The sequence below is a fragment of the Nansenia antarctica genome (genome assembly GCF_963989245.1).
Source record: "Nansenia antarctica genome assembly, chromosome: 6".
NCBI lineage: Eukaryota > Metazoa > Chordata > Actinopteri > Argentiniformes > Microstomatidae > Nansenia > Nansenia antarctica.
In genome coordinates this window covers 65903811-65975560 of record NC_137676.1, presented here as the reverse complement: position 1 = coordinate 65975560, position 71750 = coordinate 65903811, and the positions used below count along the sequence as shown (strand labels likewise).

Below are 71750 nucleotides of genomic sequence, written 5' to 3'. Positions count from 1 at the left end.
TGCGTCAGGGGCCGTCAGAAGACGGAGCTCACTTGTTTGTTTTTTTAAGTCCCACTCATATTTTTCATTTTATTGGACAGATATAGTGAAGATAGACAGGAAAGTACGGAGAAGAAGGGAGAGAGGGCATGTCAGCAGGGCATGGGCCGGACTCAAACCCATGCCGACATGGGCATAATGTGTGCACTGTAGACCGCGGTGCTAGACCACGGGAACACCCCAGGCCACGGCTCACTTGTTTTTAAAACCAGTTTTCTTTTCCTCTTCTTCTTCTTCTTCCCTCCAGCCAACCTGAATGACAAGGAGCTGAAGAAGCTGAGGAACAAGCAGCGACGAGCACAGAAGAAGGCCCAGCTGGAGGAGGAGAAGAAGAACGCGGAGAAGGAGAAGCAGCTGAAGAACCAGAAGAAGAAGAAGGAGGACGACGACGAGGAGATTGGAGGACCCAAGGAGGAGCTCATACCAGATAAACTGGCCAAGGTGCGTGTGCGTGTGTGTGCGCGCTTGATCTCATCACTTCTTCTCTCTGTTACCATCTGGTAGGCCATACAGGGCCTTCAAAGCCCGCACCTCCAGGCTGCAGAACAGCTTCTTATCACTGAACTAAATAAACCCCCCCCCATCCTATTGCCACCACATCCGCTTCATCATAATACCCAGGAGCTTAAGTGCAATATGACTTTGGCTACCAATGTGCAATATTTTCCACTGATGTGCAATATTCTGCTGTGATGTTCTTAAATGCTGCTTTTTATGCGTCCTTTTAACTTATTCTTATAGTGAAATATATGGGTGTATGTGGTACATGAATGTTGTGGTGTGGTAGTGTGTGTATGCAGGTATCGTTTTTAGGTGATGCATAACAAATTTCGTCGTACTGTTTGTGCAATGACAATAAAGCTTTCTGATTCTGAATTGCCAATCTAACTTACACAAACAAACAGTTTTGCCATACCACCTCAACCCTCTTCTCTCCTCTTGTGTCCTAACAGGTAGAAAACCCACTGGAGGAGGCAGTCAAGTTCCTCACCCCACTGAAAAACCTAGTGAAGGATAATATAGAGACGCACCTACTGGCCTTCGAGATCTACTTTAGGAAAGGTAGGCTTATATCTCCTCATCACCTACAAAACACACTAAACACTTCGAGATGCAGTCCCTCCTGAAAACCTCCCCCTCCCCCTGTCAGTTTCTCTACTGTACATTAACAACAACAACAACAAACAGATAAAATAATTCTTCCTTCTTCTAGCATTATGACTGCCAATGGCCCTAGCAAAGATTACTTTTCTTGTGATGACTGACGGACAGATGATTCACTTGCTTAGACAAATGTATTTGTTGTAAGTCGCTTTGGATAAAGGCGTCTGCTATGTAAATGGACGTTGTAACAAGTTGATGCATCGGGTACAAGTCTTCAACCGAGTTCAGTGTCATCATTGTTTTGCAGAAAGATGCCTTTCTAATTGCTTTCTATAATCTGACACCCCTTTCACATCTCTCTACCCCCCTGTCTTTCCCTCTCTCTACCCCCCTGTCTTTCCCTCTCTCCATCCCTCTCTCTACCCCCCTGTCTTTCCCTCTCTCCATCCCTCTCTCTACCCCCCTGTCTTTCCCTCTCTCCATCCCTCTCTCTACCCCCCTGTCTTTCCCTCTCTCCATCCCTCTCTCTACCCCCCTGTCTTTCCCCCTCTCCATCCCTCTCTCTACCCCCCTGTCTTTCCCTCTCTCCATCCCTCTCTCTACCCCCTGTCTTTCCCTCTCTCCATCCCTCTCTCTACCCCCCTGTCTTTCCCTCTCTCCATCCCTCTCTCTACCCCCCTGTCTTTCCCTCTCTCCATCCCTCTCTCTACCCCCCTGTCTTTCCCCCTCTCCATCCCTCTCTCAGATAAGTATTTGCTGATGCTCCAGTCAGTGAAGCGAGCGGTGGCCATCGACCCCAACCACCCCTGGCTGCACCAGTGTTTAGTACGCTTCTTCAAAGGAGGTGAGTAGAGTGCACTTTACCCCCAGTTAACCCAGTAGAGGGCAATTACCCCCTAGTTAACCCAGTAGAGGGCAATTACCCCCTAGTTAACCCAGTAGAGGGCAATTACCCCCTAGTTAACCCAGTACATAAGGAGGTGGAAAACACCGAACGCACGCATAGGGTTCAAGAAATGTGCTTTATAAATCCAATGTGACGTTAATGTTGTTGTTAAAACTGGATGGTTGTCTTTGTCAAGTGAAAATGTTAATGTTTTCTCCCTTCTCTCCATATCCTCCCTCTCTTACGCCCCTGTCTCCTACTCTCCCTCCCTTCCCCTTTTCTCTCTCTCCCCTCCCCCCCTACACACACACGTCCTTCTCTCCTCCCTCTATCAGTCTCTGAGAGTAAGGACCTGGCTGAAGCCGTGCGTACGGTTCTGAAGCAGGAGATCACCAGGTTGTTTGGAGACAGCAACAGCAAGAGCTTCAACGAAGCTTTCCTCAGCAAGCACTCAGACTCTATCCCACACCGGGTGGCAGGTAGGACATCACACACACCCCCACACACACTCATACTGGCAAACTTCTTTTTATTCTTCTGTTCACACACCCATCCTGTGCTACAGTGCTCTGATCAGTATGTAGCCCAAACCCCAGCCAAGTCTGTAAGCCTTTTGTGTAGTGTAGTTATCTTATGGGAATGTACAATGAGAATGTGAACCTCATCCCCCTCTTCTCTCTCTTTATTACTCCTCCTCCTCCAGCGGCCAAAATGATGGTATACCTGGACTCCTCCACGGAAACGAAAGCAGTGGAGTTGGCCACCGCACTAGACGAGTCTCTCAACAACAGGAGCATTCAGGTGTGTTATGTGTCCGTGTCTCCGTGTCAGTCCGTGTGTGTGTGTGTGTCCATGTGTGTGTCTGTGTGTGTGTGTGCGCACGTTTCTGTCTAGTGTTTGAGTTGTATTTATGGCGTCTGGAAGAGGGTTAGGCACAGTGTGTGTGTGTGTGAGTGAGTCATATTACAGTATTGTATCCCATAATCATTCATGAATGGCCCCTAGCTTAGATAAACCGTCCTTAACTCCCCTCTCCCCCCCCTCCTCTCAGATCTGCACTGATGTCCTGGAGAGCCTTCGGAACGGCACATTGGGCGACGCGAACGAAAGGGCGGAGTCGTACCGGGCGGACTGTCATAAGCTCTACCCCTACACGTTGGCCTTCATGCCCCCCGGATATGAAGAGAACAGCAAGATCGCCAACGGCGACGTCTCCATGGAGACAGAGGAGCTGGCCAATGACATGTGAGCTGGGGGTGGGGGAAATGGATCGGGCCAAGCACGGAACCTTGGGGGACGCCGGGCCGCCATTTTTGAGCCGCAGCTGCAAAGCGGAGAGGGGTTCGTTCCTCTGCTTTGCTCGGCTCAGCTCGCCTCCGACAAGGCGAACCAGGACTGTGTGTGTGACATTTTGTTTTTGGGAGGAGGAGGAAGAGGAAGAAAAATGAGAAGAGAATAAAATGGCCATTTTACTTTTTTAATCTTGCTGACGACTACTCTCTAACTGAAAATAAAACTTATCAAAGCGTAAAAAAAAAAAAACGAGACAGAAGGACAGTTTCTCGAGACAATGAACAACAACACTGGGTCTGTGGCTGAAGGAGAAGGCTGGTCTGACAGGCCGACGCATTCTGATCTGCATTTCCCATGTTTTAAAAACAAACAAAACAACGTAATTTATAAGAAATTATAAAAAGAAAAATGTATAAAAGTGAGGAGCTGTGAAGGACTTGAGTACAGAAAGTAGATGGCTGGTCACCCTCGGTTCAGATCTGGGATCAGATCATTTAGCCCACTAATGGTTACAGTGTAAATGTGGGTTCTGGTGATCTTATCCCAGACCTGTGCTTCAGGGTGACTTCAAGCTTGAAGGGGGACTGTTACAAATGTGTGTTAGAGCAACCAGGGTGAAGTTGGTATTGGGCATCTAGCACTTCTGCCCAGTTCCAAATCAACAGTTAGTCCCTACCCCAACTACACACTGTTAAACCGAAAGGATTGGATGGGTTTAAGCAATATGGCAAGAATTCCACCTAGTGTCTAACAGCAGGTAAGATGGAGCTAATGCCTATCTTGCTAGTACCTATGTAAAATTGTTAGATCTACTTGAACATGATACTTTTAGGGGTTGGGGGGGGTGGGGCGATTTGGAATTGAGCATCCATCCTGCGTTCTCCTCGCTTGGGCTGCACTTCAGCCAATCAGAAGAGCTCCTTGAAAGGTCAGAGTTCAGGGGGTAGACTGTCGCCCATGGAGACAGAGGTCAAAAGGTTACCAGGAGTGCAGTATGAGTGGCAAATGTGTCGGTTTGCTTTTATTTTCCTTCTTTTCTTCCCTTCCCCCCCTTTTTTGGGGTTCCAATGTGAAAAATGAGATGGTGATGTATGATATCTCTGGATTTTTGTATTAAAAAAAACACACAAAAAACAAGAAAAAGTGTTTGGGCATCAGTGTGTTCTCTTCTGTCAGTCAGACTTGGAAAAGCTTTTGATTTGTATCGAGGTGTCAAACTCATCGATTGATATAGTAGTTTACAAATAAAGCAGCCGTTTGTCAATCATACTGAATTCTGGATACAGTGCTGAACACCATCCTTGCTCAGACACACAAACAATTCAACAATAAATATGGTTTTGCTATTCTCAATTAAACATCACTACTCTAATTTGTTTTTGTCACACAAAGAATCAGACATTCAGCTGTATGATGTTCAGAGCTGTATGTAAAGTCACTATCAAGCATTTGGCTTTGTGTACGCTTTTCTAATCCTTGGTCAAAGAGGAAACGGTATTATTATTACTGACAGCGGTGTCTGTTCTGGCCTAGAACTTTGTACATTTTGGATGGGGTGAGAGGGGCAGTTTCTGTTTTTTCCCTCTTGCGCAGGATCAGCCTACTCCCCTTTTCCAGCTGTTAAATAACTAGCCTTGTTGTCAAACACCTAAGAGGTACCAAATATACAATGCAATAAAGTATTTTTAAAAAGTAGCTGAACCTGTTGTCTGTTTATGCCTTAATGTGTATTAAGGTTGAATTGGAGAATGTCTAATGCTATAAACCCTAACGCTCTATCTATCTATGGTCAAGTAGAGACTGGAAATAAAAGAAAAAACTCCAGACTGAATTCCCCTTCAATGAAGAACTAACAGTTGAAGTTGACAAGAAGTTGACTAAAGCAAGTTTGCTTCAGTGCCAGTGTATTGTTTTTAATTTGCCAAAAGAGGGGATCTGGAGGCTGAACAGGCCCATCGTTCTAGTCATCTTCATCATCATCATCATCATCAATGAGGCAGTGTCTCCCGTCCTCTCCTCTGCTCTCGCGAGCATTCACCTTGCTGTAAAAAAAAAAAAAGACAAAAAAGACGTGGCCACACGCCAAACATAAATTGGGAGTTGTCTCGGATGTGGGAATGCCATTAGTCCTCCGACAATGAGAGGAACGTTTATAATTAGGTCAGTAAAACGCGTACGGGTCTAGAAGAGCAGTTTTACTTTTTTAAAACATCATATTGATTGGCGATTTAGTATTATCTGTCGGTTTCGATATGGAATCATCTCTTGAGTTCTCGAATTCCCTAAATAGCGTGTCTTCAATCCCGGCGTCTCGTTGGCGGATTTTTAAAATCATCGTGATTGGCGACTCCGGAGTGGGAAAGACGAGCCTCACTTACCGATTCTGCGCCGGAGAGTTTCCAGAGAGAACGGAACCGACCATCGGGGTGGATTTCCGCGACAGATGTATCGATATTGAAGGGGAGAAAATCAAGGTAAGATGTGGTGACTATTGATCCTGTACCAAGTACTCTTGATCTTGTCTCCGACTTCGAAACGATTGGTTCGCTCACTAACTGTACTTTTACGCACCGAAGAATCTCACAAAACTAGATATTTATATTTTACGCACGCTATCCTTGTAAGAACCCCGTTGTGCATCCCTATTATTTCTGTTATGGCACACTTTAATTCCCACCGATCTTGAAATCCACTTTGCGCAAGAGTAGATAATTGTGTCTTCATTTGTTTGTTTATTAAGTACGACAAAATGTATGTAAATGTAAATAATGTACGCTGTCTGAACTGTCCACACTTACTGACTCATCCAAGTATGAGTGGGCAAATTCCCATACAATACGTCTGTTGTTTGAATCAACAGTAATGGTTAAATACATATGAGACAATAACTCTCTTTGATATTGGTCTCAGAATGACGCATAATTTTGAAATTATTGGTTGCAATCCCAACTTTGACTTGTGGAAGTGCAAAGTCCCCATCCCTGAAGTCATCAAAGAAAGTCACTTCATGTAATATTCCCTAGTGTTACGGACTAAATATGTGCCATAATATCAGACAGTGATTGTATTGTGTTTATCAAAACAGTGGCATGAAAGAGGATGTTGGCGAACCCAGCCCTGTTCTCCTTTTCAAAGTAGTGGGGAAAACCACATGATGGCTAGGGGAAGTGAGGAAAAACATGGTGATAGTCAGTTACTGTTTTTGGTTGATTTGGTTTTGACTGTCCTGTCTTTATACATGTTTGTTTGACTGGTGAGTCGATGCTTTTGCGTGTGTGTGTGTACGAGTGTACGCACCCTGACAATCTCTTTCTTCTTATCTCCCCTCCATCTCTCTCTCCCTCCCTCCAGCTCCAGCTGTGGGACACTGCGGGGCAGGAGCGGTTCCGTAAATCCATGGTCCAGCAGTACTACAGGAACGTCCATGCTGTGCTCTTCGTCTATGACGTCACACATCCCTCCAGCTTCCGAAGCCTCACTGCCTGGGTCGAGGAATGCAGACAGAATTCCCTTGGTCAGGACATTCCCAGGTCAGTCACATGTATATATCGAGCGACAGGCCAAATATCAACTGGTACCCTGTTTTACTAGTGCAATACCTTTGGTGGTAGGGCACTATATTTAGGATAGGGTGCCATTTAAGACACATACAAAAGAGTCGGGGGGTGAGAGGGAGAGTTTAGAGTTGTTTATCTCTGAATATTCCATTCACCCATTCATGTTGAGCAATACGCTATGGAATGGATATGTTACAAACTGCAAAATGTAAGCTGGACTTGAGACACTCATAACCTTTTGAAAGAGGCTTGAGGGTATAGTTCATATACACCGGAGGTGCTTGGGGATAATAGTCAGTTGTCTTCATTAGGCTTGTTTGTGATGATCCCCAGATGGCCTGGGGGACGTAGCTGTTGGTTAGTCTCTGAGTTTTAGCCCTGAGGCTCAGGAAGAGGCTTCGTCTTTATCTTTACATTCTGCAGTTTATGACGTACGGACCTTTCCTCTCACCTCATTCTAACTCCCGCTCTTCAGTTGGCAAGCTTGGTTTCAACTTCTGAAACAGAAGTGACTTCTGACATATTGGTTCATTTTGCTCAGGAATCCATCAACAATTCCATAGACTTGTCATCATAATCGTAATGTATTTTGGTTGAATCAACATCAACTGTCAAACTCTACCTCAGGTTCCTGGTGGGCAACAAGAGCGACCTCCGCGACCCCCGGGCGGAGGGCCAGGTGAGCAGGGAGCAGGCGCACAAGTTTGCCGAGGCTCATGGGATGACATGCTTCGAGACGTCGGCTAAACAACCCCTCAGGAGTCGAGTTGGAGGAGGAAGACAAACGGACCAGGTGGACGCTGTCTTTCAGGCTCTGGCTGCCAGGCTGAAGAGACGGAAGAGAGTCCCGTTGCTAAGCACAAGCTCCTACACGGCAACAGGCTCCTTTAAACTGCCCGCCAAGAAGAAGTCAGAGATAGGCATGTGGGCATGCACCTGCTGAGACTGAATATGGGGCAGATGCTGGGTTCCAAACCGCCCCCCCTTGCCACTGCCCCCTAGACACTCCTAGATCCGAAGTGATTGGATGGATTGATTGTAAGTGAGATGGTGAACATTCCACACAGCCTTATCTGAAGGCAAGACTAAGCAAATACTATACAGTTAAAACCCTATCTGATTCTATCAGAAGTGCTTTGGAGATGGGGTTTAGGGATTCATTTTTAATTTTTCCGGTGGAGAGGAAACGGGGAGAGAATATTCTAGACATCATTTTGTCCCTTAACTTGTCCCTACTCTCGCCTCTACCTCTTTGGTACACACGCATATAAAAGGACTGGATTGGTGTTGGAAATGTTATTGATATCTGATCCTCTTAGAGTACTGTAAAACAAGCCTTTGAGCCTTCAGTTGCCTTTATAGAAGTGTGACATCATTGTGATGTGCACGCTTGTCCGTTAGTGCCTTATGGGCATGACAGAGCAATTATACGTGCTGTAGAGCTGAAAGACTTGACTAAAAGGCATGTGACTGGTATGTGTTGCATACAAATGTCATGTTCACTTGAAGAGAGGTGATGCACTTTTAAATGCAATAATTATTATTTTAGATTGTTGTTTGTTAAGATGAATGTTAAACAGAAACGAATGTGGACCAATTTCCAAAATGCTTTACCATGGACATTCTAAACTGTTTATGATCTGAATCGTTGAAAACTACCTACTATGTACTGTATATTTGTGTGACCTTACTATTGGCAATCAATGTTCAATAAAATATTATGTCTATGATTTAAAGATGGATATTTTTTGCTCTGTGAACAGTATGGTAGTATTTTAGCTGTAAAATGCAAGTCCTTTTAGGAGTTCACTCCAATAGGAAGGTGATGAGGATTCTAGACCTCCTGGCACCAGGCCAAGACCCATGTGTAAGATGGCCAACATGGCCAACTTGTTGATTACCGGCTATAAGATACCATTCATTCCTTTGTTCCTTGCCCTTTGCTGGTTGACCACGACATTGACCAGCCAGTTGTGTGAGCCCAGATCGATCTGAATAAGTTGTCTTAATCCAACTTTCCTTTGAGCATCAACTTTATTCCTCACCCATTTGGATTTTATACTTCAATATCAGAACTCATCATCCAACGTCCAGTATGTAGATTTGAGCTTTGAAATCATGATGGCCATGATAATCAGTAGTGAGCAAGGAATGAAATCGTATGATTTGTTAATTTGTTTGAGGGTTAAGTAAGGAGCATTGTTTTGGTCCAATCAAAGCCCTTTGTAAAAGCCTTTTGCAGAGGTCGAGCACTGGCCTTTATGTACCATTTGTATGTTCTGTTTGTTTACGTGGATATGCACATACATTGCCAAGTAATGGGACAGTGAAGTCTTTTTTCTTTTGGCTCTATACTCTATAAAAGTTTGAATATGAAAGCAAACAGTTACTGAGAGCTTTAAGTAGAGATGTTCATCTAGTATTTGAGGGTGTTTGTGTACATACTGGTTTAGAAATGACAACACTTTTGACATAGTCAAAGTAGTCAAAGTAAACATAATTTGTGCAGGCAACAATTGAATCTAGCCTTTTGGTGTCTGTCAGCATGAGGATGAAATGGGTGTCAATGAAAGTCAGGGAAGCTATGTTTAAGCTTGCCAAAATCAACATTTCGGAACATCTTTAAAAAACATATATTTTTTTTAAAAGGCAGTAAACAATAGCAAACAGACTGGTAGGCCAGGAGTTCTACAGTGGATGACCGAAGAATACGCACCATAATTAAGACAAAAACAAAAACAACAACAACCATCCACAGAATGCATTACCAGCTGACCTACAGAGGCTTCACTGCAAGACATAAACCACAACTTATTCTCTGAATATTATCATGTGCCAGAGTGATTGCAAGTGGAAAGTTTAGCCCAAGATTTACAGCATACCACCTCATCAGTAAAGCATGGTGAAGGGGTGTTAGGGTTTATGTACAGTATAGCTGCCACTAGAACTGGCTAACTTGTCGTAATTTATGATATACTGTAACTATAACAAATAACTACAAATACTATTAAATAAAAGCTGAGAAAACATGAACATGCTATGGAGAAAACATGAATGTAGTTATGCATTGGCCTTGTGCAAGAGCATGGAGGTGCATCACGTGTGTGTGTGTGTGTGTGTGTGTGTGTGTGTGTGTGTGTGTGTGTCCTTCCAACAGATGATACAGGAACCATCACATGATGAGACCCAACCTCTCTCCTCTACTCAATGTAGAGGACAACACATTTGTAACGTGCAGCTGTGTGTGTGTGTGTGGGTGTCTGCACGCGGTGGCAGGGTGGTGCAACATTCATCATGTAGCTGGTAGAGAGATCCTTCCCTATTCTTTTTCTCACAGCAGACTTCCTGAACTGGCCAAACCAGTTTTCTTACATTATCTTATTTATAATTTTTTATTACCATTTGAAATGGTAAGGTTTTGTAGTGGGTTAGTTGTCTAAAATCTGATCTTAGACCAAACCTATAGGGCTCTTTAATTCTCCAGCTGGCAAACGCTGTTATGGTTAAAACATCTCAACCCCTCCCCCCCTTTGATAAGAAGACATCTGACATTATTGCACATATTATTGCACACTGACATTATTGCACTAGTACTATTGTCATTTTATTATCACTTTTTCTGACTTATTATTAAATTGTTGATTGGTACTGACTGCTGTTGTTAAGTGTGGAGCAAGATCCCAAAACATTGTACTATGTCAACATTTACATTTACATTTTTGGCATTCAGCAGACGCCTTTATCCAAAGCAACTTACAACAAATATATTTGTCTAAGTAAGTGAATCATCTGTCCATTAGTCATAGGAAGAAAAAGTAATCATCTATCCATTAGTCATAGCAAGAAAAGGTCATCTATGAATGAATGAATGAATGGTCTTTATTGTCATTGATATAGTACAGGTACTATAATTACAATTTGGGAGGGGGGGCTCCCCTGGTGCTAGGAAAGAAAAAAACAAAAAAACAAGAAGGGAAAGGAGCTGGTTTACATAAATAAAGGCTATGTACACTATCCACTATACTATACTATACAAATAAAACACTGTGCTGTACTCTATGCTATGCTATACCTATTCTAACATTTCCTATTCTCTGCAACCTTATGTACCCTAGGGTTGTCATATTGCACATAGTGTTATTGCACATTCATTTAAAGTGTCGCAGTTTGCAGGCTTGAAATGTACACATTTGTGCCTCATTTGTGCCTCAGCACTACACTACACTACATCTATGCTAGGGCCAGGGGCCATTGAGGGGAAGAAGGAAGAAAAAAGCCAAATTACCAATTACTTTACAATTGAAGTAGTTACACTACACCAAAGCTACCCTGGAGAGAAATATAGTGTCAAAATAAAATTACAACAAAAAATAACAAAGGAAATTTGGTTTAATTTACAGGAATTCAGGAAGGCTATACGAGCATTCATTTACAACCTACACGTGTTGCAACGTAGGGGATGGGGAGTCATGTCAGGTCTACTGTATAGAGCTGACATGACTCCCTATCCTACAAGACAGACATCCATGTCTGCTCTCTACCACCCATTTCTGTCTGAGCATTTTGTTACGTTGCGTCCCGACACTGGTTGGTTGTCCGCAGGCTTGTACTGAAAGAGTTTGGTCTTTCCAGATTCATTGTTAATGTCGCAGAGCAGCTTCATAGTATGGTTTGGGCATGTATAGCTGCCTATGGGGATTTTACCTGGGGGTGCTATGGAGGCACTTTTAGGGGGTTTTCAGGAGAACTTCGTACCACCCCCACCTCCACACTTCGTGAGCTTAGAATGATAAGGTTCTATCTCCGTTTAGGGAAGTTCAGAGATATTGAGCGTCAAAGTGTTCCATTATGTTTTGTGAAATGGAACCTTTGTATTTTATGAATTACTAGCTCAAAAATGTCAACATTTTAAAAATAACACCACACAGGCATTAATAAACACCTAATGGATCAGATTATGTAAAAACCTCAACCAGATTATGTAAAAACCTTTGACCAAAAATGGAGATAGAACCTTATAATTCTAACGTCACGACTTGCCAAATTCCAGTCAGGTTATTGCTTTGGCTCTTATGTTGACGCTAAAGACACACCAGAGGGCACCAAAGAGATACTGTCTAGTAATTCAGACAACGACGACGACATAATGCACCTGTGTTCCAAACATCACCTGACTGAGGGAGAATTAACCCCCCTACTCCTGTCCCTGTCCACCTGACTGAGGTGGAACACATCTATCACTCTTGTCCCTGTCCATTAGGGGACAAGGACGTTCCACTGATTTATTTGATTCCGGTTACCCAACACTTTCCATCCATCTGTGTACAGTATGTCTAAAAGCGTAGGGAAGTTGACATGTTAATTGTTAAAACACAGGTGCGTGAGGCATCTGTTTACGGAAAGCATTTGGCTCGACAGTCGACACACAAGCATAATACAGTATTCGCTGACTCTGCACATAATTATGAGAACTGGGTATCGAGCGGCCTCTTGGTTTTTCCTGTTTATTATGCTCTACTGAGAGAACATTCCTGTCTAATGTGTTGGCTGGTGGACAGAAGCAGGATGTTGACCTATACAGAGGACCACAGAGCCTGGAGGCAGGGATGATATCAGCAGCACCAATCACTGTGTCACAATTGAGGAAGAGCAGCAACTTGAGCAGGACTTGAACCATCAACCTTGTGGTTTCAGAGTGCAAGTGCACTACCTTCTGCGCCATAAAGGTCAAGACCTCTTGGCTGAAGGCTTAGATGAAAGGGGATTATCATTGTATTAGATTAGATCAGATTAGATTAGATTAGATTAGATTCAACTTTATTGTCATTGCACAAGTGCTGGGACAATGAAACAGGAACATCACCATAGGTTTAGGAACAGCAGGACATTGAGGACAGTGGCTCATCAGCAAATTCCCAAAATTCCCAAAGTTGAGCAATTCATTGATAGTGATTGATAAATAATTATTTTCTAGCTCAGTGCAGTGAAGAGGTCCATCGGGGTAATACTTGAATACCTTTGTTTGTCTGTCCTGTATCTTATGTCCTGTCGCACGCTTTTTAATGTTTCATAAAATAACAAAAAATCCTACTTGAACTTGAACTTGAACTTGATCTTTTGACGCAGTTGCGTAAAAAGACGCAAAGTGCACACTCCGCGTTTATTTTTTCCCCCACTTGGTGTCGTGCTTTAGTGGGCCCACAACAGCGGCCATGGCAGCCTCTTATGTTATTAACATCTGACCTCTCAGGACGACCCTTCGGGAGAAAGTCTCTAATCCATTTAAACAGCGCAGGCGTCTTTATTAGGTGCTCTATAGTGGAACAAGGCCCATTATTTGCCCCCATCATGTGATAGTGTTTATTCTAATGCATATTATATAGATGTCTTTATTGTTTGTTTATTTATTAATTCATAATCAGAGAGGTGTGGCAATATGGTTTTATTCTAATTTGGCAGTTAGGGCAGAGAAACTATAGCAGAGTATGAGTGGAATAGACCATTATGTGTACGGTTATGCAACACGAGATTCAGTGCCTGCTGTAGCAACATCATAGATTCCCATTGTGCGCAAAATCAAAAGCATAAGCATCATATATGCAGGTATTTCCCCGGGAACATGATGTTCAAACCTTTAGTTAGTTAGTCCCCTAAAACCACGTGTGGTAGTGACCTTTCCCCCCGGAGTGACGTTTATAAAGTGGGGGGGGTTTGCCTGCTCACAGAATCCTCTGCCCCAGCATCGTCCCGAGCGTGTGCGCTGTTCTCATCCTGCTACAAGCCTTCTGTCTCCTACTCTCTCTCACCACTCAGCACTGTAGCTACTGGATCTGAGATACAGAAATGTTCTGCAGAAGGGCTTGGCAGAGACTCGGGCCTCTGGCACGAAAGACAGTGGTACCCTCATCCAGAAATGGTGAGTTCTCATTCATTTCGACGGCCGTTAATCACCCAAATGAATTAGTTTGATCAATTTTGATGGATGCCCCTCGACGCACCGCACCGTGCGTGGTCACGCAACATGCGAAGGTCATGCAATTAAGAAGTGTTGATTAAATTCTGTGTTTGTGTTAGTTAGTTATCCCAATGTGTGGTTTGATTATTGTACTTGATTGTCCCATTGTTATCATTTGAACGCAACATTTGTTTTTCATGTGTAGATAGCCTACATTTTTAATCTGCCTCGATTTGCGCTACACTGATTCAATCAAATCGTTATATTAATGCAATGTATCAAAATAGGCGAAACAAATAAATAGGCTACATTATTGTATGGAAAGTAACATCGAATTTAAAGGTAACGATTGCGAAGTGCGGATCAAAGCAGCCGCCCCCCTTCCAGAGGGAGGTGTGTCCTGCTTTTGGAACACGTAGTTCTGCACAATCTGTTATGAAACGACGCATCACAGTCGGAAAACACGGAGATGATCATCTTTATGTAACAGTCCTGCACCAGATGCATTTATAAAATGTCTGATATTTCCCCCCAAATAGTCGTTTTAGAAGGTCCTTCTAGAATGGTAACATGATGTCCTAGAATGTTCCCACGGCGTGGGGAGCGTGTGGTGAATGTATAGATCCCGTGGAACAAAGACGAAGCATTCTTGAACTTGAACTTGACCGTCGAGTTTGTGCACTTGTTTGTTCGTGGGCCTAGATTTTGCACTGTCCCTTATGACGTAATTTGTATTTAATTGCTCAACAGCATCATCGTTTAACGGGCTTTTAATTGAGTGCTTTTATAATCTCAGGGATTTTAGGATTTGTCTTATATTTTTAGGTTACTTTTCCACTGCACACATGCTCTGGAGATGGAGCGGCCTTGATTCAGAATCTCCATTTGCTTTGTTGCATAAGGAATTTGCCCTGGGGGCTTGGAGCGTTTTGCTGTTTTAATTTCCTGTTTTAGAAATGTTGGATAACTCCAGCTCAAATGTGGCCCTTTCCCGTAACTAAGTGTAAACTCGACGGTCAAGTCTGACATTCGTGTTGACAATCCCATCATACATTTACTTATAAACCATAGTAGTGTAGCACAGACAAAACACATGCAACAGTTTCAATGGTAGCCTATTCTATCCCCATCTGCAGACAAACCCTGCCTTTTGCTGACTCCTCGTTTTATTGATCTGCAGAAAATGTCCTGACATGTTTGTCAGGCTGTGTGTGTGTGTGTGTGTGTGTGTGTGTGTGTGTGTGTAAAAAGGCTGTGTGAATGGCTCCTATTCAGCTGAAGGAAAAGGCCCAATCTGCCCCTGCCTTTCTTTACATAACAGCCTATAGGGGACAGGCTAGCTAGCTGTATGTGTATTTCCCCCCCTCCCCCTTCCTGCCGACTCACTGTGTATACATAGCACATGCATGTTCACATGTCACGTCAGCCATGTTGGTTCCATGAGATCACAAGGGCAGGCTTGACAGGAGGGGAGCACATGTGTGTCGTTGTGACTTGTCTGACCTCTGCCACAGATTAACTGATTAGGCTACTAGTAAAAATAACAGCACTTGGACGTGCCACACTCTGTGTTGCAGGTATTAGCGGAGCAAGGTAGCTTTCGCCCAGCCAAGATGTATTGTTTTTGAACGGTTCCAGGTAGAACATCATGAACTTTATGGATCCATGCCCTACCCATTACCACATTGGCAAAACTGACCTTGGAACAGTGTGTTGGGGGCAATTTCATCCTGTACTAAAGTCTGAATTTGCAGCCATAGAAAATGTTAGTTATTGATAAGAACAGGAATCAGTTCTGCCCGTATACAATCAATGGGACTGATTAGTTGTATGCATAAGAGATATAGGTGAACAGAAACTCCTATTGTGTGTGTGTGTGTGTGTGTGTCGTGTGTGTCCCGTGTGTGTGTGCCGTGTGTGTGTCCCATGTGTGCTCAGCAGAGCTGCAAGGTGAAATGTGACACTCCATGCATGTGGGGAGGCTCAGAGGAGGAGGAAGGGTGGATGGGGAGGCTGGCCTGCCCTGTTGTACATTGTGTTCCCATACTGCTCGGGCTGGGCTAGTGTGTGTGTATGTTGGATACGTGTTTGTGTGTGGGTGTCCTTTTGCCCTATAGGCCCCTTTACTAGACTAGTCTCCTTCTGCCCTATAGGCTCCCTCTACTAGACCTTTGCATTATAGTGAACTTTAACTTTGAAGTCAATTCCCTGTGTTCTGTCTCTTACAGACATTCTTGGATGCCTTTTCTGGTCCTGTAGAGACTGTAGGCTACTGTAAAAACGTGGACGAGGCTAGACAACAGAGCTGTGTCTGTGTCTTATGGGGGAAGAGATTATGCAGTGTTTGGACAAAGGTAGCACTGGGTGGTCTTATTTATGGAAGAGTCTACCCGCGCCACTCCCAATCCTATAAACCAATCTTTTTACCGGACACAAATCAGTTCAACCACTCAGGCCACGTTGGTCGACGATGAAGAACACAACAACAACAACAGCCCATTATGAGATTGTCTAGGGACGCAAATCTCTGCAGTTTTTCTTATACATACTGTACACATCCAATGGTGACCCTAATTAAGTGTTTAGACTGGGGGACAGGGGGGGGGGATTTCAAACCCGGATGTTGGGAGATGGTGGGTCTGGTTGTCCCAAGTCACCAGCGCATCATCAGGCTTTGAATGACATGATGCTGTTTAGCTTGGCTTACGCTAACACTTTCCACTCACAGGCACACAATGAGGTAGCAGCACGATTCATTTTTAAATGGATTATCCCTCTAAGGGATAGAAGACTGTTGACGTACCAGTATAATGCTGTTGCTGAGACAGGATGACGACTTCCTTGCTAAATGGACCAATGCCAATGTTGAAGGATTTTATTTCATGTTTTGAGATTATTATGCAGTGGGACCCTTTTAGAACTTGGCTCATCTGTCAAACAAAAAAATGCAGTTACTTACTTTATGCCTTCACTAAGTTGCTTCATGTAAAACCTTAATTGATTTACAAATTATATGAATTGGGTTGTATAGCCTGTTACTGGGAAAAGTGGATCCTGTATAAAACGAATGCTACTGTTCATATTGGTCTCCATACTGCACCAGATAAAAAATAATAATAATTAAAAAATGGCACCTGAATTACCTTACCCATTTTATCTGACACATTTGAGAAGCCATGCATACATTATTCATGCACCTTTGTGACATTGTATTCAGCTCGACAGACAGCTGGGAAGTGATTACCTATAGTTTTTTGTAATGTCAGTGTTTTAAAGGGGGACTTTTTACGAACGTGTAGGCATGTGAAACAGCTTCCACATGCGTTCTATAGATCAAAAGCTAGGTATCCATAGTTGGAGGATTTCTTGTGTATTTGGGGGTTATCAAATGGTTTTTGAAAACTCCAAGGAGCATTGGGGAGGACTGAGGGTATCATTTCCGAATTGGCTACTGCCTGGTTTGTTTACATCCATAAGCACCTCACTAACACACACCTGTCACTTGTGTTTAACGTGCAGCTTAGCTTCGACCTGCCTGTGACTGGCTGCGAGGTGCAAAGCACTATGGGTATTATAGGAGTTTTATTGTTCAGACATATTCATGTGGGGTATTCCGTCAACTTTGCTAAAGGAAATTCCAGGCTTATTTTTTGATAAGTCTTGTGAGACTTAAGCTTGGATTTTCCTTTAGCGAAGTTGCTGGAATACCCCCCAGGTCTGATAAAAGGTCTTTGTTTTTGCTCAAATAGTTTTATTTCCTGGCTATTTACGGTAGATAAAAGACCGCTATTAACTTGCTGTTAACTCGTAATGACAATCTGTGAAATTCCACACTAACATACCACTGAATGAATGAATGAATGAATGAATGGCCAATGCACATGAAATGTAAACCCATGGGCAGCTTACCTGTCCCCTCTGTCCCTGCGTGTAAAAAACACAACAAAAACACTATACCATGTATAGCTTTAAACTAACAAAACAAGAAGCAGCGAAATCTGCACGTGCTCGCTCATTCAATTAAAACGACAGACACCAAACAGAACACTACAGACAACGACTTCCGAACAGAGGACTGTCGGGCTTTAAATAGACGGACAGATGGCTGATTGGTCTGGAACAGATGCGCGAATGATGATTGATGGGCCAATCGTGGACGAGAACTTGTACTGAGTGAGAGGAGGAAACATAGGCGGTAACAGAAAAACACAGCACGACTGGACGAAGGACGTAACGTGTCCTCTCCTTCATCCTCCCCACGCTTCTTCTAAAAAACATTGGAGAAGAATGTCTAAGTGCGAGGACTGTCTTCTCCAATGTGTTTTTGAGGAGGATGTGAGTGGTGGGCAGAGGAGACGACACGAGGGAGTATAGGACTATAGTACCTGTGACCTTTGAACCTGGTTCATCCCCTAACCTTGTCCCCCACTCTCCTTTAGTTGCTCCAGTACGGCAGATGTCCTTTGGGATCCCTGGTGGATCGGCCACAAACGTGGCGTATGTCGTGCTGTGTGGAGGAGGCCTCACTGCTGCTGTGGTCTATGTGAGTATTGCCAAATTCAACTCTTCATTTGCAACTCTTGACATATTGTCAATACCGGCATATATTTTCCCCCTCTCAGCTCTTGCGCCAATTTTACCCACTTTAATCCAATCCATAACCATTACGAGTTAGTACAGGACAAAAATGGCCTGAAGCCAGTGGTTGTGGAACTTCCACGCTGAATAATTACACTGTTGTCTTGTCAGCCATTTTGTATCATTCCAGGCAGGCCCTTCCCTGCGGTGATTGTTGCCATGTTATTGCCATTACCACAGCTTGACACAACAAAGGGTGTATTGTGGTTTCTTAACTCCCAGTCAGATGTACAGACAATATGTTGTGAAGAAAGATTTATTTAAGTAAATCTTTCAGCTTTAAATACACAAATTGAGCACTTCACTGTGACTTACGTACATGTTTCTCTTATTTTTGTCGCAAGGGCTAGGGGTGATATTTTGTCTAGTCTTGTACCAGACAAAATGGAGTTCACAGCAGCCATTTTTAAATCCAGCTAGCTGGAGTTCCTTTCCCTTCCTTTACTGAAATGTGTCCGTCTCACCTCTCTCACTCCCTAACCTCTCCCTCTCCCTCCCTTACCTCTCTCCCTCTCCCTCCCTTACCTCTCTCCCTCTCCCTCCCTAACCTCTCCCTCTCCCTCCCTTACCTCCCTCTCTCCCTAACCTCTCCCTCCCCAATCTCTATCCCCCACAGGCTTACAAGACAGTGAATGGTGACAGTGAGAGGTACAATGACAGACTTGCTGAGATCAACTCCAGGCCAACCAGTGAGTACTGCACTGCACACAGAACGCTCTTGTCACATTTGTGTCTACACAATGTACCCATTGACAAACAACCCCAAAAAAACTGAATCATAAGAGTTGTATTATTTGCACCTGCACAGGATTTAGATGTTTTTGGTCAAAACGCAACACTGTTGAGTCCTGTCATCGGTTGGAGAAGGAATGTTGATCTGAAACTGAAATGAGTTTGCAGGCCTAGCAAACTGTTTATTGGGAAGGCAGTAGAGAGAGGGAGATGAGTTTTGTATCAGGGAGTGGGACGGATTTTGGCGCCGCCACGGAAACCCAGCATGGTAGAATGATCAGTCTGAATGCAGTTTAATCTGATCTGTCAGCTTCAATATCTGTCTGCGATTAATTCGACTGTCGAGGGCGGTGGCCCCTTTCCCAGACTGACTGGTCTGTTGTGGTGCTAAGCCCTCTTCTCGCTTGTTCACCTGGGTACATTGTCTAGGCCTCTCATACACCCATAGCTAACCTAAGACACATACTGTAGGTCGATAAATCTACAAGACACCATTTTAAAGAACTTTGTTTTGTTCTGTGTTACAGGCGAAGAGGGTGAGTACATTTTGGAATCTGCATGCCTCTAGAATGCATGCGTTCACTTATTCAATCTGGCACTGTTGGCATGTGGTGGTTTGACATGGCATGGAACTAACATTCCTTTCCCTTTTTCATTTCTCATCTTTTCCGACTTCTCGTCTCATAACTAGCTGTGTTACCTGCTTACCCTCCATTTCATGTGTTGAGGTAGCAGCCATTTTGACTTTTTTCCCTCAATGAATTTATTCGTATAGTACTTTTTACAAATGTCACAACAAAAGTCCTTCACAACAAAAACAATAAATACAATACAATTAGTGTGTGAACACCGGACCATAGACTCCCAAAAGTAAGACACATAGGGCACAGTGGCAAGGAGAAACTCCCTTGGAGGAAGAAACCTTGAGAGGAACCAGACTTGAGGGGGACCCATCGTCCTCTTGCTGGTCAGGTGCTGAATAGTAAACTAATATTGAATGTGGTGCAAGAGTAGGGTCCATAGTGAAGGGCAGCTTTCTCTACATTATCTCTACAACACCTCCCCCACACAAGTTCCTGTACCAGTGGCTTTGCAGTAATATCATACCAGTGATGTGTTACATGCAGTATGCGTCTCAATGCAAACATACACCAACATGGCCTCTGTAAAACGACTACCATAAACACATCACACTTGAAAAGGAAAAGAAGTTTGTACTTTTGAACTTAAGCTATGGAACATTGATAAAGATGTCCTCATCTTGGTCCAAGTTCTTATCTTCTCAGGTTTTACCAGATAATTCTTGTTCTTTTGCTCTTTTCAGGCTAGAAACCCGGAGAAACCTCTTCTCTCGACCACCGCCCGTTTTAAAAATGGGGCTTCTCATTCATTTGTTTCCAACATGCAAAACCACTTGTAATTAGACTTTCAGTATTAGTACATTTAACATTTTTGGTCATGAAAAAGGACAGGTTACAGACTCACCCTCTCACTGAATGGACGCACAGGCCTACTCAAAATGATTTTATCAATAGTGTTCCAAGTGTTCAAAGTTATCCTGAAATTAGCTTGGCATTATGGAATGTGCACCTCTCCTCTTATGGATGATTCTTGTCCTTTTACTTTCCTGATTCTGCATGCCATGTTTTTGTTTGTCTTTGCTTGTTGATGTGCTTGCTGAGGCTATACACACCTCGTCTGTTACCATGTCAACAGGTATATCACCCCATGCTAATACCCTAGCCACAACATTGATTCCGAGACCTAGCCAAAGCAGTGGTATTAACTTTTTCAGGGACAATTTGTAAATTTAAGTACCGTATTTTCCGCACTATAAGGCGCACCGGATTATAAGGCGCACCTTCAATGAATGGCCTATTTTAGAACTGTTTTCATATACAGGGCGCACCGGATTATAAGGCGCATAGAATAGATACTGCAGTCAAACGTTTGACTGGGGTTGCGTTACGCCCAAGCTCCACCTACTGCGTTGCGTCACCTCTCCATCGGTGTTGTGTCAACTTCCCGTTGTCCAAGCTCCACCTGAGCGTTGTCACCGTCAACGTTCTACCTGCTCCACTGTCAAAAATATATATTTTTCCACCTCAAGTATCAGCCGTTCGTCATCCATTTTTGCAACAAGCGTCAAGGACCTGCGGTGATTCACAGCTGACTCGCGTGAATAGCAATTCGCAATAGCTGCAACCACGAGATAGAGTAGTTAGCTACAAGCATTTTCAATCTGCTATTATCTCTATTAGTGGATTAACTGCTGTGGTGATTTAACAGCTGATAAAAATACATCAAGTAGACTACAAACAGAGCAAAACAACACCAGAAAACAACCAATAGGCTATACAATTATAACCAACAACCAGCTCCTGGTGAAATGTGCAACGTACTTTTTCAGTTTTTACACATGCTTAAACTACAGATTGTAAGCTTTCAAATGATGTGTCATACATTCAAATCAGAGAAAGATTGAACACGACAGGCGTATTTGAATGTTGGTTCACCTCAAACACTGAATGGGAGAAAAGTGACTCTGACCAAACCACAACAAACGCTGCTAACAGCTAACAAAACACATCGCTACGAAGGTCTAAACTGTATTTTAATAACATGACAACATACTGGGAGAACATCGACATGCTAAAAACACATAACTACACATAACTAGATGAACACACAGTTCTTGCTTTTGAACACGCGCTAAAACAAAACTATGTTTACAAGTCAACCCTCCCTTACCGGTAGCCTCCGGCAAACGAGAATAATGAATCCAATACACAAATGATAAGTGTTTAGTGATCGTTAAACTGTTGTTTATTATATCGAGTGGGTACTTTAAAACTTCAAGTTGAAAGCACCAAGAATCTCACTTTGTTCCCTCGGAAACTCTGTTTAGTCTTCTTTACTTGGGGTCTTGTGGTGTGGGACTGTGAGTAAGCACAGTATACCGGTGTTTACTGATTACCGTAATGCTGCAAGCGGTGCGGCTTTGTAGTTTACCAGTCGTACTGAAACATTTTGACAGAGCGCCTTGAGCGCCGTGTACAACCAGTATGGATCAACAAATTAACCAATTGATCCATATATAAGGCGCTCCGGGTTATAAGGCGCACTGTCGTTTTTTTTTAAAATTAAAGGCTTTTAAGTGCGCCTTATAGTGCGGAAAATACGGTACATTTCTGTCACTCTGCTTATAAGCTGGTCAAGCTTGTCACTGGTAATTTAATTTAAGTTTCAAACCCGGCTGCTTTTGATTTTAGGCCCATCATTAAGCCCTTTAAAACATCCCTAATGGGCGTCACCGCTTGTCCCCCGTAATACGACCCTGCTCAGCCGCAGCTGATCTCCCTGTGCTGTGTGATCGCTAAACTTCCAGAGCCCACAGGCAGGTCTTGTTACTTCAGCTGCCCGGGCTTCAGCATCCCTCTCTAGGGTAGACTCTTGACTCTCCTTCCTCCTTCCTCCAGCAGCAGCAGCTCCAGTGGCAGAAGCAGAAGCGGCACCGGTAGCAGAGGCCGTAGCAGAGGCCGCACCCGCCCCAGCTGAGCCAGCACCCGCAGAAGAGGCCCCCGCGGAAGAGGCGGTCGCTGAGACGGTCGCCGTGGTAGCGGAACCAGAGCCCGCTGCCGAAGAGCCTGCGGTGGAGGCCGCAGCCGAGCCAGTCGCAGAGGCCGTCGCTGAGGCGGTAGAAGCCCCAGCCGCTGAAGAACCAGCGGCCGAGGTGGCAGCTGAAGTCGCAGCTGAAGTCGCAGCTGAGCCAGTCGCTGAGGTTACAGAAGAAGCCGCTGCGCCCGTCGTAGAGGAGCCGGTTGCCGAGGCAGCCGCGGAGGAAGTGGTGGCGGCAGAGGCAGCTCCAGAGGCTGTTGCCGAGGAGGCGGCGCCTGTTGTCGAGGAAGCAGCAGTGGAAGCAGTTGTGGAAGAAGTTGCCGTGGAGGCAGCGCCTGCCGAGGCTGAGAGCGCTGGTACGGAAGCCCCTCCCGCCGAGCCCGAAGTAGTCCCTGCCGCTGAGGTTGCAGCATAAGTAGTTAAAGGTTAACCTAGGGTTAGCCGTGGTGTGTGTCCTCCTTCCTACCCAACCCGCCCGACCCACAGGCCCAATATACAACATATTACAATAAGTTGCAGAGGTGGACTTTATTCTGAAAGGACACCGTAGGAATGCTGGGGGACTGCTCTTTCACGTTCTCACCCGGGAAACAAATCCAGAACCATTTTTACAGTTCGGATTATTTTCCACAGTTGTATTTATGAGGAGGGTTTTGTAGGGGGGATAAAGGGGATGGAGTGAGTAGTCATGATTGTACAGTTGTCCTGAGCCCGATGCCTGCTGTAAAATTATTCCAAGTGGCACTTAGAAATCGGGGCACAAAATGGCACCTTGTTTTTTCCTTCACCTTTTGTCTGAGTTCCTGAAATGGAGAGAATGGCTACTCCCTTATACACGAGTCAAATTGATGTTCAGTTCCTGTGCTAAAGCGTAACGTGCTGCTAAAGCTTTTTTTAGCTTAACGTGCACCAAATTTGGATAAAAGTAGGGATGCCTCGAGACGACGAGCACTTAAAGCAGGTTACGGTTGTTGACGATTGACCTATTGGATCCAGTCAGAGAAGGGAGGGTATTGTTTGCCATTTTGACTGCATCTTATTGTGAAATGTGACCAAAAACCTGTTAGCTGCTCTTCCTCCCCCCTGCTTCTCCTCTTCCTGTCACCTACTGCTCACACCTCTTTCTAGAACAAGATGAAGAAGGATTAGACTGTGATGTCATGAATACATTTAAATGAATCTCATGATTTCTTTGGATGTACTGTACATCTCCATTCGGAAGCCATATTGGAGCTTAGTTAACGGCACTGAATGAAACGTCGGCTCCCTTGTGTACTTCCTGGTCATGACATAATCATGTCTAATCCCTCTTTACGTCATTCTAGACCTTTCCCAGGGATAGCTCACCCCTCACAAGCACAGATCAGCGATCAGTTCCCCCCCCGCCCCCATCCCCAATGCTTAAGCTAAATCCATTAGGAATTGTTAAATTGATCTGATCTCTAATCTGTGCTTACGGGCGGGCGCAACTTCCAGCAACACCTTACCAGTTGACACCTTACCAGTTGTTTACAGAACCCTGAACCAGCCTACCTTCACTTACCAAACACTGACCGTAGTGAATACTCTACTTTTACCTGCCTTACCTCTCGTGGAGTACTCAAACGTTACCAGCGAGTAAGCCTCCATTTTCTTTTTATGAGTCCACTACCGGTTACCCGGTTACCAACACACAAGCCCCACCTGTAACCAAGGGGCTTCACACACACATACACACACACCCCAGTCAGGCCTTACACCTATGACACACACACATTCTCAGCCACGTTAGGTGACTCTTCTTCAGTCTCTTTCAGTAGAAGTCATTCTTGAAAAAGCAAAGCCATTTTCTTTCTATTTTTTTTGCGTGTGCCCATATTGTTACAGTGTGTTATTGTTATTTCTTAACTGTGAAGGTAATGTTAAGGAAGCATTCTATATACCACACACCTCACAATCTATATCTCTTAACATCGGGAATGTTGTACAAAGTTGTGGCCATGACCAACTTAATGCGCTAGTGTTTGAGGAATGTTGAACATAACGAAGCGTGAGAAAAAAGAGAATAAAGACATTGTCATTACTTTTATCGTCCTCTATTGCATTTTTTCCCCCCCTGCATGTGTAGAATGCATACTTTATTATTGTTACTGATCACGTTTTCAATGAGGTATTTCTAGTTTCTTACAGCTTTTTCATAATTTCCATAGTACAGTCAGTCGGTCAGTGTTCCTGAAAAACTCAAAAGCAGTTAAAGTTGTTTTCTTTCCAACCGATATCTAAACCGACATTATGTGACGTCAGCTTCTGTCGAACATTTAGCAGTCATGCAGCACCTCTATAGTTTCCCTGCACCCTTGCCTTCCAGCTCCATGCCTTTAGTCTACAGTAGATCCACCTGATCAGTAATCAGTTCCCTCATTGCCGTGTTCATGCTCCTATGAATGTATAGTCCAACAAATGTCTCATGATGATACTGTAGATATTATTCGTCGTTCATGAATGGATCACACGTGTGTTGTTGCAATGTTACATCAAACTTTTCATTGTGTGGTTCCTATTCTTGGTTGGGTTCAGTGTTTAAATGTAAGTGTGTCAAGTATCTGCTCCTAGCTGACAGCTCTGCACAAGCAGATGTTTTTGACGGGGCCTGTTCAACAGGATCAGCAAAAATCTGCGAATTCAGTAACGCTTAACCGCACAAGGGTGTAATCCTAACTCGAGATCCACATAAATCTTGCTTTGACGTCAATGGGAAACGTGAGCGATGATTAGAATTAGGCATGCAGATCTCTAGTTAGGATTCCACCCCAGGTTTTATGATTTATATTTTAATTAACATGACCTTTTAATCAACTGAAGTAGATCAAACACAAGCCAAAAGACAGTGATTGCAATATTTATACTTAATGTTTCCCAACATAATCTTATATCTTTATTTCTGCACTGTGAAATGGCTCCAGGCGTGGCCTATTATAAACCCATCCCACAACTATTTTAAAGGTCCCACAACTATTTTAAACTGTTAAAAACATAATGAACCCACACATTGTTTCTAACTATGCTCCCAGAAGTGCTCTTTTCGACTGGCGAATTCTCACCTGTAGCTTCATATGCAACTGTAAGGGCCTGCACTCTGTATGTATGTGTGTGTATATATGACCTGCACTCGATCTGCAATGAAATATAAAACCGACAAGGAGCATGAAATGGCTGGACTAGTCTCCTGTAGATTCCCAATGTACCACCCCATGATAGAATGATTTAAAGGTTAGTGTCATGTATAGCTCAAGACAATACTCCCACTAGGGATTGTGTTGCATCGGAGAAGACTTAAGTAAGTAAGAATGAAGGTAAGTGTATTATATTATATTAGATTAGATTCAAGTACAATACAACGAAATGCAGTTTAGCATTTACAGTGCAGTGTTATACAGTGCAGTGTTGTCTCCAATGAGTTAATTAGAAATTGAATTGTACCAGAATATGTTGTCGATGTTATTCATGAGGAAAGCCTAAAGATAAACCCAAGGAAGTTATCACAAGCTTCACCTGCTGGCTGCTACTTTACTGTACACAATGTAAGACCACAATACTGACCTTGATAAAAATGAATACTGTTGGATTCTAATACAAATGTGGCTTTTTAGGTACACTTTCACTATGTATTGTATGTACATGTGGTGAAGACTGATGTAGCTATTGTTGGCTATTTTTCCGATTAGAATTAGATTAAACTTTTTTTGTCATTGGCAGAGTACAAGTACTAAGACAATGAAACGTAGTTTGCCATCTAACCAGATATTGCAAAAGACATGATTATGGAGACAGTCCAATATTCACGTTACTTCAATAAGATACCTGTTGGACATTATCTCTCTAAATGGAGACCATAACTGACCCCTGCTTCTCTTCCAGGTTCTATGCCTGACTTCCTGAGTGCAGTGAAGGTCATGGCCAACTCCCCGGTGGAAATCGCCGCTGCGTCTGTCGGCGAGAGGAGGGTCATGACTGTCGTCCGGCATCTGGAGGAGAAGGTCTCACCTGAAGAAGACCTGCCCACCGTGGAGGAGGCTCCCGGATCCGTGGAAGTCGAGGTACTCGAGGCCAAGGAGGAAACGGTCGCGGTGGAGGCTCCGACTGACGCTGTCGTCGCTGAAACTGAGGAGCCCGAGCCTGAAGAGGAGAACGCTGCTGCTGCTGCTGCCGTTCCGTCTCCAGCAGAGGAAGTGGTCGCCGAGGTGACCTCTGAGCTACAGGAAGTAGTTTCAGCCATCGAGGAGGTCCCTGACTCTGCAGTGGAGGGGACGGCTGCTGAAGCAGAGGCACCCATTGAAGAGGTGACCCCAAAGGAGGCCCCTGCAGTGGAGGAGGCCCCTGTAATTGAGGAGGTCCCCACGGTTGAGGTGGTCCCCGAGGTTGAGGTGGTCCCTGCGATTGAGGTAGTCCCTGCAGTTGAGGATTTCACTGAGGTGGAGGAGGCCCCTGCAGTTGAGGAGGTCCCTGTGATGGAGGAGGCCCCTGTGGTTGAGGTGGTCCCTGTTGCTGAGGTTCCCATGGTTGAGGTGGTCCCCAAGGTGGAGGAAGCCCCTGCGGTTGAGGAGGACCCCATGGTTGAGGAGGTCTCCACGGTTGAGGTGGTCCCTGTGGTTGAGGAGGTCTCCACGGTTGAGGAGGTCCCCACAGTTGAGGAGGTCTCCACGGTTGAGGAGGTCTCCATGGTTGAGGAGGTCCCCACAGTTGAGGAGGTCTCCACGGTTGAGGAGGTCCCCACAGTTGAGGAGGTCCCCACGGTTGAGGAGGTCCCCACGGTTGAGGAGGCACCAGCCGCAGATCAGGCCCTAGCAGTTGAGGCTGCGGTAGAGGAGGCAGCAGAGGCTGCCCTAGTACCCGAAGAGCCAGCATTCATCGCGGCCATAGAGCAGCTGGCAGCAGCCTCTATTGGCTCAGCCCTGGAAGTCCTGCCAGAGGTAGACACGGCAGAAGCAGAAGCCGCCCCAGCAGAAGAGGAGGCGGCAGTGCACTGCCACTCAGAGGCTGTGGAAACCCTGGCTGTGGAGGCGGAGGTGGCGCCCTCTGCTGAACTGGAGGAGGCTGTGCTGGTGACAGAGGCTGAGGTAGTGGAGGCCGTGGTCGTGGGGTGCGAGAGGTCTGAGATGTCCGTTGAAGTGGCAGAGGAAGCCGTCGTCGGTCGTGGTAAGCCATGTCGTTAGTTAAGTTACGTTATGGGGTTCATCTTATGGGGTTTTTAACTGTTGTCAACTCTTCTAGTTCAGGTAGGTAAAGGAAAAAGCAGCCACTAAGGTGTGAACTATGGTTGGTGTGACAGTTCTGGCAATTCTGGAAACATATTATTAATATACTTTGATTATTCATGTGTTTGAGTACCGTTTCCACAACAGGAATATGCACATGATCATGCAATACAGACAATATGGCCAAACTGAAAGTAATTTCACTGCACCATTTTAATAGAGTAAACCCATACTATTTCTGCCTATGCCCACAGCGCCACAGGAGACAGACAACGCAGTAAAATGGGGCTGCTCAGTGATGTAATAGAACAGTAAATAAGGTAAATAGTGACAGAACCATAACATTTGATCAAATAGATTCAGTAGAGTGGACATTAGTACTATACAAATTAACATTTTGTGTTGGGTAGGCCTACATAAGACATTTTCGATGAATAGTTGCACACAATAATTTTGTGCCACAAAACAATGGTAAATTCTATTGTGCTGCCACATTAGATAAATAAATACATTTTAGAGCGATGTCCCTAATTCTCAACATTGTAGTCATTGTAATCATATTTTAGCACATGGAAAGTTGGATTCATTCTCTAAAAGCAAAAACTGTTTGTGTTTTTTGTGTTTGTCTGTTTTTCAGCCACAACGAGTTTTACTCTGGCGTTGGCGACAGCCCAGATATGAGGCGAGATGAGAGAGATGTGCCTTCCGGAACTTTCACAACTGTCAATCAAGTCGTGATAACCAACACTCCATGACACACTGAGGAACTACAACTAGTTAGTGATTAGTTATGTCACTCTAATTCAGTGACAACAGCTATTGTAGTTGACCCGGTCTACATTCTAAATTCACCATTCATTCTCCATTTCTCTGTTCATTCCATTATTAACCACTCACACAATGGCAAGCTGGCACTTCTCTTGTGATTTGGTACTGTAGGTTGCTCTCCCCCATGCTTTTCTTGGAGTCTGATGATCCTATTACTTCTCAGTACAATTAAGGTGCCACTATTGCAAAGCCGAACTCGACCGATTGAATGTATTTGAAGTTACTTGATAGATTGTATACTCAGAGCAGAGGACAAATGGTAGTTCTAACAATGCTCCGAATGGGTTTTTATTCAAGAGGAGAATACTTTAAAGAGCATGCTCTCCAGTAGTTTATTTTAGTTTAGTTTTTTGGAGAGAGGCAGTCCCACTCTTGTTTTATTTTTGGTAACTGGATAGAGACAGAGAAGAAAGACAGGAAGGTAAGGAGGAGAGGGCATGTCAGCAGAGCATGAACCCGTGCTGACATGGGTGTGTGTGTGCACTGTAGGCCGTGGTGCTAGACCACTGGACCCCAGGCGACAGTAGCTTATTTTAGAAACAATGTATTTTTCAGTCCACAGGTGGACCTTAAACATAATAAATGTAATAAGTGTAATAGTATTGCCTATACTCTGTGTTGGTCCACAATATGTATGGAAAATGGAAATGTTAGTTTTGAACGTCCAAACTGTGCTGTAACTTTATAAGTTTTTAAAACGTATCAGGAAAATGCAGTGCACTTTAAAATTCCTACAAATCCCTATCCGATGAGTTGAATGTACTTTGGGTATCTGTTGAAAACACAATTACAAATGATGATGAATGTATATGGAATGTAAATAAAGAAGAATGTTAAACTAAACTGTCAGTTGTCCATAATGATTGCGTGATGCATGTGCATGATGCCAGGTTGAATCCCAGGGCATCTGTTCTTTGACCAACTGGTTCTGAGACGGCTTCTCCTAAGACTATCTAAGACTTTTGAACTGATACCCCCAGCACTACCTCACCAGCACTCGAGACAATTTGCACTCACCCGTGTACAGCGCTTACACACACACGCGCACGCACGCGCACATGCGCACATGCACACACGCACACGCACACACACACACACACACACACACACACACACACACACACACACACACACACACACACACACACACACGCACACACACACACACACACACACACACACACACACACACACACACACACACACACACACACTTCCATCTTTGCTGCCAATAATATTTATACTATTTATCTGTGTATGTTCCAGCCAAGCTACACTTATTGTTTGACTGATATTTCTATTGATAGTAATAACTATAGTTGTGAACTGTCTGTATTGTTATTATTCTATATATATTCTATGCACCGTGGAGAACTTGCACTAAGCATTCCATTGTAACAGCTGTATCCTGTGTACATGATAAATAAACTTTGATTTCATTTGATTTGTAATGTTTTTGGACCATGGACTTGACCAGCAACAACATTTTTGACCAGTAGATGGGGTAGAATACTGATCTGATCGTATGAATGCATAGTCTGTATGACGTTCCTTCTACATGCATATTTATTCTACCAGTGAATGCAAATGTTTATTTTTTATTTTTTATATATTTTCATTTGAATGAAATCCTTACAAACCACTTACACATTATTACACGTTCTCTCAGCAGCAAATACTACACTTACTACAATCTATCGGAGATGCACACACATCATGTAATTGTAATGCAGCCAAACTGAACCTGGATGAGATTGATTGATGGCTGATGATGCCTGATGGGGGGGTCCTTGTCATTTCTGGGGACGTCGTGGGGGCTGTTTTGTTGTGACGTCACGGCGTCAGTATCAACCGTGTGATTCTGACCTGGATCTCATCTCACAGGGAACAGCCTCCATACAGCCCAGCCCCCCGGGTGAAAACACAGCTGCATTGCATGTATTGTCCAAGACCGTACATAACATAGCCGTATGCATTGTCCTGTAAATCATAGCAACGTGTCTTAATAGGCCTACCAACTAGAAAGAAACGAAATCTTTGTTATTTTTAACAGCAATCATGAGGCAAGATGATGGCATCTCACACACGGAGAGCTAGCTAAGCGTTGGCTACCTTTGACGTTAGCTCGCTGCTTGGAGAGGTCGGAGTGGCTGCTGGAGCTGGAGCTTATTATTATTATTATTAGCAAAATAGCTAACTGACACTACCATTGTGTGCTGTTCCTTTTGGCCGGTCCTCGCATCAACTCAAAGGTAAGGAAGATCTCACCATCTAGCTAGGCTTTATTGTGCTTTGCAGAAGCTGGTTTGGCTACAACAAGTTGTTCGTTGTAACGAAAACGAAAGCATACGTAATGTATTAGATGGCTAACGAGCTAGCCATTCATCAACAGACAGACAGGGGACCTACAATATTATGATGGTCAGAATTAGCTGTCCTCCTCACCCAAAAAGGCAGAAGTCAAACTGGTGATCAATGCAAACAAACTGTCAAAAGCCAGCTACCTGCATGTAGGGGTGGATCATTTCACTACCTAAGTCCTAGACCTTATTATACGTCAGTTTTGCCAAGGAAGCTATGCCAACCTTGCCATTGCTACATGTGTTGTTGTTGAGTGACATGTTTTCATCCAGCCTACACGTGGACCACCGTGGACCCCCTCTCATACCCATCTAACACACAGCAACCCCATAGCAACTCCTTGGAGGCACCTTGCAATGTGTGCATTCAAACCAGGGTCCTAAACCAGGTTGCTAGTAGTGGCCATTCCAGAAAGTAGCTATGAAGTGACAGTCATTGGAGAGCAGGTAAGGTCTACATGAGATTGTCATGATGGGTGGACTGCTCAAGCATTCTTCTCCCCCCCCCCCTCTCTCCCAGGTGTGAGAAGAACAGGTGACCCCCCCCCCCCCTCCTCACAACAGCAGGTGTATCTGTTTTGGGTTAATGTTAAGGTGTTAACGGGGTGACATTTCTTTCTCATGAACAGCCCATGTTCCACCGAAAGGAAAAGCACCCCAAAGATTGGAAACTCCTAAAGAGGGAGACTAGAGAAGGCTACACAACATTGGACTGACACGCAAACCGTCTGTCTTTACGTCTGCGTGGGGGGCTGTTGGACATTGAACGTCTGTGGTGCCGAGGCTTATATGGTGCTTGAACGTCCAGTTGGAAACGTTCAGCATTCGTCCTTGAAGCAGACTTTTTTTTTTGGGCAAAGGCAGGCAGCCAGGTCTGTGTGTGGCAGCCAGGTCGGGGTTACCATGGCGACGGGAGAGGGGGAGGGGGGCGCGGGGAGGGGGGGGAGATCAATAAAGGCACACACAGGGAGTGTTGGGTTCGCTTGTGAAACAGTGGGACTGTTTTGAGAGAGAGAGTGTGTGTGTCCTCGTAGACAGAGTACATACACAGACAGACACACACACACACACACACACACACACACACACACAGACAGACAGACACACTCTCACACAGACGAGGTTTCCTGGGTGGAGGCGGCTAGGCTGTAGAAAGCTGCACCTCAGGTACATGAGCAGGGATCTAAATCCCACAGAGGTGTAGCAGGCACCTGCTCGTCCATTGCAGAGAAGACACCAGAAGACTGAAAAGTAGCTTGACTTAATGTATTATTAACATATTATTAACGTATTAGCCTATTCTAATGCTGTCCATGCTCCTCTTAATAAGACCGGTCTCGCCCCATGAAGATGAAGCTTAGCTAATCATTTAGGAGACATCTCTGCTATGTATGAAGTGAGCTGGGAATCTTAGCTCACTTTGTACTGGAATATAGCCTAGTGTGGATATAATACACTCGTTTCTACACTAGAACACAGACCATTTTTCACCAAAGTACCTGACTTGCTGACAGGCGAGTTACTTGGTTTAGTGTCGAGTGTGGGAAGGAATGAGGGTGATTTTCTGTGGGTGTTTGTGGTCATCGTCTTTATTGAGAGTGAGAGTATGTCTGAGGTCATCTTTTATTAGTGTGTCTTCACTGAATGTCTGTGTGTGTGTGTGTGTGTGTGTGGGTGGGTGTGCATTTGTGTGTTTGTGTGTGTGTGTGTTTGTGTGTGTGTGTGTGTGGGTGGGTGTGCATTTGTGTGTGTGTATTGGTGTGTGTGTGTGTGTGTGTATTTGAGTTTGAGGGGGCAGGGCACAAGGCAGGGCGTTGTATCGTTAGCAACAGCAATCTGAACAAAAGCACTGTTGTTGCAGGATCATGTGACGGTGTGTGTGTGACAGTGTGTGTGTGTGTGTGTGTGTGTGTGTGTGTGTTCCACCCTCGTCATGTGATCTGGGGGCAGGGCTCGAACTCAAAGTGCTGAGTCGCCCCTGAGAGGCTCCTTCCACTGCATGGAGCAGACAGACAGACAGACAGAGAGAGAGAGTGCGGGAGGGAGAGAGAGAGAGAGAGAGAGAGAGAGAGAGAGAGGGATGGAAAAGAGAGCCGGTGAGATAGAAAATGGGAGAGAAAGGGAACAGATGGAGAGATGCACTCAAAATGGTCCTGCTATGCAGCAAGACCACATTTCTCCCTCTCTCTTCAATCCTCCTGCCCACCCCTCTCCTCCTCTACCATGTTCAGATAAAGACAGATAAAGTGGAAGCTCCTTGATTTATGCCACAGATAGATGCTTTTTTGTGGCAGAGTGGTGGACTGGCTACGGTTGGGTGTGTTGGGAGTCCTTTTGGAATATTGGACGACGTTCTGGATGAATGCAGGATTCCGAGTGGTCATGAGATCCAATGACTCACCCACCCTGGGCTGGGAATAGAGTTATGCTCTGTGCTTGTTCCTCCTTGGTAAGTGATTGAGGACTGTTTCATCAGGTAGCCTGGCTTTAGTCTCACTACATTTGGTACCGGTAACAGTGAGCTAAATTGGGATAACTGCTTTATGGACAGTGGACACAGTCTTTAATCTCATTTGACTTCTTGAATGGTATGAGTAGCCTACTGTTATTTTCGGGGATTTTCTGGGATAAAAGTGTTTGTCAGTTTAGCGATTTAGCTTCTATTGACTTCTTGGCAGTTGTGTTATCTCTGTGCTCCCTCCTTTCTATTGTGACATGGCAGCCTACAGCCTGCACCCTGGCTAGTCCTGTAATACTCGTTTGATTGTTTGAGGACTCATTTGAGAGGCGTTTGACGACTTGTTTGAGAGTCTTGTGTGTTTTAAGATAGGCTAATGCGTTTCAAGGTAGTGAAGGTGAATACACAGGTCTGTGTGTGTAACTTTCACAGACGTCATGGACAAACAAAACACTGCACACTCGTTTAGTTTCGATGCCTCAGTAGTTAAAAAGTGTATCAGTGTCGTTGGACCTTGAGTTTTAAGTTGATTGTTTCGTCACATTACACAAGTGTAAGAGAGTCAAATGGGTCTTGATCAGACGTGAGAAGAACAGGTGGCAACTATTGAGACAACCACATCCAGCCCATAGTCAGTTAGCATGGTGCAGTTAGCAATAATATGGTGCAGCAATATCAGATGATTAGATTAGATTCGATTCAACTTCATTATCATTTCACAGAATACAAGTACTGGGACAACGAAACGTAGTTTAGCATCTAACCAGATAGTACAAATAGTGTCCCAGTGCAAATGACATGATATGTAGACAGTGCATGGTATTACAGTATGAGGTATTACAGTGAGTAAACAAGTAGGATAAATGAATATTAAAAAGCGAATATATATGACATGAGTGTCAATAGGACAGTTAGAATGTACAGTATCGTATGTACAGACAAGGGCAATAGGTCTTGACTCTTGTGCAATCACGCAGCAGTGTGCAAACAAGCAGTAGTGCAAAGCTTTGAAGTCCTGAGTGTGCATATCAATATGATATGAGTTATGATATAAGTACAGTATGATATGTACAGAAGAAGGGCAATAGGTCTTGTGCAAACAAGCAGTAGTGTACACTAACCTGAATATAGAACATGAGCCAGACCAAGGTGTGTTCATTGACTTTTTGCAGCTCATTTTGAGTGGGCTGGCGCCTTGCATGGTAGCTTGCCGCCATTGGTGTGTGAATGTGTGTGTGAATGAGAGGCCGTTGTGAAGCCCTTCGGAATAAGGCGCTATATAGGCTAAGTGCAGTCCATTTAGTACCATTTATGTTTTCTTAAATGAGTTCAGGTGACTTGCTTCGAAATCTCAGTTTAAGGCCGGCCTAAAGTGTTGATGTATCAATAAATTACAACACAAAAGCAAAGGAAAGCCTTCTTCTTGCCGTCTTCTTGCACTCAACCTTCACTCAGCTAAAGCGTCTCCCTGCAAGACTGTTTGGGTTTGCACCGCAGCTTAACTCTTGTATGCTTTTTCCTTGGTGTGGCAACTTTTATTAGGCTCCATGATCGGAAAGGGCATAGAAAGATAGGGGAGAGACAGAGAGTCATCTTCAACGACTGGCTTTCCATTCACAATTTGCATCCTTCTAATGAAGTTAGCTCATCCACGGTGATCAGCTTAGTGCCAACGTTTTCCATCGACCAAATGTCCAACTGAAATGGAAACTCTGCAGAGAATGCAGCCTTCAAGGACTTGAGGCTACGCACATGCGCACGCACACACAGCAGGCATGCAACGTTCCTTGGAGAACAGGCCCTGTCTAGTCTATGTGCTGTGTGACCACGCCCACTAGATGGCACACACTAGTGTGGCACCAGGCTACAGAGAAGGGCCAGGTGTCCTGACCGACACACACACACACACACACACACACACACACACACACACACACACACAGACTCAGACTGGCCAGCGGTCTTGAGCAGAGTTCGTCTGTCTCAGACTGAGGCGGTCCGTCGCTGTTTCCAGATCAGTCTGCTCTCCGTTGAATTATTGAGGAGAGGATTTCCATTAGCACTGGTTCCAGGCCTGCGGCCCTACGGTGCATGGAACGCCACACCAGCCCGTCTCGTCAATTATGCAGCGCTTATGACTTTTAGTCAGTCGAATCTTCTTTCTTTCTGCATGTATTTCCCATGTGAGGAAATGGCTGGCAGAATGCACTGTGTTGCTCAATTCCAAATTAACTCCATTTCACCAACCCCTAGGGCCCACACACACACACCCTTTTTTTTTAAATATCAAGTGCCAAGGGCACATAATACAAAGGGTGTGTGGGTGTGTGGGTGTGACTGGCTGAATGGCTGGCTGACTGTCACACTGACTGACTGACTGGCTGGCTGACTGACTGGCTGACTGACTGACTGACACACTGACTGGCTGACTGACTGACTGGCTGACTGACTGACTGGCACACTGACTGACTGACTGACAATGTAAGGAAGCAGTATGTGGATGAGCATGTTTGCAATGGTATAGGCCTAGCTTGGTTTGTGTCCTAGACAGGGCAGTGTTACATAAAAAAGGAAGGAACTACACTGTTTGTTTTGCGTCCTCAACAATGAAGGCTTGTCCCGACCCTTACTGTGCATGCGTGTGCCTGCGCGTGCGTGTGCGTGTGTGTGCGCTGCGTGTGTGTGTGTGTGTGTGTTGGAGAGCAAGTAAAGATTTGTGTGTGTGTGTGTCCATTCTTCCTTTATCTGGAGACCGATCGTTCCTCCCCAGAGTGCACAGGAGTGGTAAACCAAGGCCCTGTGGCCCTCGCCAACTGTTGCCATGGTGTCAGCAAACAAGCGTTTCTGTTGGACACTCTGTGATTCGACAGGGGGGAGGGTATCTGAGTCAACTTCCTGTTTTGGTTCTCACTTCCCCTCTCAATAGACAGGAACGTCCTGCAAGCCAGAGCCAGGAGATGGAATGGGGTTGGGAGTAGGCCTCACTGAAGCCTGGGACTCGCCTTAGGTGGAGGGCTGGGGATGGTTTAGTGGCTCGGATGGGAGTGAGTGTGCACATTTTTTGCACATTGGACAGCTTAGGTGGTATATGTGCGTATGTGTGTGTGTGTGTGTTGGAGCGATGAAGAGATGTTGGGTTAGTCTCGTTTGTTTCCGTTTATCTGAAATGCACTTCTCTCAGTAGACAGATGTCGTGCAGTCTGTCACAATCATCGTCGTGTATCATCACTTAACCAGGTTGTTACTGAAAAATACAAATTGCTTTTGAGGTAGACACCATCCGGCTAAAAAGGTTAAATAAAACTTTTCCGTCTTTTCCAGTACTCTGGACTTGGCTGGCTGAAGTACCGGAGGCCACCACCCAGAGGCGCCAGAGTGAGGGGGGCTGGCAGTGATTCTGTGGTGGAGGGGCATGCGACATGACCTCAGTGGTGCTCGTTGACAGCGGAGGAGCGGTGGTGGAGTATGTCACAGCAGTGGAAGACCCTCAACAGGTAAGAGAGGATGAGGCTGCATTCCAACACATTCACACCCAGTTCCTTGGCCAAATCTCAAAAAGTATTTTCTTTTGCCTCATTGTGTCTGCTATCCTGCCTTATAGAGATGCTCCGATCAGGGTTTTTGGTGCCGATCACCGATCACTGGAATCAGTGATCTGCCGATCCGATATCACCGATCACCGATCACAGCGTCGAAAATGGCAATTGAAGCATTCTATTTATTGTGTAGCATTATTTATGTTTTAAATTATTCTTAACACCATTGACATTGTATATTAAGTATTTAAATGAAATTAGGAGATGAGAAAGTATCATGAATTGATGACCATCTGTTTTATTGAATTCACAACCACCTGTAGCTTACTTCAGGAAAAACAAATAAAATGTGAAAATAAAAATCATAATAAATAAAATGTACACTGTCACATCAAATGTGCAACATTCCACTCGAATGAGAGGAACTAGGGGCTCTTAGAGAACTTGGAGCTTATACTGTAACTGTAGCTTTCCTGAGGAACAATAAACATACCCAAACTAAACTGCAACATAAACAGGCTATAGCCAAATATAAAATACTGTTTCAAGTCAGTCAGTTTCAAGTCATATTTAGGAGGAGATAAGACAGCAAGTCAGCAATAATCAATAAAACAAAAAAACAAAACATTGCACCTAAGGAGATTTCAGACTCAAACCTTACTTCTGATTAAGCAGCATCACTGGCAGATTAGCCTTGAGAAATACAAGCATCTCAGCGTTTTTGGCACTCAGCCTGTTCCTCTTATCATCTAAAATATGTCCTGCTGCTGAAAAGTCGCTCGCTATCTACACTTGTGCAAGGTGCACAGAGGAAGACCTAAAACTCACGCGCTAATAGTTGTTGTTGCTATGGGCCAAGTGACTTCCTGCTCGCGGGGTCACATGACGTCGGTGAACACTACCTACACTACGCTCGTGAAGTCGCGCTGGAACTCTGACCAGCACTCGTGGAACGCCTCTCGTCCAATCAAAGCACTCGGTCCCTTTATGACGTCGAGCCCAGTGTGCGCTTCGGCGCTCTCTGAGCGAATCGACGAACGCAGCAAATGCCGTATGATATTCGTGGTATTGAAAGACCTTGCGTGCGTTCCTCCGCAAGGTATTTCTTTTGAGCAGACATTACAAACGGCATATTTGTTGTCTCTTTCCGACACTGTGTAATATTTCCAGACTGGCGACGCCATTTTGTAAACTGATCGGTCATGTTTGATCGGCCGTTTTGAGAACTCCGATCAAAACCGATCAAGGCCATATCGGCCGATACCGATCGGCGCCGATCAGATCGGAGCATCACTACTGCCTTATCTTCTCAAACTCATCGGAGGAGACGGTCTGAGGCTCCTCCAATGGGTTATTTTGAGAAGGAAGCGAGGAGAGGGGCTGAAGAGGAATTGATTAAATACTTTTGAGATTCGCTTGTCTCCTCAATGGCTTGTCCTTTCTGAACAAGTAGAAAAGGACTGGGTATTGGGCTGTGTTCCAACACTCGTATCCAGTTGCTTCCTTACCTTGTGTCCTTTACTTTCTGAGTACTAAAAAGAGAATTGGGATTGGGACCATGCTCCAAATGGCTCGCATAGAATGGCTTCCCTAGGATGTTCACACAGGAAAGTGTTTGGTGTAAGGTTAACCGGTTGTCTTAATGGGGCTATTCTCCTTCTCCTTCTCCCTCCCCCCCCCTCTCTCTCTCTCTCTTTCCCTCTTCCTTTCTCTCCTTCTATCGTCCTCTTTTTGCCTCTTGCTTCCTCCCCCTGTTCTCCAGGAATACGAAGAGTGTGAGGTGGAGTATGAGTGTGAGGCCGAGGGGGAGTGTGAGGTGGAGGTGGAGGAGGTGGAGGCAGAGGAGGAGGGGGGGGAGTACCAGGCTGTGATCGTGGAGGAGGTACCTAGCAGAGGTGCCCGGCTGGAGCAGTGCTTCGCCGCCCAGGTGTTGGTGTACGACGACGAGACCTACCTGATGGAGGAGGACGTGGGTGACGAGCAGGAGGTGGAGACGGAGGTGGTGGAAATAGGTGAGACTGCAGGCAGATACACACACACACACACAGTAATGTAAACAGATGAACCGACACGGAGCAGTGCTTTAGGCAGGGCAAAACAGATCCAGGTGGATGAACTCTGACAGAGACAGGTGAGGAGACACCCAAACACAGGTTGACGTGGTCATAGTATAAGGATAGGTGACAGCTCCACGCACACAGGTGCACAATATATGGCACACACGTGGTATAGACACACCAATTGAGAAAAGTAAGAACCCAATGGTTTGCCTGAAGAGAAGCGATGTCAAAAAGATATGAGCCCTCCACATATTCTTGTGTTAGTGTTTACTATTTCGCCTATTCTCTTGCACATACCCATTGTCTCTCTAGATAGGAAATGCAGGGGTTTGTCCACATTTAAGTACTGGAAGTACATTATACACAGACACTCAGCCATACGCTAGTACACGCTGCCCTCTAGTGGTTATTTAGTAGTATGTCAAATTGACTGTCAGTTACAAGCTTGTTTAGAAACCCTTTATAAACTGTTTTCAATGCAATCTGAGTGTGATCTGTAATAGCATCATCAGACTGGCAGGTACAGTGGGAAGTAAGTATTCAACACACCAACACATTTTTTTTATTCAACATATTTCCATTGCAGCTATTTACTTGAAATTTAGACCAGACATTGGTATTAACTCAATACAACTACACAGTAAAAAGTTATGTTCAATAAAGGGGAATGACACAGGAAAGAAGTATTGAACACGCTAACCGAAATGTATTTTACACTTGGTGGAGAAGCCGTTGTTTCCAATGACAGCCTCGAGACGCTTCCTGTACGAAAAAACTAATGTCTCACAGTGATCAGGTTGGATTTTGGCCTATTCTTCAACCCAGTCTTTAAATCTGGAAGATTCCGGGGGGGCCGCTGGTGAATCTTGATCTTCAGTTCCTTCAACAAATGTTCTATTGGATTTAAGTTTGAGTAGGCCAGTCCAACACCTTTATATTCTTCCTTTTGAACCTCTGGATCATTGTCCACCTATGTCTCATCCTCATCTTCCTGGTGGAGGCAAGAGATTCTTCTCAAGAATGTTCTGTTACATGGCACCATTCATCTTCCTTTCGATAATTTGGATTCCACCAGTACCATGTGAAGAGAAACAGCCCCATACCATGATGCTTCCACCTCTGAACTGTAGGTATGGTATTTTTTTATATATGCAGAGCCATTTCTCCTCAAAACATGGTGCATCATATTGTTGCCAATGTTTGTCTTGTCTGACAGGCTACATTCTTCCAGTAATCTACAGGCTTGTGTTCTGTAGCATGTCTTCTGGGGTGATTGCGAATGGAGACTGTGGCGGTGGAGTGCCTATTGATTTCTTTGTACAACTGTACCCGCTGCTTTGAAGTCTTTCTGGAGCTTTGCTCGAGTGGTCCTTGGCTACTCTTCTGACTAACTTTCTGACTGAGAGGTCAGAAATCTTGCAAGGAGATCCTGTGTGTGGCCGGTAGATGGTTGAGTGATGTTCCTTCCACTTGCGGATAATGGCCCCAATGGTGCTTATAGGAACATGTAGAACATGTCAAGATATCTGTCTGTAACCAGCGCCATTACTATGCTGCTCAACAATCTTGTTGCCACGGTCTTGGGAGAGCTTTTTGCCTTGATTTGTTTACTTACATTCAGAAGCGGGAAAGCCTTTTTCAAAGAGTGGTAGTACTTACTCACCAACATGCACTAACCCAGTTGATTCTAATTAGCACAGGTAGGAGAACTTAAACTGGTCTAGTGCTTTTTCTTACTGTGTTCAATACTCTTTTCCTGTGTCATTCCACTTTATTGCACATAGCGTTTTTATGGATTGTAATGTTACAATTTCTTTAGCTGTGGTTTAAATTTCATGTGAATATCTGCAAGGGAAATATGTTGAATTAAAAATTCCTGATGTGTTGAATACTTATTTTCCCCATTGTATGTTGACATCAAATCCCACCACACACTTTAGAGATGTGGAAAGACAAGTTGTTTGTGTAACAAACGGTATAGACTTATGAATTCACAAATAACCAAGGAAGAATAGTCTATTACATTGTCACAATGCAAGTCCTCCTAAAGTAGGTATTTAGACTGTGTCTGAGAGAGAGGGAACACAATCTGAAAAACGTAGGCCTACTTTAGTTACTTTTCCAGTCTACTACACTGATTTTATTCATGTTATCTTTTGGAATCAACTCCTAGTCTATGTTGTTTGTTATGTGAATGCACTACAAGTCAAAGCCTAGCAAGGTGTTGGAATCAGTAAAATTAGCCCCTCAAAGTGGATGATCTGCTTGATCCACGGCTCAGTGCTTGGGTCTCATCGTAGTGTGGCTTTCGTTTTGTTTACTTTCATGCAATAATATCAATTTGATCGATCGGTTGTTTTGATTGTGGTTTTTTTAATACATTGGCGTTCGGACTGTTTGGGAATGTCTTGTTTACTTTCATGTAATAATATCATTTTTATCGATCGGTTGTGTTGTTTTGATTGTGGTTTTAATACATTGGTGTGCCACACAATTCCCTAAAATACACGCAACTTAATTAAGATGTCTGTCATTCGCATGAATCTGCATTAACAGAGACACGAACATCGCTCGTGTTGTTTTGACCGGTCGAGACGATCTTCTTCCTGTTGACGTCACGTTCTGTTGACGTCAGAGCTCGTAAGAGCGGAGGATTTCCTGTTTCGGCGCGGAACGATACCTCCAGCAAGCGGGGTTGTTGTGTGGTTTGGCTGAATTTGAAGAGATTTCCTGTGGGCGGCGGAGTGATCTCAGATTGTGGCTAGCCTGATGCATTTCAGTGTAAAGTCAATGTGAATCTGCAGCCCAGGGAAGAACATGGCGACTTCACTACTGCATGAGGGACCCGCGAACCAACTCGATCTGCTCATCCGAGCGGGTAACGTAACGGGATTTATACACAAACTCACTCTGGTAGAGATAGTTAGATAGATCTGTGAGGTTTTTTTGGCGACCGCTGCGCCCCGATCGCGTTAAGTAGTTTGGTGAAGTAATGGAGGGCAAATCAGGAAGTGATCACCTTGGCTAGCAAACCTGCATGGCGCGGCTCTCCCGATTTTCTTCACCCTTTCTTAAAATACTTTGGTGTACCGTTTGGCGATGCACACTGCAAGATTAGACTGCGATCTGCACGAAGAGGCGAGTGCATAACGGGTTAGAGCGTTTTGGCATCCGTGTTTATGATAATAACGGGTTATTCGGCCAGACGGGTTAGCCGCTGAGGAACCAGGAAGTGTAGAAGATGTGTTGTCTTTCCTACGTCTTTGCCACGCTGTCTGAGTCGGAAGGGCATGTGTGTGGATTTATTTTTTCCACTTTTATTTAACAATAATACCGTGACACAAGTCATGTAATTTCGTTGTATGATTTGAACACTATTTGTCATTTATTTACATTTGCCATTAGCTGTGGTGGTATTATTTCCCACATATTGAAATACAACAAAAAATAAATATATATGTTTTTACCATGTTGAATAACATGCTACCGTATACATCGCTACTTATGTCGAAGATTGGCAAAATTGGATGTGTGATGGTTAATTGTGCATTAACGGTGTGTTTATTTTGTCCATGTCTGGTTTTCTAACAGTCAGACCAGTCCCGTTATATGAGCACAGGAGAGCCATGGCGATTAGTCCGTGAAGTGAGAGTGGCTGCAACCAGTGCCCTAACAATGATATTGGTTTTGTCTTTTCTCGAGAGCGATCAGCAAATACAAATATTGTCTCATTTGAGTTCTGTTTAAGATACATGTCGTTACATTCCGTGACTGACGAGAAATTCGATATTTTCTGTTTGAAAAAAAATCATATTTTTCCAAGTATTTGTGGGCAATTTGATGGCGGAAGCGTTCTTGTTCCTCTAGGCGGGTGTTTGTTTGATTGACAGGACGGTTTGTCCAATGGCCTCAGCGAGGTGTTTGAAGGCCCTCCTTGAGCGAATAAGCGTACTGAGATGGGCGGGTCTTGAGCGGTGAGGTAGCCAGTGGTATTCGGGGCGGGGATTGAGTGACAGGGAGATCTGAGTGCGTCTTCGAAGAGAACTGGAGGGAAAGGATGAGAGAGTGTAAATACGGAAGTCATAGGGGACAGCACTACTTTTTGTCGGACTTGCTAGTCTTGACACGGTTAAATAGTACCAGCTTTTTCTTTCTGCCTTGTGGATAATGTATGATAAAAAACATTATTATTTGGATGCATATAAAAGTAATGTTTTGGAACATGTGTAAACAATTGTTGTCTTTTATATCTATAAATGACTCAATGGCATATTGGAGTTCAGATCTACCTAAACAACCAAACTCTGGCTAACTACTTCCCAATGCAATGGATTAAAAAAACGATTTAGACTATACAGAAACTGAAATGTTACGGCTAAACCTAAGCATTTAATAGAGGATCGTTGTGCAATTCATATGTCAAAGCGCCCTCGACTGCCATGGACAGCATTTCATTGGATTATTTCAGTGTTCCTGCCTGGTTTCAAGGGCAGCTCAGCCTATGAGGTGGCTGTAGTGGTACCCACTCTGGCCTGTCATGGTAGTTGTGAGAGTGTGAAGGGGTGTGAGCGTGTGTGAGAGTGTGAAGGGGGGGTTAGGGTCTGAATGAGGGTTGGCCTAAAGATAGCCCCTCTTCCCTGTGTCTGCCTCAGATAGCCAAACAAGGGCAGGGTAGAAGGCAACCTGATCATGATCCTGACTCCTGATGGACAACAACAGGTGCCCTGGGTCTCTTCTCTGAACCCCCACAGACGGGCTGCATACCCCCGCACTAAAATGGTCTAGTTTCCTCGCCTCCTTCCCTTAACTGCCATTGACAGGTGAAAGGACTGGACAGGTTTCTGCCACACATGTCTGCCGTCAATCTTTGCGAATTCGTAGTCATGACAAGGGCCTGTTTTTGTTTCTTTTCGTGGCCACATAAGCTGACCAGGAAAAACTCTCGGCTCTAGTTGAATCCCATAGCCTAGGCTCTTGAGTTTTTCCTCCTCGTGAATGGGGAAAAAAACCTCTGACTATTCATGAAGTGAAGGAGATGAGGGGAGGAGGCATTTAAGACTTTTGAGACACAGCCAGGATTAAGAGGGATAGACCATTTGATCCTTATAACTGTGCCAGGGTCGTCTTGGTTAAGAATAGGATTGGGGTATTTTGAGCTGATCCTAAATCAGTCAGGTTGACTAGAACCAGAGAGGTTGCTAGGGGGCGCTATTGAGTCAGAATGCCATCCACCAGTCAAAGGGCCACTGAGGGATGTCAGGTTGACTAGAACCAGAGAGGTTGCTAGGGGGCGCTATTGAGTCAGAATGCCACCCACCAGTCAAAGGGCCACTGAGGGATGGTAAGTGCTAAGTGGGATAATAATAATAATAACAACGTTTTATTTGTAAAGCCCTTTTTGTACAAACGTTGCCGCTTGCTTGCGATGGCCTGCTCTGACATCCCCCTAATGAAGTTGAGATTTTAAATGGGTAGGGTTAAGGGTTGGGTACTGGATCCTACTTAGCATCTTATCTACCTTGAGGGATCCCTTTTCCCTTTAGGTCAATGGAGGGGATGGGATGAGCTTTTTCTTACTTCTTGTTTGAAGTGTTAGTAAGGTACATGATTCACTGAAGTGTCTTCAACGCCCGTCTTGTGAGTTCACAGGCAAAAGTAAACAATACTTACAGAAAGTCATCAAAACATTAAACGGATATTAATCTATTTCAACATAATAGAATGTCTTACTTTATAGTGTTCAAAGTGTGGCATCTGTATTCATGTATTCGTGTGTGTGTGTGTGTGTGTGTTTCAGTGGAGGCGTCTGTCCATGGTACCAGTATCCACTGCTCAGACAAGACCATCGAGGCTGCGGAGGCTCTGCTACACATGGACTCACCGTACAGAGGAGACCGCAGCCCAGGTAAGACACACACACACACACCATCCATCTAAGATCAGAGTACACTGCAGCCCATGCCTCGCTCGCACACACGCTCGCACACTCTCTAAGCGAACCCCTGCCCTCCTCAGATGCGTTCATACCTACGTATGCGACCACGCCAGACTTCATCCACGCCGCCATGCGGCCCGACGTCATGACGGAGACAGTGGTGGAGGTGTCCACAGAGGACTGCGAGGACTCCATGGAGGTCACCTTCATCGAGGACCCCGAGCCAGAGCCCGACTATGAGCCTGTCAAAAAGAAGAAAGGTTCGTCAGAGTAGCATCCCATAATACTCATATTATTGAATGTAAACAACTTGAAGTATGATCAGCACTGTGCGTTAAAAGGCCTTTGTAAAAGTGATAAATACCAGATAATACTTGATTGGCCTCTGACTGAGGGAGCTAATGAGTAATGTCTTGCCTCTTATATGCATCTCAGTGCAATAGATGGGTTTATAACAATGTATGTTGCAGTTGGACCACCAGACAAAGAGCACCATCTACTGGTAGATTAGATTAACTGCATTCTGCTCGATTCAAGCATGGGAGTTTCAAGTTGACTGTTACATCACATTACACAAGTGTAAGAGAGTAACATTCGTAGGCTTCGGTTTCTGACATTGCAGCACAACACAAAAAGGCAATGGGCATAATTCAAGATTCAAAAAAGTGACAATAGTACTAGTGTTGTTCCGATACCGATACTAGTATCGGCATGGCCACCGATACGCACAAAAATGCTGGTATCGGTATCGGCGAGTACTAACAAAAAAAAAATCCGTTTTTTTTTTTTTTTTAAGTACTAAAGTTATTTTGTTTGTAAATGTTCACTTGCTGTTGCACTACTACTACGACTGTTTTATATCTTAAATGGATATTGCACTGATTGGCATCTGTGAGAGCCACATTTCAGGTTTTATAAGGGGTTGATTTTCTTGTCACCATACCAGGTAGACAATAAAAAAAAGTTCTATAGTATTCACTCTCTGTTGGTATTTTTTCCTGTTTTACAAAGGTTTTGAGCAGTGCCAGACTAAGTGTTAGCAATAATTTTACATCGAGGTGAGTATGCGGCTCAAAAAACATGTTTTTTTGTTTTGTTTTTTCAAACGCCGTGGTATCGGATCGGTACTCGGTATCGGCAAGTACTGCACGGTCAGGTATCGGTATCGGTATCGGGATCAAAAAATGGTATCGGAACAACACTAAATAGTACAGGACATTAGTGACTGACAAATAAGACAGGATACAATTAGCAGTATTCAGACAATTTTGCAGACAATAGGGCAATAGGCCTATCGAAGTAAATTACATCCTGTTTGTACACGACTAAAAACCACAACCCACACAATTCCCATGTCTACTGAAGGCTCGGATGATTTTCAGCTTTTTGGTAATTTGGGGGTCAAAGTTGATTTGATTCTGATTGTCTTTTTGTCTCTTCCACTGCAGCGGCGAGGAAGCCAAAGACGCACCAGCCGGCTGTGTCCAATGGTTCTCCTGATCTGGGGATAAAGAAGAAACCTAGAGAAGGGAAAGGTATGGCACACACACACACACACACACACAGGTCAATATTTAATAGCATCTAGCTATCCTTCAGAACAAACAAAGTTATTTCACTTAACATGATGAATAAAAAAAACATCAGTAAACATATATCTCCCACTGCTTACAAAACCCTACTGTTTCCCTTTTAAACGTGATAGATTAGACTTCAGCTCTATGGTAAATAACACACACACACTTGTCTCTGTGTTAGCAGGCAGCACCACCTACCTGTGGGAGTTCCTTCTGGACCTTCTCCAGGACAAGAACACCTGTCCCAGGTACATCAAGTGGACCCAGAGGGAGAAGGGCATCTTCAAGCTGGTGGACTCCAAGGCCGTGTCCAAGCTGTGGGGCAAGCACAAGAACAAGCCTGACATGAACTACGAGACCATGGGCAGGGCCCTCAGGTGAGGGCTGGTGTGTGTGGGTGTGCGCGTGTGTGTGTGAGTGTGCGCGTGTGTGGGTGTTTGTGGGTGTGTGTGTGGGTGTCTGTGGCAGAGACATTGGGTTGGGATTGGGTTGGGTTTGTTGCATGTGAAGGGGGTATGAGCTACATGGGTACATGCTCCAATAGTTTTGCTTTAAAGAGGGCAACTTCTGTCTCCAAGCACTTGATGTACATATGTTTTCTCCAGAGCCACATTCACTACCAGGGGTTTGAACCCAGCTCAGCACTGATGCACCTGACTCAGCAATCACCTTTTGTGAAGATCAGTTGATTAGTTAAATCTCTCCAAGACCCAGATTGAGTATCTGAGATTTAACATTCTCAAGTTTTAAGTTTATTGTTACGTCACATTACACAAATGTAAGAGATAAACATTCTTAGGCTTCGGTTCCTGACATTGCAGCTAGGGCTGCAACTAAGGATTATTTTGATAATCGATTAATCTGCCGATTATTTTTTCGATTAATCGGATACAAATGAAAAAACAGATTTCTTTTGCAAATTTTATTTTATGTTTTCTAAATCAGCCAGGTCTATACATATACATGTGCAAAATGAATAAGTATTAATAATAAATAATATAAATAAAAAAGGCTTTGCTACATCAAAATAGGTTTAACAACAGGCCATGGACTATGGCGGTAGATTGTTTCAATAAAGTAATTGAACTCTAGCTCAATACATGCATTGTTTTAGGTAATAACTTTGCTTAATGCAAAGGACCCAAAGTGCAATATAGGCTACAGACAAGACACTAATGTTTTTATATAACAGATATGCTCCAAAACAATGCAATGTGTCCTCTCACTCCATACAATAGGCTAGGCTACAGTCAGTGCCTCACTCTAACTCACGGGTAGCTTGGTAGGCTACCACTAGCTAGCCTTTAGCTTATCACCTCTGCTCTACCACTGACGTTAGCCAGCTAGCTAAATACACTTGTCATGCAATATTGAATTCATGAATGCGAGCAAACACTCACTGGCTATCGCATTACATTACAGTCATTTAGCTGACGCTTCGCCAGAACTCACAAGTGCATCTCCTTACTAATACAAGTGACTATGAGCATACTCCGGTGCTGAAGGCATAGAATGCGAATAGCATTTAAATGTAGCCGCCGCGCCGGCTCCGCAAGACAGCGTGGCGTGCGTCAACAGGAAGTAGGTTTGTTATGGAACAAGACCCGACGAATCGATAATGGAATTCGTCGCCAACGAATGTCATTATCGATTTTGATCTATTTCATCGATTCGTTGTTGCAGCACAAGACAATAAGGCAATAGGGATAATTCAAGATTATTTTTTTGGACAAATAAGACAGCATACAATTAGCAGTACAACTAGTAATAATTACTAGTTCTTTAATTAATTAATTTAGTTCTCTATTCCCCCCCCCTCTCCCTCTACAGGTACTACTACCAACGAGGGATCCTGGCCAAGGTGGAAGGCCAGCGATTGGTCTATCAGTTTAAAGAGATGCCCAAGAACATCGTCATCATCGACGATGACAAGGCCGACCCCGGCTCGGACGATCTGATTGGCTCAGAGAATTCCTACGAGAGAGTCCCGCCCTCGTCCGAGACGATAATCCACGCGGCGGAACTGTCGAAGATGCCGGGCATTCTAAGGGGCGGGACGAGAACTGTGGTCCATGCCCCCGTTGTCAAGGGCAACAGGGCAGTGATCGGAGGAGGGGGGGCGGTGCCGAGGATAGTGACCGTTTCCACGGCGCAGGACGGAACCCAAACGGCTACTCACACGGCCATCATCCCTACGGCAACTGGACCACGGTGAGAGACACACACACACAGAAATCACCTGCTTATTATGTTAAAGACCTTTGCTGGGTTACAAACTGACAGGGAGTAGGCTTCTTCTTGCATAGACAATCTTTGGGCTGTCCATAACATTTTCATTCTGCCTGCCTACAGGAAGTTCATAAAATTGCCCCAAAAGAGGTTTTGAATGTGGCACAATTAAGTCACTGAAGTTAGCAGCACATTAATGGCACATAAGTTAGCAGCACATTGGGGCTAAGCAGCAGGACAACACACAGGCTCTATGGGGGACAGCCAGAGAGAGGTAGCAGAGGAACAGTTGTCTTGACCAAATGAGGGACAGGGATGGGCATGAGGATTGTAATATTTTATGGGATTTATTGATTGATCAACATAGGTAATAAAATGGAAAATGTTGATTTTTAATTTAGCTTTAACTAACGAGCTGGGAAGAATAGACCAGCCACTACTTTTTAACTTATTTGTTGTTGTTGTTGATACGTTAAGGCTTATAATTCAGGTTTAGTAATTCTATAGCAGGGATGTATAACCAGTTGGAGGACCACCACATCCCTGTGTATTGAGTGTATTCCTACCTACTTTGTCAACCAAACATCCTTGATTCAGGTCCAGCAGTCATTTCAAGCCACCAGAATTGACCATTTAACAGCTGTCTGCAAAAACAATGCCCCTGGATACCCTGTAGTAACCGTGACTCCGCCCCCCCACATAAGCCCCTTTTTGAGCCAGGAAAAACCCAGAGAGAGGCAGACAGAAGTATATTAACTACCTCAAACTTTATTAGGGGTGCAAGAAGTCTGTATTCACATTGGCTGGCGCTGACACGGTTCTGGTTTTCTTCTCCAAGGACGGTGCGAGTCGCTATGCAGGTCCCGGTGGTCATGACGACGTCGTTGGGCCAGAAGATCGCCACGCTTGCCATGCAACAGGCGCCAGGCACGGCGGGAACCCAAACACACACCACCCTCCTCACCAGTGCGTCACCTATCGGCACGGCAACGGGCAATGTCAACTCACAGCAGAAGGTGTGTTAACAACAGTTGGTTAGTTAATACGTCGAAAAATTCGTCACAGAACTAGAATCAGTGTTACTGACCTGTTCCTGTTAACTTCTTCTGACTTGATTAGAACTGTTTCTGACCATGGCTACCATCGCTGTCTCTCTCTCTCATCTCAGGTGATGATCCAGACCATTCCCACCATGGTGCCCGCCACGGCCGAGAACGGAGACAAGATCACGGTCCAGCTCGCCAAGATCATCACCATCCCCGCCCACCAGTTCGCCCAGTGCCAGATGCAGTCCAAGCACGGCTTCGGGGGCTCTGCGACGGGCATCAGCCTGCTGGGCAGCCCCCTGACCGTCCGGGCTCTCACGCCCGTCTCCATGGCCCCGGGGACTCAGGTCATGAGACTGGCGTTGCCCACCCAACACACGCAGCAACTGGTCTCGCAGTCAGGAAGTGGCGGGGCGGTGGTCACCGTGACGGCGGCCAATCAGACGACGCTGGCGGCGGCGCCTCGCATCGTCAGCGGCATCATCAGGAGTACGGATGTGGTGGTCAGGGGAGGCAAGGGGGGGGAGCAGCAGGCGGTGGCGGCGGTCCAGGTGGTCCCGGTCCAGACCGTTCGTGTCCAGGCGGAGACGGGGGGGGGCAGTCCGAATCAGGAGGTGGAGATAGTCTCGTTCGTCGTCCAATCGGACGAGGGTTCCCCTACTTTTGTCAAATCAGAGGAGCCGGAGTGTTGAAAGCAAAGAGGAATCACTTTACGGACACACCCAAACCTAACCACCCCCCCTCACACCGTCGTACCCATACCAGCCAACCCATTTCACCTCATACTGGTTTCACCCCTCTGTCTGCTGTCCCTTGGTAGAGGGGGGGGCTAGCTTGTACAGTTTTGCCCAGATACAAATTCTTTTTATAACCGACAACAGTCTGAGAGACTTTAAAAGACTCGGCAAGCTCTATTTTTACCCCAAAATCACCCCTACCGCCACCCAAGACCCTTTCTTGACTGACATGGGGTCTTGAGCCACAGTTCCTATTCTTCCAGAAGAAACATACGTACTTTACAAACCCCTTCCCCCCCCTCCAACATAGGAACATGAAAAGACTTTGAAAAAAGACTCCTCCAGAAAAGGGACCAATTTTAATCACTACATGTTTGTTAAACGCAGACACAAGCTGAAACTCAAACAGACAATACGAAACTACACTACAGAAGAAGAAAAAAGGCTAATTAGAAACAACCAAATGTGAACTGGCAAGGGAAAGAGACGTGGGGGGGGAAAAGAAAAAATGCGCTTTGTTACATTTTGTATAGAACTTTCTTTTGCCGTTCCTTTTGCGTTGTGGCGACGGAAAAACCAGCAATTTGTTCGACTATCACTGTGCAAATCTATGGCGGTCTCCGGTGCTACGCGGGTCCTGTGCACACAAGAAAGGTTTTGGAATGAACAAGGGCTGTTTTAGGAAAAGCTCTTAGAAGGGAAACGATGAGGACAAAGGGACTATGTATATATCTATTATACAGTTTACGGAATAATAATAATGAAATAAAAAAAACTAAACAGCCTTAGACTAATTTGATCTATTTTTTTTCATTGTTTATAAAATAAGCTTATCTAGCTTTTTGTGTTGCGCTATTTTTGTTTCCTTTTGATACCTTGTACCAAGCACAGTGTTATTAAAGATATGGCAACACATATTTGTATTATATTTTCCAGCCCAGGTCAGGCTCTATATGGGTTTGTCCTAGTAGGCTTTTGGCCATAGATCTATGTTTTTCCTGGGCATGTCACATAGTCAGGTAAAAAATTCGGGGCCTACCCATCGTTACTGATTGGGGTGCCTGGATCTGCCATTTTGGGTCTAATTTCTTTCTGGTAGATTGGGGAAACTAAAGGTCACTTGGCGGCGTGGGTATTTTCACCACAGTTGTGGCTCTGCCACCTACAGTTCCTTTGCATTTTGCTTTTTAGTATTTGAAAGAGGGAGAAAGATGCTCGCGTTCAGACTGAACTAGTTTGTATATTCAACATTTGAAGTATATTCTATTTTGTTGTACTCTTGTTTCAAAGTGTATTCAAGTAGGTTTTACTGAAATATAAAAACATTTGAAACAAGTGTGTTGTTTTGTCCTATTATCCACGAAGCTTCGCAGAGACTTGAATGCAAAAGCAAGCCTGATAGCAGAAGCAGTTAAAAAGGGTAGTATGTGGTGTTTTAAAGATAATGGTGGACAAACTTGAGGATAGCATGGCACTACTTTCTTATCATAATTAATTAGATTTAACCATGTGAAAGAATATTGTTAGTAGGTATAGAATGTAATTGAGTTGCAATGTATTGATGTATTCGTATCTACCAACCTGTGCCTAAAACTAAAGGAAAGTAGGTTCTCAGTTGACAAAAAAAAGTATTTAAAAATGTTATCACAGGCTCCTGCTGGATGACTCAATGTCTGAAGGTGTTCTCGAAGAGGGAGGGTCGTCTGAGCTTCGGATGGAACACTGGAGCAGCGATGCCCTCTTGAGGACACAAAGCGAAGCGGTGAACTCCCTGTTATTTGTAAACAGTGTTGAAAGTGTAGATTGATATACTGGCGCGGTTAGAGGAGAATATCTATGGGGGGAACCTTAAATATTCACCAATGTGTTTTTAGAAAGTAGTGAGGGAGGATGCAGGGAGCAGAGGACAGACTATTGGGACACGTCAGTATTTAACAGTGACTGTGCTGTTACGATAACGGATTTCTCTGGATCCCAAGGTTGACTGAGTACCCCAAGAGCAAAGATCAGAGGCTGGAAGAGTACAGTATGTCAAAATATACATATACAACAACATATATATGTCCTAATACACACACAGCCCTCATAACCCCACACCCATCCAAACAGCCTTTGTTGGAGCCCAGCTGACTCATCACCAATCAATTAATCAGCCCCTACACTGGCCTTGTGAAGTTGAAGTTGTTGCCTTCACCAAACAAGTAAGAAATAATTATTTTTGGTTTTTGTTAAATTATGTTTTAGATTTTAGTTAGTTTTGTTCTGTGGTTCTGTGGCACAGAACCACAGAACAAAGGGCAGGAGGAGGAAAAACAGTGGACTGGGTTGGGTTCAGGAGGAGTAGGTTGCCATCACAGTAATAAATGGTCAGTTGATCGAGCACACTTGACCAGAAGAGTTGGTATATGACTTGAGGTGAAAGGGAGGTATGACGGATGATTATCTAGAAAATAAAAAGATTAGTTGTAACATCAAATGTTAAATGAACTTGGAACAAACTTAGACATAAGCCTAGTAACTATAAAATACAAAATGTTAAGCTAATGATGAAGCTAAGAGTGAATGACATGAGAATATATGCTTTAGAAAACCCCATTAGATCCAACACTAGTGACAGCAATTGAGATTAGTTTTGAAAATTCTTGCAGGAATGCTGATAATGGGCATCTTGGTGGCCGATAAACTGTAATGATAAGGACTGATATTTCTGCTTTGAGCTCAAGAGCATGATATTCGAATGATGTGACTTCACCCAGGTCAATGTCCTTGAAAACAAGTTTAGCTGAATAAATAGCTGCAATCCCTCCTCCTTTCTTGTTTTGTCTAATTGACTGCTGAAAATTATAGTTTGGGGGGCAAGTTTCTATTATGGTTGCTAAACCTTCAGTATTGGTTAACCATGTCTCAACTAAGAATATACAATCTAGATTATTCTTGGTTATCAGGTCATTCAAAGCCCTGACATTAAAAAGAGCTCATTTCAGCTGCATGAACTTTGCATCAGTTTGGATACACAGTGGTATTACAGGCAACAGTTATTAGCCTTGATTTTACATACAGGATGTGCTGAGAAATAGTTGTAATTGTTTTGTCTAGTAGTAATCCGTGTAGGAATAGCAGAGGTGCTTTTCTCAGGCTCTTGCTGGAGGACCGTGTCCTTGGTGGATGAGAAAGTGTTCTGGGTTTTCTTTGATGGGGGCGGGGAGGGATGGGGGGGGTTTGGGTGTGCGGGGGGGAAGTCAAATTGGGGGGGGTAGCTAGTTTGAGGAGACAGGATGAGATGAATGTAGAGACCTGTGCATTCGTCCCCTCTGAGGGGGATGAAAGCACGGGGCTTGAGGGGAGGGGGAAGTGGAAGGGTGGTGCCCAGAGGGGGCTAGGGTAGGGGCGAGGTGGCGTGTCATGGAGGGTTGTGAAGGGGGCAGGTGGAGTACCCCAAAGAGGGGTAGAGGCCTGGGGGTTTGTGAGTGGGGGGTTTGGAGTCGCTGGAACTGACGCCTCTGCGAGTTGAACAGCAGAGACAGGGTCCAGCGCTGTGAGGATGGGAGAGGCCTTCTCCTTGAGGTTCCCGTCTTGTGGTGCATCAGCTGTTGACCTGTCCTTGTGGCTGGGGAGACCGGCATCCTTGCTGTCTGTGGCTGGGTCGTCGTTTGATTGTGGCCTGTCCTTGGTTTTATATGATACAACAGCATAATAGTTCATCATTGGGATTGTACCGAGTGAAGTGTCAAAGAAGGTAGTTGTACTTTTAGTCCACAGGAGGGCGCCCTTGTTACAGAAATGGCCAGTTCTCTCATAAATGACAGAGAATTACAGTCTTGCAGAACATGTCTTTTGATTTCACTGCATCTCATTGGGATTGTACCCAGGGGTCAAAGACGATTGTTGTGCTTTACTTCACTGCATCTCATGTGACTTTCACCAGTCGCGGCTTAGAATCACAGAGAACATGCAGTGAGTTGCAGTACAAAAAACAATAGAGAATGTCTATTGTTTTTTGTTCTGTTATGTATATATATATTGTAAATATTGGATGTATTTTGGTGTTTCTTATCTCAGTGAACACTTGTGTAGGTGGCTTTTGTAGTCCACTAAATCTAGGACTACAATTCCCTTGATGTCTAGCCACTAGGTAAAATATTTGACACAGGTGTTGTGCATTGGCTGATCAAGTGATGCTGTTTGAACCCTTTACTACTACTACTAACTGCATTCGCTTGTCGCTGCTTCATGCCTGAAGAAGGCCCAAAAAAGAATGATCTTTACACAGATTTCAGTGTGCGGATGCAGCTTTTTTCCCTCTATTTGATACTCTTCAGCTCCAGCACCTCAGCTAACTCTGATAAGGGATGAGCAGTGGTATTTTCATTATTTTGAAATGAGTTGCAGTAAAAAGCAGTTAAATTATTGTGAGTTTCATGTTGTTGTGGTTCCATAATATAAACATAATGACATATTATGTTATCGTCCTCCAGAAGCCCCCGGGTGTGAGAGGAGACCCAGGTTCAGGTTTCTGCAGGGTCCGGAGGAGGCTGCTGCCGCCATACGAGGGGTTCTTTCAGCTGACCCCAGGTCAGTGTACAGGAGGACGCGCTGCCAGGACAGGCTGTTCTTCTTCACCTTGACCAGCGCTGACGTCACCTGCTGGTTCGGACAGGGCTTCGCCGAGGTGCTGCGGGTCACACCTGGCCACCGGCAGGTGAACGGTCCACAGAACAGAACAGATTAGAACTGTTCCATCTACGGTTCTATCTCTACGGCCTCTCTGTCTCAGTCTTACATACATTTGCGTTCCATTGTGACTTATTTTGGAGATGGAGGATCATCGCAAGTCACCATACACCATGCGCCGACACCATACTACTCACTGATAGCTTGAATATCCATCTTTCTGTCTCTCTATTTATCTCTCCATCCCTCTCTCTCTCTCCGGGTGTGTTGGGTTATGGGATGGCGTGGGCGTCAGTCCACCAGCTCTGCCCTAGCAGGGCCCAACAGTGGTGCCAGTCCCTAGCAGGGGCCAACAGCGGTCTCCCCCCAGGCTCTGATGATGTAGCCATACTGCCGTGACTCTCACACACACACACACAGCAGAGCGTCAGAAGCCATCATCAGCCAACCCAATACAATGTTTATACAGACACACACATTCTTACTTCTTTATTAGAAGCCATCGTCATCCAATCCCATCTCTCTGTTTAGCAGTGTTATCTTGGAAAAAGAAAAGTGATGTGTGTTTGTTGTGAGCGGCTCAATTGACCTTTAAAGACTGAGATAAACGGTCCAGTATGATATACTGAGGGATGCGTCGGGTTCTATTTCCACAGTGTAACTACATCGTCCCTGCGACCTCGGTCATCGTCATCTACGTCTGCTCCCAACAAGACGCCTACGTGTCTTCCACTAACCTGCCTGTGCTGGATCTCCTGCTGCTCTTCTATGGGTGAGTGATACACAAGCTCACAACAACAACAACAGGGGAGGAGGGGCGGGGGTGCTTGGTGGTGGGGCTGCCCCGCCTATTCAATGTTAGAGGAAACACTGGCCCCCACCACATCAGACAACTCCCCAAGGAAGAGCAGTTGAATTGATTGTGATTGTTAACTGTGTGGAGGAGGGAGACATGTTGTAACTGTGTGTGTGTGTGTAGACGGCTCATCACTCCTGATGTACCCAGCATCCTTCTTCTTCAAGATCCCCAGCAATGTAAGAACAGGACAAAACAGTCTCAATTAGTCTTACCAGTGTTTTCTATAGAAACTTTATTGTCATGTATTTATGCTACTGATTGCAATTTTCTTTCTTTCTTTTGTCCTGATTCCACAGAGGTGCTGGCCATCTTCTCCAGGGAAGGTAAGTATGTTTAGTCACTCAAAACTAGGAGTGCTAGGCCCTTTTTATTTTAATTATTTTCTGCAAAAAAGTAGGACCCTACCCTCAGTTCTGCCGGGCATTTTTTTTGCGCTCTGTATATAGATTTGTTCCAAATTTCCCTTAGTCAGAAAATGTTCGTTTCGTTTTTCTCGATAACCGCTGCTGTTCACTGCTCTGGAAGGCCAGGGGGACGACCCCTTTATGTCCCCCCCCCTTTGTCCGGCCTTCCATCTTTTCTGATCCTTGTCCACACTTTGGTGTTCTCGGCCTTGTCCTCTCTCTCTTTCACGCACACCCGTCTCCTGTTCTCTCTCACACCACACCAACCTCTCGCGGTGAGATATAATTTTAGGGTTCAGGTAGTAGTTGTATGTGGAGTTTTACACATTAGTGATGCATTGCCTCTCTCAGAACATAACTTGACTTTGACTCTCCACCACTCACAATGCCTCCTGCCTTGCCTATAAGGTTGTAAAGAGTGTCTGTTTTGTGCAAAAGCAATGAGAATAACTGTTTAGCTGAAAATGTTACTTTTGTGTTCACATGTTGTGTACATGACCTTTAGTTTCATACAAATTGTACAAAACAATAAAGAAAAACTGTAACTCTCATGTGCCATGTAAACACTGCCATTTAGCAGATGCTTTTACCCAAAGAGACTTACAACAAGTACATTTGTCTAAAGTAAGTGAATCATCTGTACATCAACCATCCTAAGAACATAATCTATGCTAGGACCAGGGGCAGTCACAATTCTAGAAGGACAGATGACTTATGATTTGTTTATTTTCTTCAGGAGACAGTCAAGATGTAGCCTGAGGAGACGGGTCTTCAGTCTATGGCAGAACATGGGTAATGACTCTGCAGTCCTTCCTGTCTTGCTTCTGTGCATTTCTTGTGTGCAGCCTGGTGGCTGGTTGAAATGTCCACGCTACTGATCTTATTGTACTTTTCTTTTCTTTGTTTGCAGGTGTCTGCTGATGTCGCTGTCAAACAGCTGTGAGCTCTGTTGCGAGTGGCCCGGTGGTGCAACGGTAAAGCACAAGCAGAACATTGCCGGTTTAAGTGATTAGTCGACTGCAAACGGTTCAGAATGCTGCCGCACGTGTCCTTACAAGGACCAAAGGAAGAGCACACATCACACCAGTCCTGAGATCACTGCACTGGCTCCCTGTCAGCTATAGAATAGACTTCAAGACTCTTTTATTGAATCACTCCACTGCCATGCACCCAAATACATCACGGACATGCTCGTAAGATACACACCAGGTAGACCCCTAAGGTCCGGTGGCACTGAACTTCTAATGGTACCAGAAGCCAGGACCAAGAGATATGGAGGCTCAGCTTTCAGTATATATGCTCCTAGATTGTGGAACACCCTACCTGAGAGCCTGAGATTTGTCGAAAACTCTGGAAATATTTAAGCAAGACCTCAAAACCTACTTATTCAATCTCGCCTTTTGAAACTAGGGAGAAATGGGAGATTATAGAAGTAGGATTACTGTGCTGTTACATCATAACTGCGCTTGAGATCTTCTGTTGACAGGAAAGAGTACCTGGGAGCTGATGTGGCATTGATAGCTGTCAGCAGCACCTGGACCAGTAGCAGGACCTGCACCAGGCTGTACCAGGACCAACACCAGGTTGTATTGTTGTTGCATCATAACTGCGCTTGAGATCTTCTGTTGACAGGAAAGAGTACCTGGGAGCTGAAGTACCAGGCTGTACCAGCGCCAGGACCTGTACCAGGATCTCAGAAGGATCTTATCCTGTCCCGTGCTGGATAAAGCGGTTTCAACGATGCAGAAATAACTTTCAATGATTTATGGACGGTGTGTACGCTGATAAGATGCAGGGAATTTTTCCTGGATACACGATGTACAGGTTTTTCGCCCTCGCTTGCTGTGCGCCGGTGGTCCTCGGTCTGTTCTGCTGCCGGGGCACCTGCTTGGCACGGGGCTATTATGGTCTGTGCTTGGTTGGCTGGGCCTGGTGTGCTGGTGGTGGGGTGGGTGTGTTAGAAATTGTTTGTCAATTAACCCTTTACCCCTCTACTGACTAATATCACAATGTGCTTTCTCCCTATTCCTGTTCTTCTGACACTCAGGAGGACACACAGACGCTACAGCCCCCCTCGCGACCCTTCCAATCTCATCTATCCACCTTCAACTGACCATGACATCATTGCTGCGGGAGGTCTTTGTAACTGCCAGTCAGCGGTCCTGAAAGCTGAGGCTATCTCAGCCTCTGCTTCGTTGTCCTTTGCTCCTTCCCCTAGAGTAGACCCTCTGGTCGAGGGGGAGGCACAGGACTCCTCATCTCATGTAAGTGGTCACACACTGTCCTTCACCTGTCAATATCCACACTGTGTCTGTCTCCTCCCCTGTCAAACTTCACATTGTTGTCATCTATCACCACCCTGGTCAGCTTGTTCACTTCCCAGACAAGATGGATGTCCTTCTCAGCTCCTTCGCTGATGAAGGCACTCCACAACACAAGTTGATTTGAACCCTCTACCTTTTGTCTCTGATTATGTTGAATTGGAGTGTGCAAAAACATTTTTATGTTGAAACGTGTCAAGGGAGAAGTTTCTGTGACTTTGTTCCAACATGTGCTTTTCCAGAAATGTGAACTGAAACAATGCTCTAACTTTCATGTACTGGTCATTGCCACAACATAAGTGGATTTGAACTCTCTACCTGTTGAATTGGAAAATGCATTTAATTGTCCCTGAGCTATGCCACAAAATGTACAATTTGACTTAGATCAAATGTCACCACCTCTCGCACACCCACCACCACCTCTTAACCGCTGCTGTTCATCGCTCTGGAAGGTCAGGGGGGCACACTACCCCTTATGTGTCTCCCCCCCCTTGGGTCCGGCCTTCCATCCAATTCCTTGTCCGCGTGGTGGTGTTCCCGGACTTGACCTCTCGCTCACCTCTCACACACATTATGGTTCCACAGCCGTTCCACAGGGGATTTGATCCTGTCACCCCTGAATCTTGGGGTGAGCTCTTAACCATAGAGCTAGACTGTTTCATAGGTTTTAATTGTTCGTTTTTCCTGATTAGTGCAAGTTTGAGAGGACATAGTAAAAATCTGAACCTAGATTTAGGTTGAGGTACATAGTGAAAATCTGACCCTAAATATCACTGGGACTTGAACTTGCAAGCCTGTGATGTTGTGGTGAATGTCTTAACCATTGACCTACGACTGCTTCACAGGTTTCCTCTGTTTGGAAGTTATATTCATGCATTAGATCAGACTAAGACACCAAACATTTGAACATTGTATGTTTAAATATGCAAATGAGGCATTGTCTAATTAAATATGCGTTGATTTGTGTAACATTCAAGAACAGAAATCTGAACATTGGATAAAGCCAGGTTATTGTTTCATCTTGTTGACATATTAGTCAACAGCTTTCACACATGGGATTCTGGATATCTATCAGAAAATACTGATTAACAGCCATACAATGCTACATAAATCAGGCTATGAATGATATAAACCCCTCAAAAAAAGTTCGGAAACGCTTTTTTTGTTGATTATTCCTCCCCTTTAATAATACCAATTGGTATTGTATTTTATATCGTTGGAAAGCCTGATTAGTCACCTTTACAACGAGGTACAACTTGTAATGATCATGCATTCGTGGAATGAGCAACACAGCTAAACGTGTGGGTAGCGCCCCAAAAATATTTGCCAAAATCCCCTATATTCTTCTGTTGGTATTCACTCTCTCTCCCCCTCAGGTCTGCAGCATCTCAGTGCTCCTGTTCTGGTCAGGTAACTCCTGACCAGAGTTACCAGAACATTCATTCAATGTCTGATTGTTCAAAATGTGTGAAATGCACACGGGTATCAAACGGCTTTGTGGTCATATCTAACCCATAAGGGTTCACCAAACCAAAGTCATTACTGGTGTCTTCTCCCCATGAACACATTGTTACTAATGTTACTAGCTCCTCTTATACAGGTCAATACAAGCAGAGGGTCTGACCAATAATTCTGAACTCTTTAGTGAATGCAACCCTATGAAAAACTCAACAAAGCAGGAAATTAAAGTGAATCTTCAGTTGATGGCTGTGTTGCAATGTGTTCTAGCACCTTATCAAGTATATCTGTACTTCTCACATTTCTATTTACTCTAGGTAAGGACTGTTGGATTTGACTTGTTGGCACATCACCATGAGCCTTAACAGACGCGTGCTGTGTTGGAAAACAAACATGGCAGTCCACATATCCGCATTGCTGCAGGTAAACCAGAGGGTGATTGTCTAAACGCCTTAATAGGCTAGGTGCACGATCTCACTACTTCCTGAAAGGCACCTTGCATGAACATATCCTGTCTCACTCTATTGGTTTAATTGATTAATCAGCTGTGCGGTAAACTGTTGGAACACACAGTGCACAGCTGATTAATCAATTAAACCAATAGAGTGAGACAGGATATGTTCATGCCAGGTGCCTTTCAGGAAGTAGTGGAGATCGTGCACCTAGCCTATTGCAATCCGGAATGCCATGTTTGGAGTTTTCCACTGTGACTTCAGATACTGACGGGTATAAATGATAATTAATAATAGTTAATTTGTAAGGATATTAAGTTAGTTTAGTATTAGGAATCAGGATAGTTTAAAAACTGTGAGAAGTGATGCCAAAACAGGTAGGTTGAATTGAGTTGCAAGCCATTACAATGAGATGAGCTGCCACATCAGAGCTCGGGAGGGGCTGATTTGAATTCAGCATCACACACTACATTTCACTGAAAATGATACATTCAGAATGGGATATATCTAATTAAAAATAACTACCACTAACCTAACATGACACGCTATATCTCTAATGAGGTAAAATACTGGCTAAATATATCAAACACACACACTTCAAGAATGACGACAAATGTTTCATTCACTTTTACTGATATTGAAATAAAGTGGACAATGAACACACAAAGCAACATTGGGCTACAGCTAGTCTTATACCACAAACTCTACTAAACTCTTAATGACATTGTTTTGTTTTTTTATATATATTGCCTGTATTCTGTATATGTACACGCATATAGAGTACACACACACCCACCCACACAGAGTTTACACACACACATACATACATACATATAGGTCACATGGACAGTATCACTGTTCCTGATTCCTGTTTAAAAGCAAATGCATAGATTAAAATGTTCACAATGCCACAAGCCGGCTCTAGATGGTTTAAAAACACTAATCGGAAGGTTTGGTCCTTAAAAGAATAGAAACAAAAAATAAATCTGTATACTTTTTTCTTTAATGACGGAAGGGGGAATTATTCATTTACAACAACCACCACAGGTCAGGTTTCTTGGTAGAGGATCACAGGAATGATATTTGTGCCCAATGAGCGGTTGTAGTGTGGTTCTGGGCCCATGGGGGTGAGAATTGGGATAAAGGTAGAGAGATTTGGGGGTGGGGGGTGGGGGGGGTTGTGGGGGGTTTCTTAGCGGACCAGGGGAGCCTGCTTGAGGGAGATGAGGACAGAACGCATGCGCGACACGTCTTTGGCCTGCTTGCTGGACTTGGGGTTGAAGTCGCAGAGGCGGGCCACTCTCTCCCACTCTGTTCCCGGGTTGTTCTCGTCCATGTCCGACACCATGGCCTCCTCGGCCGCTCTGTTGAGCACACGGGAGAGAGAACAGCTTTAGTGGGGGAAGGCCCGAGGCAGATCCAGAGCCTCACTCACTCACACCCAATCCCGAGTGGACCCCTAGCCCCTAAGAACTTGTGGAGATCTAAATTGTTTTTTTTCTTTGTGATCGGTATAAGCAACATGGCTCCAGCCTGCTCTCTGATAGGTGGACTTTTTCAGCACACTGCTTACACCTATCCAACCCGTCCAGATCTCCTCAAGTGTATAGGGGGTTCGGGTTGGTTGGGGTCGGTTTGGGATTGGGTGACAAGAGTGTCTACAGCTGCTCACCCAACACTGCCTCCTCTCTGCATGAGTGTCCACCAATGGGGATAGGTGTTCATACTAACAATGCTTTTTCATCAGTTGCCTGTCTGCATATTATATCACACTCAGCAGACCCAGTAGGGTTCTTAAGACTGACTGGCAAAGGCTTCAGACAGAGATGTAACAAACAGAACAGGAACCCTACTTGGTCCGTTCTGTATCTCCCATCGACATTATTAATATTGAACTCCATTGAATCTCGATCGGAGTCTAATATTCTCTTAACGTTTAACTTTTTTTGGTCTGAATCTAAACGTGAGGATTTGCTTGAGGAGGGAGTATTGAGGAGACACCATAAGTTAACTCACAACAGTCCAGTCACCACATATAAAAATAAACATTCTTCAAGTCGTCACATCAAAAACAAATGAGTACAGGGATATATATCGAACAAGATTATTTAGCATGCCCCCGCCCCAATCATACAGTAAAATTACCTGCATTTCTGTCTCTTTAAAAAAAGGGATTTGGTTATTGAGGGGGGAAAAACTGGTCTTTGTAACAATCATAAAGAGGTTTGGTTGGTTAAAAATGCAGTTCTTTAAAGAACTGGGGGCAGCACCACTAACTTGCTCTTTGGTTCTGCAAATATTATCTCAAGCATAAGATCCAAGTACAGGAATATTTCATTTCATTGCTTGTACTTGTCCTTGAAAGAGAGCTTCAAGTTATTTTTAACAACCAAAACCTGGAAGCCTCAGACGTTGCCATGCATTTAGCTACGATTTGAAAGCAGGCTGTTTTGAAATGCAGCAAAGGCTTGATAACCGTAAGATACAATATTGGCAGTAGTTACGTTCGATAACTATATTACGGTATAATGGTAAATAGGCTACTTATTATACAAACTTTACTCCAATACTAAACATAAAAGGGGCATGGGTAGCCATTATACCCCCAAATTAAATTGAAAATGGTAGTGTGCCACAATCACAACAAGAGGACATTTTGAAATGCAGGGGGGGGGGGGATAACATACCTGAACCCACCCATCAACCTAAAGATAGGACAATTCCACTGCCAAGGATTAAGCTCTTACTGAATGTAAACCTCCCCCCTCCGACTAAACTAGTACACAAAACACACAGCAAAATGGGGATGAGAAGCCAATGAAAATTCACTGTCACAACGAACTACAGATACGCACAGGACTAGTGGACCATCACATCACAGAGGGACACCCAGCTTCTAGTTTGGCAGTGGAGTTTTAATCATATCTATTCTAATTGTGTAATGGGAATTCTTTTTCTCTCCCTCCATTTTCGGATGTATATTGTCCCTAAGATATATTCGATTGTCTTTTCTTTTTTCTTTTTTTACTTAACTGGTCTAGGCGGTAGCAAGGATGGTTAATGTGTGTGCTTAAAGGTGCATAGGAAAAGAAACAAGGAGAAACAGATCACAAGTCAGATATATAGAAAATGAAAAGTAAATGAGCTTTATGCAGATGACAAAAGCCAGCATGCATTTCCAGAGAAAAACGACATCACCTTTTTTTCTATCTTTTTTTTTCTTTCCCTTCCAAGTGCTCTAAACTACTTGGCTTGCAGCCCTTATGTACCGTACCATTGGGTGGTTGGGTCAGGGCATTTAAAAAGGCCACCCTCTAGCCTATTTCTATGGGTCATTTTGTCAAGAGAGCTTTTGCTTAACATGCTTGAACTCAAAGGCAGATATAAGGGCTGCAATACTAAGGGAGCAGGTTGCAGCAATAGCCATCTCACTCTACGGCAGGCAGTAGCTAGCTGCTAGAATATTCTAAGCAGAGTACAGTTACAATATGTTTGAAGCAATTGCGTATCCTATTGAGCCTTCAGTAGATGCAGAAAACGGCTGAAGGAGAGGTGCAATCTGTGACAGCCAGTCTACCTCCAAATCTGAGTGTATACAAGTCAATAAAGAAGAAGTTAATAGAACAACAATTACTATAGGCCTACCTAGGGTAGTGGTGGTCTAGTGGATAGTGAGTTGGACTTGGGATCGGAAGGTTGTGAGTAGGGGTGGGCATCGACGATCGATAATTGATCGATAAGGATCTTGGTCGATCACAAAATAAAACATTTGGTCGATCACAAAAAAAAAAAAAAAATTTTTTTTTTTTGGTGATCGACCAAATGTTTTATTTTGTGATCGACCAAGATCCTTATCGATCAATTATCGATCGTCGATGCCCACCCCTAGTTGTGAGTTCAAATCCCGCCTGAAGCCACACCACTACTAGTGTGCCCTTGGGTAAGGCACTTAGCCCTCAGTTACTCCAGGGGGAATGTCCCTGTAATTCGTAATTGTAAGTCGCTTTGGATAAAAGCGTCTGCTAAATGGCAAAATTATTATAAAATTATTATTACCTATTCAGCTGGTGTTCACCTTCTTAACCTCACCAAGTGATGTTGATAGGCATTTCCAGTGACTCCACCATCACATCTACACAAACAGCCATCTCAGCTATTGTATTATCCCCGTCCGCCTGCGAGAGCTATTCTACGAGACGCTGATATCGCAGAAGTACTCAGGAAGGAAGCTGCGCTCCGAGAACATTGTTGCTTTTGAATGGCTTACAGGATCTTGCTGAGTTCATCAGAACTAGAATGCATAGGATTCAGGATTGTAAGTTCTATGATGTTTGTCCTCACAGGGCTGTATGCCGGCTGGTGAAAAGCTGTTGGCCAAATATGACGCCATTTCTAAAAGCACCGTAACTCTTGCCATTTCTCATGTACTGTAGGGTCCCTAAACATATGAAAGCGTCTTCAAACATTAGATGAATTTACGTAATACATTTTAAATAGACCACTAAAGCTGGAGACTCAGTTGCTTCAAACAGAACTACAAGCATAATTCTACTAGAGGCATTAGCCATATAATATCAACACAGCTTTGTCAGCTCGAACACAGTCTCCATCACACATTTATCCTCAAGACGGTTACTTATGCATACCAACATACTGTACTGTGACTAGGTTTGAAATGTCACCTTTCCTACATATCAAAAATAAATCTGCAACTAGCCTGGTTCTCCATAAGCACATGAATCATAGAACGTTAAATGATTATAAGAAATTCATAAGAATTCAAAACATTTGCAAATGACATTATGAAGAAATGGCATGTCAGAAACGGAACACAAATAGTTTGGTGGACGATGCAAACAAAAAAGAAACGCCCCATTAATTTCCTACACTACACAGAAATTGCAAACGAAAACTACTTCACATAAACTGAGCAAGGAGCATTCAGAAGGTGGCTGGTGGGATGGACATATATACACATTCACTGGATAAAAAATAATCACCAGGTTAATATTAGCAAATCATGCAGAGACAATCAGTCACGGTACCTCCAAAAACATTCAAAAATAACAAGAACTCTAATGTCTTATTTCGGGGCATCAAGTCAATGTTTTTAGAAAAGAACGTTTAAAAAATAAAATAAAAAAAAGAATGCGGGAAGACGATAAATTAAAAAATGTGTGTTAATGTAAGATGCGATTTTGACATGTGAAAAGAAAGGATGTTAGTTTAGCAACATACACATAACCAATCAGCTCAGAGAAGGGCTGTTTGTAGAAGTCTTCATCCAGCACCCTGGACACGAGGGTGTCCCAGAGGAAAGCAGCAAGCAGGAGAGAAGAAGAGAGAGCGGTAAAAAGGAGAAGAACATACACACACCAGCCGGCACATACAAACAAACAACATAGCAGAGGGAGAGTGGACGTAGAGTCTGGGAGATTGGCTGTTTGTTGTACATTATTTATTGTTGAGGACGAGCTTGGGTTACAGAGAGTTTCAGGTGCTCTGCACGCGATGGCTTCAGGTGCTCGGGGGGTGGGGCTGAACAACCTAAAGGTCTCCCACAGCCTGGGTAACCAGCCCCAGATTAACTTAGTTCACCATTTTCACGCTTTGGCGTTTTCTTTTGTAAAGGCTATTTGTGATGCTTTAACGGGAGTCAAATTGGGAAAGTTACAGAATAATTAATTACATCACATACATAAAAAAATGTCTATGTCTGAACAGAGCCTACTCTATGATGATGGCACTTACCGGTTAATTCATGCCATTTAAAAAATGTGAAACACTATCGGATGGAGGGCTATATAATCTCTTTGTTGTCACTCAAAAAAAAAGTGAGTTCATCGAAAGACTGAGTCCAGTAGCCAATGGTCTTGGGTCAGATTTGAAGGACATAACAGAGGTAGGGAGAGCATAAGGAAGGGGTGGACAGATGGACTAGGAAGTAGGAGAAATGTCATCCCAAGCACTTTAAAATCCTGAATCATCCCATACTATCTTAGGTTCGATCTATCCGATCCTTTCAGATCTACAGGAGTGCCTTGGGGGTCGATTTGTAATTCAGCATGACTGTCCAGCAAGCTGATTTCTACAGAGGGTTTCATCATAGGACTTACATAGATTTGTTCAGGACTTACATAGATCAGTCCAAAGATGGTGATATGAGTTTTTTTTTTGTCCATATCGCCTAGCCTTATTCCAGTACAACAGAGAGGTGAGGCGATACGCTGTTGCGTTGGAATCCAGTGGGACTCCTCCTGGCTAAACCCGGGGCCCTTTTTACCTGTTGTTGATTTTAGTCTTCTCCAGCTGCTCGTCCTGCCGAGTGTGCCACTCGTCCAGCTCCACCTTGGCCTTGTCCTTCCACTCTGACTCCTGCTTCCGTGAGTTAGCATCTAGTAAAAAACAAAACAAAAAAAGTGCATTCATGACATGTCGGAAGCTCGGAAGCTCGTAACCTCCCGACTTAAAATTAACATGTTATTTTTTTGTCACTTTTAACATATTATTTTGCCACTTCACTTACCTAAGACCTCCAGTCTCTCCCTCTGCTCCTCCCTCCACTTGCGCAGGCTCTCTGGCTCGGCCTGCAGACGGTCAGCACTGGAGATGGCTGCGTATGCGTCAGAAGGCCCGTTGCTCTCCTGAGAAACACGGGTGAATCACATCAAATGACCTTTTAGTCAGAAAGTTGAAAATAAAACACTACATTGTCCTCTGTGGCTCGGTCGGGAGAGAATGGCGTCTAGCTAACAACGCTTAGGTTCTGGAATTGATTCATGCTGGGACCATGTATACTACAATGTAAGTCGCTTTGGGATAAAAGCATCAGCCAAATGGCATATTATATGACATGGTGGAGTACTCAGATGTGTTACCACTGTGCCTGACATTGTACAGGCTACTATTATTGACTTTGTTCCTGAGACAGACACAAAAAGAAGCATTAGACGTTACCTCATGCAGATCTCCATTAACAGCACCATCAACTGCATCTGTCAGGACAAATAATCAATTGATGAACAATCACAAACCACTGCAAGTCAAGACACCTCAGTCATAAACGTTTAGCTAAGCATTGTCAATATACCCTTGACACCAGTCTGCACATTAGTGTGCACTAACAGAAACGCCTGAGTAGGCAAAGTCAACCTCCTCCTGAAGAGTTGCGTAATACGACAGGGTCGGTTTTTCTTCTGGGCAATAATCTCACTTCCTAAAGCCGACAGCTCGTGTCTAAAGGTCACAATAATGAGCCATGTCAAATTTGCGATGTGCAGTGCTAGCCTATGTCTTAGCTAGCCCAGGTTATCCTAGCTTAGCTGGCTAACACACGGATGATTTGCCAATCGGTTTGCTTTGCTATTCGTAAACAAAATTAGCTGGTCACTTTGTCATCTCGGAGAAAAAAACCTTGACCCAACCTGCTGTGTTTGATGACTTCCTCGTCGACATAACCGATGATGCTACTAGCTGCCTATCTCACTGGTTTAACCTAATAGCCAGCAATGATTACTACTTTCTAGCTGTGTATATATATATAGAGATATATATTGACTAAAAGACAACGAGTAAATCTAACTAAAATATTAGGGACAAACAATACTAGCTAAGGAAGCTTGGTTAGACTACCGGTGGTCTCCAGGTCGCCTGTAGTCAGGTTGTTATTGCCTAGCGACGAGGGCACCTCTCCGCCGTCCAGGATGCTGAAGCCTTCGTCGTTTTCTATCCCGGCGATCTCACTCTCCTGCTGGGCCAGGAAGGCGGCCGCGGGGTCCTCCTCGGTGAGGCCGTTCCCGGTGGCAGCAGGCTGGGCAGGCGCGTTGAGCATGTCAAAGTCGTCCATATCTAACCTAATTTTTATCGATAAATAATTATTTTAAGATAAAAAGATGTCGATAACGTTGCTGTATCTGATGAAAAGCAAGGGTCGACCAAACCGATCAGCTAAAAGACAAGAGATGGGGGGAAGGACGAGAGAAAAAAAAATGCAACCCGGTAATGAAGCGGAAACGTGGGCTGGACCAATCAGAATAGAGAAATTGTGATGGACATTGCTGTGCACCAATCACTCATGGAGTATCTCCAAACTTGACTGACCGAATGAATTAATCGGATACGTAAACATCCCGTGATTCACGGCGTGCCACGGAAAAGGGCGGCCCTTACGTGATCACGTGATGAGTTTAACCTGAGCTGGTAACTCCTCGCGTCTTGGTGGTGATTCTGTTTGAATGAGGATCGACTCCGTTCTCTTGCTGGTAAAAATGTTCACGTTAAATGTGAACAAATCGTGTTCCCTTTCAGCCAAGTTGTGCGAGGCAACATGGCATTTATTGACATTTTAATATGTTAAGAAGAAGGCTTTTATTTTGAAGGTCACAACAAACCGGAAGTAGTACATTTTATTCTCTGTGCCAGCCAAGTCAGTGGGAGACCACCAGGAGGAGCTGTTTTGCAAACCTCAAATACTGCACTGCAATAAATATCTACACAATGCTGGAATTTATATTTAGACATTAATAATAACTGAGTTGGATATGCAAATATCTATCTATGAATTCATATACTACTTTATGCAGGATGACATGACAATATTATTTGACACTGAGACATGATAATCAACGAGTCCCAATGGTGGCACTTTTCTATACTTACACATTTCTATACTTACACAATTTAAATGTATCTTAATTGATATATTGAGACAATTTGATCTAGACTGGTAGACGCATTCTATTATTCCCCTTCAACCACATTTCTTGCAAAATCCAAAAACATATTGGGGCATGATTGAGATGCTCATGGGTCCAGGGGTCAGAAGATGATTGAACTTGAGTGCCCCCCTCTCACTGAAATACGTTCAGTTATGCACGTTTTTAAAAGCCTTCTTTTCTGTATCGCAGTCTGTTATTTAAGAGAATGTGTTGCTACATTCTGCATTATTACAATGCTTTACAATCTAGGTTATTATGTACTGTACATGAAGCTCCATATAGTAAAGGAAAATAATTGATGAAGGGGAGACGTTTTGATTGATTGATTGAAAACTTTATTAGAAGGTTTGCAGAAGTAGGTACATGAAAGTACATATTACATACAAGGTCAACTAAAAGGATAAAAACCCAAGAAAGCCACTGGCTTATTTCAATTGGGGTCCTTGATTCTCAATTCATCGTTACATGTAAGACAGACAAAAGAAAAAAACTAGTACTATCTACAAGATAATACAGACAAATAAATATTACTATCTACAAGATAAACATACATCCATCATGGGAAGAACAATACAACAAAACATAAGGTATGTACAGCGGGTAGGACAGGTGGGGACATAGACCACAGGTGGGGTCGGGGGACAAAACACAAAGTATGTACAGTGGGTAGTTCGGGTCTTTTAATCTGATTTTTGATTTAGAGGGTCCAGTTACGGATTGCAGCCTCCTGTAAATGTTTTTTGAGAGTGGTTTTGAAGGTGGGCAGTGTTTTGCACTCCTTTAAGATTATAGGAAGGGCGTTCCACATTTTTACTGCATAGTTTGCAAACGAGTTTAACCCCTTGTTTGTGGTGCAACGCGGTTGAACGTGGTTCGTGGAGCTTCCTCTGGTGTTGTATGTGTGGACGTTGTTCACTTTTTGGAAGTAGGTTGACAGGTACTTGGGTGTCTTTGTGGTGTAGCGTATCTTGAAGACCAGGCCCAGTGCAAGCTGCTGCACTCTGTCAACTACTCGTAGCCAATCAAGGCTCAAAAAATGAGCAGCGGTTAGATGTGTCCTAGGGTTGAGGCCTAGCAGAAGCCTAACCAGTTTATTTTGAGCTGTCTGGAGTCTTGTTTTATGGGCCTTTGTGGTTCTATAGTACCATGATGTTACGGCATAGTCGAAGTGACATTGAATGAGAGCTCCTGATAGGGTCCTCAGTGTGTTTTTACTGACAAGTGAGGATATCCTGTACAAGAATCTAGTTCTATGGTTCACTTTTTTGATTACTTTTGCTGCCATTTTATCTCCGGAAAGATTTGCCTCTAAGATGGAGCCCAGGTATGTAATATCCTCTTTTCTTGTGATATTAATGTTACCCACTTTTATTTAAAAATTTTCAGCCTTTCTGAGTTTAGATGGGGATCCGTATAGGATGGTTTCAGTTTTACCTAGGTGTATTGATAGTTTATTGTCAGCTAGCCAGATGCAGATTCTACTCAGTTCAGTGCTTAGCGCTTTTTCCACCTGCAATATATCCCTGTCAGAGACCAGCAGAGCCGAGTCATCCGCGAACAGGAACAAATTGCAATCACATGCTGATGACATGTCATTCACATATATTAGGAACAGTAAAGGTCCCAATATGCTTCCTTGTGGAACGCCGCAGGTCACTGGGAGGGGGGGGGACAGTGTTCCGTTCACACTAACCACCTGTTCCCTCCCCTCTAAGTAGGATTGCATCCAGCTCACCGATGTTCTATCGAACCCAATTGCTTTCAGTTTATCTAACAATATGTGGTGATCTACTGTGTCGAAGGCCTTCTGGAGGTCCAGCATGACCATGCCGCAGTACTTGCCCGAGTCCACCTCATGGTTGATGTGGCCGTTCAAATAGAGAAGGCATGTGTCAGTGGAATGGGATGTTCTGAATCCTGATTGAAATTCATACATCAGATTTTTTTCGGTAAGGTACCTATCAACCTGTTCATAAACAATTTTTTCCATAAGTTTCGAGATGGAATTAAGAATAGAAACAGGTCGGTAGTTGCCTGGGTCTAATT

General features: G+C 44.2%; 4 protein-coding genes across 5 annotated transcripts in view; 3 read left to right on the top strand and 1 right to left on the bottom strand.

Annotated features, from left to right (window-relative positions):
- The window catches only part of naa15b (N-alpha-acetyltransferase 15, NatA auxiliary subunit b), a 20297-nt gene extending 16161 nt beyond the window's left edge, over positions 1-4136 (top strand). Inside the window, exons 15-20 of the mRNA XM_080535228.1 lie at positions 287-480; positions 993-1101; positions 1889-1987; positions 2365-2508; positions 2733-2830; positions 3081-4136. Of these exons, the coding sequence (XP_080391354.1) occupies positions 287-480; positions 993-1101; positions 1889-1987; positions 2365-2508; positions 2733-2830; positions 3081-3278 (842 nt within the window). The 3' untranslated portion in view covers positions 3279-4136. The remainder of the gene's footprint in view (positions 1-286; positions 481-992; positions 1102-1888; positions 1988-2364; positions 2509-2732; positions 2831-3080) is intronic.
- Positions 4137-5574: 1438 nt separating this feature from the next.
- On the top strand, positions 5575-7822 carry rab33bb (RAB33B, member RAS oncogene family b; the record flags this gene model as incomplete). Its single annotated transcript, XM_080535233.1, has 3 exons — positions 5575-5796; positions 6674-6852; positions 7507-7822. 3 exons carry the CDS (start codon positions 5575-5577, stop codon positions 7820-7822), a joined length of 717 nt encoding a protein of 238 aa, XP_080391359.1.
- A 23058-nt stretch (positions 7823-30880) lies between these two features.
- On the top strand, positions 30881-52140 carry elf2b (E74-like factor 2b (ets domain transcription factor)). 2 transcript variants are annotated; one of them, XM_080535229.1, is made up of 10 exons: positions 30881-31136; positions 37024-37196; positions 39001-39250; positions 45096-45203; positions 45314-45493; positions 46682-46768; positions 46995-47187; positions 48641-49021; positions 49878-50055; positions 50208-52140. In XM_080535229.1, the coding sequence occupies exons 2-10, from the start codon at positions 37122-37124 to the stop codon at positions 50775-50777; spliced, it is 2022 nt and encodes a 673-aa protein (XP_080391355.1). In that variant the 5' UTR covers positions 30881-31136; positions 37024-37121; the 3' UTR covers positions 50778-52140. The 2 variants fall into 2 exon arrangements, with proteins under 2 accessions (XP_080391355.1, XP_080391356.1); XM_080535230.1 differs by lacking the exons at positions 30881-31136; positions 37024-37196; positions 39001-39250 and adding an exon at positions 42112-42176.
- A 9477-nt stretch (positions 52141-61617) lies between these two features.
- clta (clathrin, light chain A) lies at positions 61618-68971 on the bottom strand. The gene is made up of 5 exons (XM_080535234.1): positions 68620-68971; positions 67945-67982; positions 67514-67631; positions 67271-67382; positions 61618-62351 (listed from the first exon to the last, which is right to left on the bottom strand). Exons 1-5 carry the CDS (start codon positions 68831-68833, stop codon positions 62180-62182), a joined length of 654 nt encoding a protein of 217 aa, XP_080391360.1. The 5' UTR covers positions 68834-68971; the 3' UTR covers positions 61618-62179.
- Between the last annotated feature and the right edge of the window lie 2779 nt (positions 68972-71750).

Coding starts and splice junctions, on each gene's coding strand:
- elf2b (XM_080535229.1), top strand. CDS start 37,122: ATGACCTCAGTGGTGCTCGTTGACAGCGGAGGAGCGGTGGTGGAGTAT. Junction 39,251..45,095: donor GACGGAGGTGGTGGAAATAG/GTGAGACTGCAG, acceptor TGTGTGTTTCAG/TGGAGGCGTCTGTCCATGGT. Junction 45,204..45,313: donor CAGAGGAGACCGCAGCCCAG/GTAAGACACACA, acceptor TGCCCTCCTCAG/ATGCGTTCATACCTACGTAT.
- clta (XM_080535234.1), bottom strand. CDS start 68,833: ATGGACGACTTTGACATGCTCAACGCGCCTGCCCAGCCTGCTGCCACC. Junction 67,632..67,944: donor TTAATGGAGATCTGCATGAG/GTAACGTCTAAT, acceptor CGTGTTTCTCAG/GAGAGCAACGGGCCTTCTGA. Junction 67,383..67,513: donor GGAGAGACTGGAGGTCTTAG/GTAAGTGAAGTG, acceptor GTTTTTTACTAG/ATGCTAACTCACGGAAGCAG.